At 44.8% G+C, this 71,838-nt stretch overlaps 2 protein-coding genes across 2 annotated transcripts; both read right to left on the reverse strand.

Annotated features, from left to right (window-relative positions):
* Positions 1 to 16,086: 16,086 nt before the first annotated feature.
* On the reverse strand, positions 16,087 to 30,190 carry LOC128352361 (collagenase 3-like). The gene is made up of 10 exons (XM_053312900.1): positions 30,059 to 30,190; positions 28,712 to 28,953; positions 27,310 to 27,458; positions 27,078 to 27,203; positions 25,496 to 25,657; positions 24,799 to 24,916; positions 22,429 to 22,562; positions 20,164 to 20,323; positions 18,251 to 18,354; positions 16,087 to 17,825 (listed from the first exon to the last, which is right to left on the reverse strand). The coding sequence occupies exons 1-10, from the start codon at positions 30,182 to 30,184 to the stop codon at positions 17,725 to 17,727; spliced, it is 1,422 nt and encodes a 473-aa protein (XP_053168875.1). The 5' UTR covers positions 30,185 to 30,190; the 3' UTR covers positions 16,087 to 17,724.
* Positions 30,191 to 38,368: 8,178 nt separating this feature from the next.
* On the reverse strand, positions 38,369 to 57,038 carry LOC128350838 (collagenase 3-like). The gene is made up of 10 exons (XM_053309610.1): positions 56,987 to 57,038; positions 56,431 to 56,660; positions 53,047 to 53,195; positions 52,752 to 52,877; positions 48,024 to 48,185; positions 47,701 to 47,809; positions 44,714 to 44,841; positions 44,039 to 44,198; positions 39,108 to 39,211; positions 38,369 to 38,475 (listed from the first exon to the last, which is right to left on the reverse strand). The coding sequence occupies exons 2-10, from the start codon at positions 56,580 to 56,582 to the stop codon at positions 38,375 to 38,377; spliced, it is 1,191 nt and encodes a 396-aa protein (XP_053165585.1). The 5' UTR covers positions 56,583 to 56,660; positions 56,987 to 57,038; the 3' UTR covers positions 38,369 to 38,374.
* Positions 57,039 to 71,838: the final 14,800 nt, after the last annotated feature.

A 71,838-nucleotide genomic window follows, 5' to 3' on the forward strand; every position in this document is an offset into this window, starting at 1 on the left:
ACATTGTGGAGATGACTCATTTGTACCTTAATAATCTTCTAGAATGTTGGGGAGGGGGAAATATTTGCATGTCTTGTTGTAACAAAGTGAGTCTGTTCTCATGAAGATGAATATGACAGGGGGGAATTCACCATTGAGAGACAAGTTTCAAAGAACCCAGGCCACCAATGAAATGGGCCACCGGAGCCCCCATTGAATGGGACAGCATGTGCAAAGGGGGCGTGGCCCAATCGCCAGAGGGCCCGCCCCAGTTCTCCTGATCTCATTTCCAGGCAATGCTTTCTGTCTGGGTACATTTATTTCCCTTCCTCTCCCTTGCTGGAGGGAGAAAAGGGGGAATAAATGCATGCAGACAGAAAGCACTGCCTGAAAATGAGATTGGGAGAGCTCACTTGGGGTTTTTTGGAGCCCTGGCACACCCCTTTTGCATTTGATGTCATGCACATGTTCCTGGGCTCCAGAGAGGCCCAAGTGAGCTTTCCCCACCTCATGTGCAAAGGGGGCATCCCGGTCAAAGGGGGTTTGGCCTGGGCTTGGGATAGCCCATGCGAGCTCTCCCCATCTCATTTCCAGGCAGAGCTTGCTGCCTGACAGTGTTTATTTCCCTTCCTTCAGTGAGAACAGGGAATGCCCATGTGCGTGGGAATGCCCGTGTGCACATGACTTCTTGCGCACAGGGTGTCACTGGTGGGGCCGCCGGCGGGGTGGAACACAGGTCGCCATTCGGCTGGCTCCGCCACTGGAATATGACAAATATTTATATATCGGTTTTCAGCAAAAGTTCCCAAAGCAGTTCACATAGATAGATAGATAGATAGAATAAGCTCCTTGTCCCCAAACGGCTCACAATCTAAAAAAGAAACATGGGATAGACAATAGCAACAGCCACTTACAATGTATAGAAGTGGGTTAGAAGTGAGACATGGTCATAGCCTATGTCTCCAGGATGACCCAACCCCCTGGTTGGTTTACTTACCCTACCCCCACCCCCACAATCTTGCTGCGGCATGCTCCAGGAGTGGGAAAAACCCCTAGCTGAGTCCTCCAGTAACCCACAATGCATCGCATGAGCAGTGGAGAGGCAGCCCTCAATACAGCAGCCACTCTTCTCTGCCTGTCCCTACTAGCACAGGATACATTGGTAAACATGGCCACCAGTTCCCAAGAACAGTTTAAAAAGCGATGACAGATGACAACAACAAAAGGTAAGATGGCTTAGTTTTTGTCCTACTTCATTTTTAGTCTGGGTAGTGGATCTGGGCTACTCAGATCTGGGCTACTTTGGAACTGCTGGGTCAGGAGCACTCCCAGTGCCCCAATTAACCACAGATTCCTGGGTTAACCCTTTCATACCCAGGAATCTATAGTTGTGACAACAGGCTCTGTATATATCAAAAACATCCAGAGCTTAGTGAAAAAACCTTTTTTAAAAAAAATTAAATAAAATGCAGGAATTTATCCCAAGAACACAAAGCAACAATAAGGAAGAAAATGCCTCTGAACATTAATAAATGTCATTATTGGATAAATCAACATATGAGTGTGGCAAAAATTGCCCTTTTGGCCATTTTTCAGAATAGGGCATTGCAAAAGGGAGCAAGAGTGCCCAGCCATTAAAAGTGAGAGCAATGCTGAACTAGGAAGCATTGCCCTTCCCAGGTAGCATTGCCCTTACTCTGAACTGGCCTTGTGGCATTGTCATGTAGCCAGCTCTGAGTGTCTATGTAGCATCATGACATCATCATGACCATTACATAATTCCCCATTGGTTGGGATCACTATTTTATGGCGGGGGGGAATAACCAGTTTGGTGGGGAAGGTTTCTGTTCTGGGATAACCAGAGTGGTTAGAGTGCCAGATTAGGACCAGGGAGACCCGTGTTCAAATCCCCATTCAGCCATACTTGCTGGGTGACTCTGGGCCAGTCATTTCTCTCTCACCCTAACCTACTTCACAGGGTTGTTGTGAGGGCAAAACCTAAGTATGTAGTACACCGCTCTCGGCTCCTTGGAGGAAGAGCGGGATATAAAATTGTGGTTCTAATGGTTTGCCATTGACAAACTTGTATACTGAGAGGAAGTGAAAATATGTTCTACATGCTTTACCTGTTGCTTTCTTGATGATGCTTCTCAACAATGAAATTAGGGCTGGTTGCAGCATATTAAAACCAACCATGCAACACTCTTCATGGGACAGAGACTTTCTCTTCTTTGTTGCACCACAGCTACTTCTTCTTCCCTTCCATGCTGTCTTCCAGCTTCCGGACTGACTAACACTGCTTCACCCAGTCTCATTAAAGCTACTAGGCCCATTCACACATTTTTCAACATTCACACAATGAGTGTACAGTGTACACAGGTACAGGTCATTCAGGTACAGTCATTCAGGGGTTATGTTGAACGGAAGTGCAGAAGTACACTTCCTATCTGTACCATGCATTTGAAGGGCCTGTATCCAGGTTCACTTTTAACATGAACACAGGTACAGCCATTCACACAAACACATGTATCAGACACATGATACACGATTGCAAGAACAAGGTTTTTGCCCTCATTTAAGGGGAGGGGTTGTTAGGCGGGCTAGCTCGCCTGTGAGCCTGATGGTTCCGACGCTCACTGGAAACCGGGCTCGACTCCCTTAGCCTGGTTTCCAGTGATCTGGTTTCCAGGAATAGCCTCCTGATCTAATCCTTATCCGTTTCCTAGAGATACAAGGGGGAAAGGGAACAATACACTCCAGAATGGTTTCCAGGAAGTGACTTAGGTTGGGGTAGTTATTTCACTATATTTCCTCTTCCAGATGAAATTTTTTCTTCCCAAGGTTTGGCGGGGAGGCGGGGAGTAAAGAGAATGGAAAATCTGGCCCTGAAGAAGGGAAAGCAAGAAAGAAGGAGAAAGCCTCTGCTGCAATCCCACCAATTCTCCATTCATTTTGGATTATTCAGTCATATTTTAATTCATCTCCTTGCCAGGGACAAGACTTGAACCGCCCCAAGACAATTGGGACTTGAACTGTACACTTGAACTGTCCAAGACAATTGTGTGGCCTCAAGAGGATAAAGAGAGAAACACTGGCTGTTAATATGTAATGGGAAACTGGAGGTCCCTTCACCTCCAGTTCCCAAACTTAAATGTACGAACCGGGGGAAATTGAGTTTCATTGGGGAAGAAACCCACAGTTTCCCTCATCAAATTCCACTCTGAACCTTCAGTCAGAGTGCAGTTTTGCAGCTGCAAACTCCATTTCTGCGGCACCAGTGTTATGTACAAACACTGGCACTGCAGTTTGGGCCCCACGGAGCCAGAGTTGAGGAGGAAGCTCCTCCTTCACTCTGACATGATTGGCTGTGTGGGCTGTCCTTCTGTGAAGAAGGAAACCCACACAGGCAGCTTCCCAGCCTCCAAAGAGTCTTGCTGACTGCAGAGAGACTGTTTTCTCCAGCATCTGAACATGGACGGGAGAGTGGGGCAAGGGGGACATGGAACCACAGGTCCACTGGACCTGCGATTCCACATTACATATGACCCGGGCCTGAGAGGGTGCCATCATCCTTTGTTCCAAATGCTAGGAAAGTGGGTTCCAAAGGAGCACCATTTTTTATCTTCCGATCTCCCTAGTGCTGCCTACCACGCTGTTCCAATCACTTTGCATGTAATGGCAGGTTTTACTTCCTGTTCTATAATCTTCCAATATTGCTACATCTGTTGTTTTACATGGGTGTGTTGCATACCTTCAAGCTTCTATTTTTCCTCTAATCCATCTCTTTAGTTTAAAGTACATTTGCAGCTGCCTTTTACTAAACTGTACCACTGAGTCACTTACTAGCAGCAGCTCTCCAAGGTCAACATCCTGACTAACACTGTGTGTGTGTGCAGCTAAAAAAAGGCACCTGCACAGCACTAGCAAACCTGCTTCTGAAGCATGGGGGTTCATGCAGGGGGCGGGCAATTTTTGCCAATCCCCCCTCTCCCCAGAAGCACCCTGTCTAAGGTGGAAGTAGGTCCCTGTGATCCTCATGATCTACTTCCAGGCCACACAGAGCACTTCCAGGGGAGGTAGATCAGCAAAAATCACTTCCCTTATCCTCTTCACTCTGCAGTAGTGGGGCTGTGAGTGGCGCACACTCCCCCCACCATACAGGTAGGGATGTCAGCCTTTTTATCTATCTATCTATCTATCTATCTATCTATCTATCTATCTATCTATCTATCTATCTATCTCCATTCTATCCACCTCTAAATTAAAATGTTCATGGTTGCTCAATTGGTTGGTCATTTGGATTTCCACACCACCACCACACCATCTGCCTGTCCACATCTGGATTTTGGGGAGAGCTCCCTCTCTGCAGTCAACGACAGGATAACCTGCACAGCCAATCAGGCCAGAGTAAGGGAGGAGCTTCCTCTTTCAACTCCGGTTCCATCGGGCCCAACCTGTGGTGCCAGCATTGGTATGTAATGCTGGTGCCGCAGAACCAGAGGCAAGGGTGCAGAGACTCTGCTCTGACCGAAGGTTCAGAGTGGAGTTTGGGAAGGGAAACCATGGATCCCTTCTCACCCTTAACTCCAATTTCCCAAATTCAGATGTGTGGGTTGAGAAACCACAGGTGAAGAGGCCTCCAGTTTCCCTGTACATCCAAACTCGGCCATGGTATAGTCTGAAGATGTGTGTCAGGCAGTAACCTGGTTGAAGCCAACCAGGATTTTATAACCCTTGTAAACAAAAAGAAATATTATTCAGGTTTAACTAAGGCTTTATTCAGAAGCAACTCCATTTTTTCTCCTTCTCCTTTTTCTTTCTGACTCCACCCCCCACACACTCTGTACAGGATCCCCACTGGGACAACATCCAGACTACAAAAATCAAACAAGTACTAGATAGATTACAACCCCGGGAGCTGGTGTCTGGATGTGAGACTGATAGCGACCTCTATGTATGCTACTTTGACTTCCAGCCTGGAAGAAAGGTGGAATATAAATGTACCAAATATAAAGATAGGCCAGGATCCATTTTCCCGTTATTTGGTAAAACATACACAGCACACGCACCCCAGCATAATATATATGTGCTTATATGCATAAGTATATACAGGTAGCTATATAGGGATTGACTGATTGATTGATTGATTGATTGATTAAGTGCCATCAAATTGGTGTCGACTCTTAGCGACAACATAGATAGATTCTCTCCAGGATGATCTGTCTTCAACTTGGCCTTTAAGGTCTCTCAGAGGTGCATTCATTGCTGTTGTAATCGAGTCCATTCACCTTGCTGCTGGTCGTCCTCTTCTCTTTCCTTCAACTTTTCCCAGCATTATGGAGTTCTCAAGGGAGCTGGATCTTCACATAATGTGTCCAAAGTATGACAGTTTGAGCCTGGTCATTTGTGCCTCAAATGAAAATTCTGGATTGATTTGTTCTAGCTGTAGTGATAACTAAACACATATATTTAACACAGTAAAATAAGTTGGATCAAACTGGATCACAACTCAATAAGTTTTGCCTTATTCAGCTCCATAGGAGATTGGTCATTGACTTCAACTTGTTGCTGTATATGGTAAAGTTGTCCTTACATCATACACCATTCATTCACACATATTCTCAGGACACAAAAAGGAAATTGTGGCTACAAGTGGATATTCTACCAAGATTTGTTTTGAGATGATTTCACAAGTTTGATGTCAACATTATTTCCTCAAAGTCTCATAACCTGATTGCACTGTCATTTCCCTGCTTCACAAATCTGTGGTTCCAGAAGGGATACTAAGAGATTTATTTTGAGGCACTGATTTTAAGCTACAGGCATTTTATAGACAGGCGTCTACCAAATTCCTTCCTCAAAGTCTCAGAAATGGATACATCACTCCTCTATTACCATGGATAATGTTCTTAGGTCCAGAGTTATTGCTAAACCAGGGACAGTGAGTTCAGTTACCTCACTAACTTCCAGCAAGGGTGCTTTAAGGGCACAGTGAATATGCCACATGGATTATGTGCCAGCAAACATCTCCTTCCTTTAGCTCAGGTTGTACTGCTATACACAGTGAGGCTCTACACATGATCAAAGTATAGAGCCTCAAGAGGTTTGGCGGGGACTTGACAGAAGGAAGCCCGCACAGCCAATTGGGCCAGAATGAAGGAGGAGCTTCCTCCCTCAACTCTGGTCCCATAGGGCCGAAACTGCGCTGCCCCTGTTTGGATGTAATGCTGGCACCACAGAACCAGAGTTAAGGGTGGCAAAACTCCACTGTAGGTGTATATGCTGTATGTGGGAAGGGAAACTGCTAGACCATTTCCACCTGTAACTGATTTCCTCAGTTCGGACATGCAGCATGGGAAACTAGAGATGAAGGGACCTACAGTTCTCTATTACGCCCAAATGTGGTGTCTATGAACCGCCCAATTTGTTATGGGATGGCCAAGAAAATTGTTGATGTTTTATTGATTGATTGATTGATTGTTAAATTTATATACCGCCTTTCATTAAAAACAAACCCAGTGTTGTTGTTGTTATCGTTGTTGTTGTTATTTCTTATCACTTTTATTCAACAAAATGTGTGAATAACTATACCTGCATACAGATCTGTAGGTGTATATGCTGTATGTTTGTTTTATGAGTGTTGAACATTCCGAGGCTATTCACAGACAAGGAGGAAACCAGGCTAAGGGAGCCCAGCCCAGTTTCCCCTACATGTGTGAACCGCCAGGAGCCACGTGACTCCTGGCAGTTAGTCCACTTAACTGCAAGGTTAGCAGAGCGAGCACTCCAAGCCCATTTTGGTGACTGTGAGTCACTGTGGTGCAGCTCCCATAGGGAAGAGCAGGTCAAGCCCGATGTCCCTGCAGAGGCTGCAGCAAGCCTTGGGGGTCTCCCCAGAATGCCTCATGCATTCACGTGGGGCATCCTGGGACTTCCAGGGGCCAGGTGGACCCAATCCTCACTGCCCTTACTGGCTCTGTGACGGAGCTGGTAGTTGTGTGGGTGGCTGATCTGGCTGCCCAGAGCTAACTGCGGGTCGTCTGCAGGGACATCGGGCTTGACCTGCTCTTCCCGCAGAACCCCTTAAGGCTCTATACACTGATCATGCGTAGAGCCTCAATATGTGAACATGCCTTCTTTCAAATAGCCAAATCACCATCTGAAGGCTTTTCCTCATGGCTGAGAGGGTGATAATAACTGGTGAGGAAAGCTACTCTAACCAAAAGTAAACTTCTGCTTGAAATTCTATTAGTATTTGGCCTTCTTGTACAACCATTTTAATGGCCAGCTCTTTTGTGTGCACAAACAAGACAGCTTAGCCCTATTTACATGTTATGTTCAACACTCGTATGAGTGTGCAGTTCATATAGGTACAGAACAGTACACAGGCCCAGTGATTCACATGTTATGTTCCAAGCAGGTACAGTAGTACAATTCCTATCTGTCCCATGCATTTAATGGGCCTGGACACTGGTTCCCTTTTAAAATGAATGCAGGAACATGTGTGCAGAAACATGTCACACACAAACACATGTGCGATTGTACAGACATCTGTGCACTTGTATAACGTAAGGTCTGAACAGGGCTCTTGTGTCTAGGCCAGCTCAGGGCCAAACTGCAGATTGCGTGAAGTATGTCAGTAGCGTTTCTGCATTTACTTTTTATAACTTGAATAGCGGCTGTGAGGGATTGGGATCATGGCATGGGGAGGATTTAACCCAGGCTTGCTCAACTTAGGCCCCCCAGCTGTTTTTGGACTACAACTCCCATAATTCTCAGCCACAGCAGCCAATAGCCAGGAATTATGGGAATTGTAGGCCAACATCTGCAGGAGGGCTGAAGTTGAGCAGGCCTGATTTAACCCCTTCTTTCCACCATGGTCCCCAATCCTGATTGCTCCCCCATGGCTGCTTTTTAGGCTATAAAAAGCAACCACATCAGCTTCAACGGAGGGCTTCATGCAGGGGTAGGACCAGCATGAGGATCTCCAGCTGTTATTGGATAGCAATGCCCACCATGCCCAGCCACAATGAATGGCAGGTAGATATGATGAGACTTGTAGTCCAACAATATCTGGAGAGCCTCAGGTTGGCCACCTCTGACTTAATGAAATGTGTTGTTTAGCCCTCAGACTGGCAAAAACAGTAATAATAACCACTAGAAGCTGGCTTAAACCAGGTCATACCATTGGTCCATCTAGCTCAGTATTGTCAATACTAGCTGCCAGCAGCTCTCCAAGGTTTCAGGCAGGCATCTCTCCAGGCCCTACTGGGAGATGCCAGGGATTGAACCTGGGGCTCTTTGCATGCAAAGCAGATGTCCTACCACTGAGCTATGGCCCCATCCCCCAAGGGGAATATTTTACACCATTCACAGGTAGTCACCCATCTAAATGCAAACCAGGGTTGGCCCTAGTTAGCAAAGGGGACAATTCACATTCACTTCCACAAGACCAACTCTCTTCCTGAGTGAGATAATCACATTGTGTTAGTAGTTGCTCAGGTAGAAGGCTACAAGATGTCTGCCAAACAGACACTCACTCCACGCTTTCAACCATGATATAGGAACATAGGAAGCTGCCATATACTGAGTCAGACTATTGGTCTATCTAGCTCAGTATTGTCTACTGAGACTGGCAGCGGCTTCTCCAAGGCTGCAGGTAGGAATCTCTCTCAGCCCTATCTTGGAGATGCCAGGGAGGGAACTTGGAACCTAGATGGCTCCATTCCCCTGAGGGGAATATCTTACAGTGCTCACACTTCTAGTCTCCCTTTCTTATGCAACCAGGGTAGACCCTGCTTAGCTAAGGGGACAAGTCATGCTTGCTACTACCAGATATCCTCTCCTATGATTCCCTTCTGCAATGCAGTATCATACCAAGGGCATCAACAGCTCTTGCGCACTTTTTCAGCTTTAAGCAAAAGCCTCTGGGGACCCCAGACACTGCTTCTTTAAGGGGGTGGGAGAAGAATTGGTGGGTGTGGGCTGTTTCCTGCTCTCCACTTTTCTCCTGAAAACTGCCCTCCCAGTTGGGATCCCCATAAGTGTGCTTGCTGCATCAAGAGGAAAACCAGCTGGGGCTGCAGGAGAAAAGTGGCTGACACACAGAGGAAGAATGCACTGGTGCAGTGAAAGAGCTGCCTAACAGAGCTTCCCAAGTAATTTCCCAATTTTTGACACCCTCCCCTTTCCCAGAAAGCCCTCCATACCACCCCAAAATATGTATTAATTAATTAAAATTTTCTTATATACCGCCTCCTCCCAAGACTCTAGGTGGTGAATATGTTCCCGAGTGTTGTGCAGCCCTTAGGGGCATGGTTCCAGGTGGCACAGAGGGCTGCCTTGGGAAGGGGAGTGGAATGGAGCTTCCCCACTGTACCAGTGCAGTAAGTTGGGAAGTTTTATTAGGCTTTCTTTTCTTTCCCTTTTCCTTCTTCTTTCCTTTTTCTCCCTTCCCTTCCCAACTTTCCCCCCTTTGAGATCAGCTTCCAGAAAAGCAGTGGTTAAGGCCAGCTTCTCTCCGTATGTCTCTCTACAACCATTAATTTTGTATAGGCCTGTCAGCTCCTGAAATAATTTTTAGCAGACGCAATCGTATAACTTCTAATTAGTTAAGTTAAAATTAAAGCATCATAAATTTGCAGATGTACCATGCAATAATTTTAAATTTAAAAAGCATGATTGCTGCATCTTTGCTCTGTTATGTCAGCCAGAGATTTGTAAACCTTAAGGTTAAGGGCATGAGCCAGCGTGGTGTAGTGGTTAGAGCTCTGGACTAGGACCAGGGAAACCCGAATTCAAATCCCCATTCAGCCATGAAACTAGCTGGGTGAATCTGGGCCAGTCACTTCTCTCCGCCTAACCTACTTCACAGGGTTGTTGTGAGGAGAAACCGAAGTATGTAGTACACTGCTCTGGGCTCCTGGGAGGAAGAGCGGGATATAAAATGTTTTTTTTAAAAAAAGGTTAAATACATCTGTACCTGCAACTTCTCTCCTACAAAATGCTTCTTCAGCACCACCCCAGCACTTTAAAGTGAAGAAGCTACAGCCAAGGTTTGACAGCTTTTTAGTTAAGGATGGGGCTGTCACTTAGTGGTTGAGCACCTGCTTTGCATGCAGAATATCAGGTTCAGTCCCTGGCATCTCCATGGAGGGCTGGGAAAGAGCCCTTCTTGAAACCTTGGAAAGTTGCTGCTAATCAGTGTAAACAATACTAAGCTAGACTGGCCAATGGTCTGACTCAGTATAAGGCAGCTTCCTATATTCCTGGTTTTTTAAACAGTGTATCTCCCTCTTGTCAGTCTAACTAAATAGCAAGTGGAAAGTGCCATCTAGTGTTGTTTTGGAAGGTTGACATTTGCTACTGATTAGAATTCTAGGCAATTTAGTAAAGACATTTTCTCTTCTCTCTCCCTCAAAAGGACTCATTCAACAAGGGGAACATGATATAAATTAAATACCAAAAAAATCATGCTTTTTAAATTTAAAATTATCGCCTGGTACATCTGCAAATTTATGATGCTTTAATTTTAATTTAACCAATTAGAAGTCATACGATTGCATCTGCTAAAAATTATTTCAGGAGCTGACAGGCCTATACAAAATTAATGGTTGTAGAGAGGGACACAGAGAGAAGCTGGCTTTAACCACTGCTTTTCTGGAAGCTGATCTCAAAGGGGGGAAAGTTGGGAAGGGAAGGGAGAAAAAGGAAAGAAGAAGGAAAAGGGAAAGAAAAGAAAGGAAAAACAAGGGGTTGGGGAGCCAGGTAATTGTTTTTTCTGACATGTTAATATCCCCGGCTAGAGGAAGGGAATGAAGCTGTTCTCATGTACAGCCTAAACGGGGCTAGGGAAACTCAGCCTGGCTTAGGCTGTGTGCGAGAACTTCCAGGATTGGGTCTGATCCCAGCAGGGCAGTGCCACCCAGCCCAGCTTTTTAACTTGGCATTTAGTCGGGGTTAAAGGTGTGAGTTCACTCTTAATCCAGGCTCTGGGGTTATGTGTTTGCTCAGGCTGCATTCAGCCCAAATGGTCACAGAAACGGGTGCCTAGAGTGACCATCTCCTGCGGGAATACCCCAATGCACCACACACATTGTGTGGTGCAATGAGGGATATGTGGAGGCCGACATGCATGGTCCCAGCCTCTGGAGTTCTACGCTGCATGGCACAGGGCAGATAATCTGGGAGCATGGTCTGCGCTCCCAGCAACATTTGGTCACTCATATGGGGCGGAAGGTGAGTTGGCCCAGACTTCCTCCTAAGAATGTAAGAATAGCCCTGCTGGATCAGGCACAAGGCCCATCTAGTCCAGCATCCTGTTTCACACAGTGGTCCACCAGATGCCTCTGGGAAGCCCACAGGCAAGAGGTATGTGCATGCCTTCTCTCCTGCTGTTGCTCCCCTGCAACTGGTATTGAGAGGCATCGTGCCTCTGAGGCTGGAGATGGCCCACAGCCATCAGACTAGTAGACTAGTAGACCTGTCCTCCATGTGCCTGTCTAACTCCCCTTTAAAGCTATGCAAGCTGGTGGCCAACACCACATCCCATGGCAAGGAATTCCATAGATTAATTGTGCGCTGTGTGAAAAACTACTTCTGCTTGTCGGTCCTAAATTTCCCAACCTTCAAGTTCATGGGGTGACCCCTGGTTCTAGTGTTGTGAGAGAGAGAGAGAGAGAGAGAGAGAGAATTTTCTCCCTGTCTACCCTCTCCACTCCATGCATAATTTTATACACTTCAATCATGTCTCCCCTTAGGCACCTCTTTTCCAAGGTAAAGAGACCCAGATGCTGTAGCCTAGCCTCATAAGGAATGTGCTCTAGGCTCCTGATCATTTTGGTTGCCCTTTTCTGCACCTTTTCCAGTTCTACAATAACCTTTTTAAGATACGGTGACCAAAGCTGTATGCAGCACTCAAAATGTGGCCGCAACATAGATTTGTATAAGGGCATTATAATATTTGCACGTTTATTTTCAATCCCCCTCCTAATTATTCCTTGCTTGGGATTAGCTTTTTTCACAGCTGCCACACACTGAGACAACACTTTCAATGAGCTGTCCACCATGACCCCAAGATCTCTCTCTTGGTCAGTCACTGGCAGTTCAGATCCCATAAGCGTATATGTGAAGTTGGTGGTTTTTGCCCCAATGTGCATCACTTTACACTTGCTTACATTGAACTGCATTTGCCATTTTGTCGCCCAGTTCCCCAGTTTGGAGAGATCTTTTTGGAGTTCCTCACAATCCGTTGTGGATTTCACTACCCTAAATAGTTTAGTGTCATCTGCAAATTCCATCACCTTGCTGGTCACCCCAACTTCTAGATCGTTTATGAACAAGTTAAGGAGCACTGATCCCAGTACTGATCCCTGGGTGACCCCACTTCCTCCCTCCCTCCATTGTGAAAACTGTCAATTTATTCCTACTCTCTGTTTCCTGTCCTTCAACCAGTTACCGATCCACACATGAACCTGTCTCCTTATTCCATGACTGCTAAGTTTACTTACTAAGTTTACACCTTTGGTGGGCAACTTTATCAAAAGCTTTTTGGAAGTATACTATGTCGAATGGATCACCTTCATCCACATGCCTATTGACATTCTCCAAAATCTCCAAAAGGTTAGTGAGGCAAGGCTTTCCCTTGTAGAAGCCATGCTGGTTACCCCTCAGCAAGGTCTGTTTTTCTATATGTTTAACTATTTTGTCCTTAAGTATGCTTTACATCAATTTACCCGGCACCAAAGTTAAGCTGACTGGCCTGTAATTTCCTGGATCTCCCCTGGATCCCTTCTTGAAAATTGGAGTCACATTGGCTACTTCCCAGTCCTCTGGTACAGAGGCTGATTGTAGGGACAAGTTATATATTTTTGCTAGGAAATTGGCAATTTCACATTTGAGTTCCTTCAGAACACTTGGGTGGATGGATGTCATCTGGCCATGGCAATTTGTTAATTTTTAGCTTTTCAAGACAGTTTAGAACATCTTCCTTTGTTACCTCAAATTCACCCAGTTCTTCAGGTGCTACACCTGAAAAACTCAATTCTGGAGAGGGTATATGGTCAGTATCCTCCACAGTGAAGAGCTCATTCAGCTTCTCTGAAATCTCCTTATCCTCCTTAATAATCCCTTTCACACCCTCATCATCTAAAGGTCCAACTGCCTCCTGCCCTCCAGAGGGTCCCCTCTGCCTGCCCGCCCGCCCGCCCACTACTGTGCGGTGTGTAAATAGCCCCAATGATGGCTGGACTACAGGAGATACAGGAAGACTGTAGCTCACTGGTAGAGCATCTACTTTGCATGCCAAAGGTCCCTGGTTCAATCCCTGGCATCTCCAGGTAACTATAGAGACCAGCTGCTAGTCAGTGTAGATAGTGCTGACCCTAACCCCTGCTAACTGGGCAAAGAGACACCTTTTACCGTGGTGATTCTTTTTATTTAGCAGGGGGAGAGTAACTGGCCCTATTGATCCCCAGCACAGTACTTCCAGTGACTGTTGCTGGTGTCTGTCTTATGTTTCTTTTAGATTGTCAGCCCCTTGGGGACAGGGTTCCATCTTATTTTTATTTATTATTTCTCTGTGTAAACTGCCCTGAGCCATTTTTGGAAGGGTAGTATAGAAATCGAATAACTAACTAACTAACTAACTATATGGACCAACAGTCTTACTTGAGAGAAGGAAACTTCCTCTGTTCCTGATATTCAGCAGGGTATAGGGTCAGAGGCAGGCATGGCTCCTAGCACTGTATGAAATATTCTCAGTCAGGTCAGGGTGCTCAGAAGTGAGATAAGAACCCATTGCTATCCTCCTAACAAGGGCTATGACCATATGAAAGTTGCACAGGGTAACTGAGAAATATGTTCATGCAATTCTTTTTGAAAGTTTGAGAAAGGAAATTTGTCATAAAATGCTGCCTTAAAGAATCATCTTCTCAAAACAAATCTCTTAGTAAAATATTCTTTTGTAACAACAAATTTCCTCTTTCTTTGAACAGCATCTGAAGATGGCAGAAGTAAATGAAGAAATGATACCATCTAATCATATTCTGAGATTTTAGAGGATTTGGCCAAACGGGATTGGGCCAAAGGTTTCATTGAAAGGTGTACTTTGCGGATGGATAGATAGATAGATAGATACTGAGCCAGTGTTCTGTAGTGGTTGGAGTGTTGGACTAGGACCAGGGAGACTCGAGTTCAAACCCCCATTCAGCCATGAAGCTCAGTGGATTACTCTGGGCCAGTCACTTATCTCTCAGCCTAACCTACCCCAAATGTTGCTCTGAGAATAAGCATGTACACTCCTCTGTCCTTCTTGGAGAAAGAACAAGTTATAAATGTAGAGGTTGTAGTAGCTGGATAGAAAGAAAGAAAAAAGAAAGGAAGGAAGGAAGGAAGGAAGAAAGAAAGAAAGAAAGAAAGAAAGAAAGAAAGAAAGAAAGAAAGAAAGAAAGAAAGAAAGAAAGAACGAACCTTGGAGAATCCTCATGCAATCCTCATTCTACAGGTTTCCTTGGTGGGGATTCTTTGAGATTCTATTTATCTATCTTAGAAAACAGATAGATTAGTCTCACTTAGAAAACTTAGCAGTCATGGGATAAGGGGACATGTTCATGTGTTGATTGGTAACTGGTTGAAGGAAAGGAAACAGAGCATAGGAATAAATTGACACTTTTCTAAATGGAGGGAAGTAAGAAGTGGGGTCCCCCAGGGATCTATACTGGGACCAGTGTTTTTATTTTTTCATAAATGATCTAGAAGTTGGGGTTTGCAGCAAGGTGGCCAAATTTGCAGATGATACCAAACTCTTTCGGGTGGTAATATCCAAAACAGATTGTGAGGAGCTCCAAAAGGATCTCTCTAAACTAGGTGAGTCGGCAACAAAGTGGCAAATGCTGTTCAAGTGTAAAGTGATGCACATTGGGAAGAAAACCCCAACTTCAAGTATACATTGATGGGATCTGAGCTGTCGGTGACTGACCAGGAGAGGGATCTTGGGGTCATGGTGGACAGCTCATTGTGAGTGTCGACTCAATGTGCAACAGCTGTGAAAAAGGCCAATTCCATGCTAGGGATCATTAGGAAGAGGATTGAAAATAAAACTGCTAATATTATAACGCCCTTATACAAATCTATGGTGCAGCCACACTTGGAGTACTGCATACAATTCTGGTCACCACACCTATAAAAGGACATTGTAGAACTGGAAAAGGTGTAGTAGAGGGCAACCAAGATGATCAGGGGCTAGAGCACTTTCCTTATGAAGCAAGGCAACAACACCTGGGGCTATTTAGTTTAGAAAAAAGACGATTGTGGGGAGACATGATAGAGGTCTATAAAATCATGCACGGTGTGGAGAAAACGGATAGAGAGAAATTCTTCTCCCTCTCACATAACACTAGAACCAGGGGTCATCCCATGAAATTGATTGCCAGGAAGTTTAGGACTAGCAAACAGAAGTATTTTTTCACACAGCACATAATCAACTTGTGGAATTCTCTGCCACAAGATGTGGTGACAGAGAACAACCTGGGGGTTTGGATAATTTCATGGAGGAGAGGTCTATCAATGGCTACTATTTGGAGGGCTATAGGCCATCTCCAGCCTCCAAGGCAGGATGCCTCTGAGTACCAGTTGCACGGGAGTAATAGCAGGAGAGAGGGCATGCCCTCAACTCCTGCCTTTAGGCTTCCAGCAGCATCTGGTAGGCCACTATGTGAAACAGGATGCTGGACTAGATGGGCTTTGGGCCTGATCCAGCAGGGTTGTTCTTATGTTTCTATCTAGCTATCCAACTACTACTACTTCTACATTTATAGCTTGCTCTTCTTCCAAGAAGGCCAGAGGCATGTACATGATTGTCCTCACAACAACTTTCTGAAGTTGGTTAGGCGGAGAGATAAGTGACTGGCCATCCAGTCATCCAGTTATGGCAGAATAGCCCTGGACGTGATATAATGTGACTGGGTATGATGGACCCCCAGATGTTGTTGGCCTTCAACTTTCATCATTCCCAGCCACAATGGCCTTTGGCTGGGTATGATGGGAGTTGTAGGCCAGCAACATCTGCTTTGTTTTTGTTAAAGTAGTCAAACCCACCAGTTCTATGTATCTATATAGTTTATTTAGCATATTTAAAAACACAACGTAAAGTCAAAATATCATCATTGCATCATATGCTGTCTTTGTGCTGGGAATTTACAGACAATACAAGAATAAATACCAAATGGGTTTAAAAAACAAAACAAAACATTGGAGAAGCATTCATGAAAATGAGAGCGGAGTGCCTATAAAATGATAATGTCCATTCCAGGGGTCCACAATTCCACTTGCCATGCTGAGCATTCCGAAACACTCTCTAGTGAGCATGATTAACTCCAACCTTCCTCCCAGTCTTGGAATTAGATAGTGGGGCAGAATCATCTCCACAAATATGGGGCATTTCAGAGGTGCTCAGAGCAGCCTGAAAAGCAAGTGGACTGCAGGAATAATCAATTTCCCCCTCTCCAGCTCTAGGGCTGAGGCTTTTTTTTCATAGTGTGCTTCTGGGGTTCTTGGAATTCTTTGGAAGCACTGCAGATCATGCCTCTCCTGCTCCAAACCTGAAGAGATGAATTGTTCCTGGACTCATGTTCTGGTTCTGAAGCATGGTGAGACACCAGAGACAAGATCTCAGCCTTGTGGGTCCTGGTGACCACACATTTGGTCACCAGGACACAAAACTTGTGGCTCTCTGGACCATTCACCTTCCTGTATCTATTTGATGCAGTCCATCTTCTTACTGAAGACTGGGAAGAAGGATGGCAAAGGGTACCAGTGCAGAACAGGGACAGGAAACATCATTCCTACCTAGTGAGTCTGAGTTCCTAATGAGTTCTTACCTAGTGGGATGCCCAGCCTGGGTTAGGCTGCACGTGAGAACTGCCGGGATTGGGCCCAATCTTGTCAGGCCAGCGTCCCTTAGCCCAGCTTCTTTACCTGGCTGCTAGCGCTCCTTAAACCCGGGCTACTTGCTCATGTGTGAGCTGGGCTGCTTCAATATGTTAAGCATATTGATGCCTAGAATGCCTGTCTCTTGGGGGAATCCTCTGAAGCATCATGCTTGTTGCACAGTCCTGGCCTCTGTTTACCTGCACTACCGGAAGCAGCACAGAGATTCATCCTCATTGCTGCCGGTAGCGCTGCTCATCTGAGAGCATGGTCCGCACTTCCAGAAGTAAGCCATTGCTCGTCTGGAGGGAAGGTACACTTCACTAGCCTGCCCTGTTTGCCTGGTCATGTGAACAACCTCAATGTCTCACTGCTCTGGATCCTTAACACAAGTGGTACCATCTCTGGGTCAGCAGATGCAAAACCTAGCTTTATCCTTAGGCTTGGGAGGGCGGGGTCTTATCCTGAAAGGTGCTAAAATCCTTCTGCAAGGTCCTAATTCACCTGCAGCTCTTGAATACTGCAGAACTGATTCAATCAGTATTTGACAGGAAGATTGTTCATTTGCTCATTTGACTTTTAAATACTGTAACGCCCTCAGATATTTATAAATGAATGCTACTCTTTTTAATTTAACTCAGTTCCAGACTGATATATGTAGTGCCATAAAGTCCCATATATACAGTATAAATTCAATGGCAGAATGACCAGAGCTTGTTCACAGAATCAAGCTTCTAGATTAAAAATACACCATAGCCTACTGTATTATTTTTCATGGGTCACAAAGTGTTCCACAGCTCAGAACCTGTTCTGATGCAATCAACACCAGAAAATAGAGTTGGTGTTCAAGACCCGAATAATTCTTTCACCCCAGATGCTGAATTCAAATTGCAGTGGTCCATTGAAAAAGTAGATATAGCCTGCAAAAGAACAAGACTTGTCAGATTAAAGTGCAGCTCTATGTTGCTTGAGTTTGTTTTGTTAAAAATTGTCCCATTCACATTTTAAAAACACAATGATGGTGTTCTTGTGCAAAAGTGCAAGATTTTTGGCATTCTCCCCATGTTTTGAAAGCACAATTTGACCTGCAGAAACAAGTCTCTGAGGGCAGAATGACAGGTCAAAAAGAAGAATGACTTCTGGCCATTGTTGCTGGGGTTGCTGGGATTGTACTCCAACAACATCTGGGAATCCAAAATTGGGAACACCTCTGCTAGGATATGAGTGATTTACTTCCAAGTAAATGTGGTTAGCGTCAGGTTACTTGGGTAAGAAAACATCCTTAACTTTATGGAGTGTTTCCTCTCAGTAATATGAGGAAGAGGCAGGAAATGAAAACACATACCATTTTTCTGATAGGCTGCATCCACTCGGTGACCAATCCCTGGGAAATCATCCTCTATAAGCCTAGGGAAGCCTTTTTCCATCAATTGGTTATTTTCATCATAACTATGTTGAAGGACAAATAATATTTATTTGCTGACAGAATGTATGTGTTACATTTCTGTTCTGAGAAGTATTTTAATGTGTCTTACAACAACAACCACCATATAATCCAGATCCACCTTTTCTAATTATAAAGCTTGTAATGCAATGTAATTGCCTCCAACTACCAACCCTGTGCCCAAATCTATATACATCAATCAGCCTGTGGCCTTGTAAATGCCTGCCTGAACAGAATGGTGACTAAATACATATGTTTTGGAAGAGAGAGCCTTCAAGCGGGCACTGCAATAGAAAAGGTTCTAATCTGCCCCTTAATAGATCTCGTAGCAGAAAAGAGACACAGGCCACCTTCGGGGTCCATTGGATCCACAGTTTGCCTCCCTGTCCCCCAGCAGCCCCCCAGATGATAAGAAACTATAGTCTGAGAGAATGCAAAAGGGACAGAACTGGCTGTGTGGGCTTCCCCTAGTCCTTGAAGGAAAGCTCCACCATCCAATGCGTTTTAAGGAGTAGGAGGAGCTTCCTCCCTTTACACCAGTTTGGGCAACTCACATTGCAGGCTCCTGTCTCTCGGTTTGGTAAGTGTAACTCACTATGAACTGAAGGTTCATTCTGAGGTTTGGGGGAGGAATCAGAACCACGATTGTGTCCCGGAACCACGGTTGTGATTATTCGGATGTCATGGAGGGCCAACCTGAGTTCAGTTTGCCTCAGGTTTCCTGTGGTGTCTGGAGGCGGCCACAGAGTAGTTCACCCAAGTTCATATTCGGGGTGGGTTAAGGTTATGAGGGGGCCTGAGGCTCATAGCAGAAAATGGAGGGCCTAAAGTAAGGCCTAAACATTTCAGGGCCTAAGGCTACAACCTTATTAGCCCAGAGGTTAATCCAGACCTGCTTAATTTAATAAGAGGGGAGGTGCATACACACAAGAAGGCTCTCTTGGTATGCAGGACCCACTGTTAGGGCCTTAAAGGTGACAGAATGATCTTTGGAGATCACAAGTCATTTGAAGGTCTTTGGAGATCACAATATGTCATGGAGGTTTCAGAATAATGGTGGCCCTCGTCATCCGCAGTTCCAGCAACCACTGTTTTGTGTATCCGTGGTGAGGTCCTAGAGACCTGGTTTCCATATCCACGGTGCAAAAATGGGCAATTTTCACCTATCCATGGCCATCGGAATAATTTATGGCGTCAATTCCAGTGTCACTTCCATTCTGGGGGCAGCGTGTAGCCCTTTTGTGGCTCTTTATATACCCGTGATTTTTTGCTAAAATTTGGAGGAATTGGGGGTTGGGGGCATTGCTGGAGAGCTGGAGAGCAAGGTAAAGTCATATTTTTTTCTTATTTATTTTTAAAAAAACAACCCACATTTTTAGCCTTAGGAACCTAGGAACTTAACACCTAGATTCCCGGCCGGGGGTGGGTGGGGTGCTAATGGGAGAGCGCGCCTCTAACATTACTAGCAATATCTGGTGAGTAGAACCTTTTGAGGGGTGTGGGGAGAAACATTAAAATCCTCACACAGCAGAGTATTCTTTGGCGGTAAAGAGGTTTAGCACAAGAAATTATCTGAAGACCGTAGGTTGAGTTCAAAAAACAAAGATTTATAAAGAAACTAAAGTATCATATATTGAGAGAGAGCCATTGAACTACATACCCAAACAGGCACTAGCCTTCAACAACTGAACAGTTTTGACTCTAATTCACCAAGACAGACCTATTAACATCTCACCATGCCTCTAGTGGCCAGAAGCAGTTACTGCGATGCTAAGAATTTAGAATTCTCACTTCTAACAGAAACTCCAACATACCTCCAGTATTTTTCTCCTATGAAGAAGAGAGTTTTGCCAGTGTTGGTGATGTGGACAGCTGCATCTATTGACTTTGCGGATCTTGGCAAGCCCAATTCATAAATTTTCTTGGGGTAGCCCTCAACGATGTCATAGCCATTCAAAGCCCAAAATTTCCTGCCTATTAATAGAAGTGCATAGTCTATTAGGCTTGGACCTTGATTCAAATTACTCCACAGCAGCCACATGCTCATAGTCTGTCCTTAAAGGTGCAACTGTCTCAGTATACCAAAAATCCCATACACACACCCCAACCCCTGAAACTGTTATGCTTTGGGAGGAATTTTATTGGGGTAAGCAGCACAAGTGGGGGAGGTTTACACACCATGGGCCTAATCCTGCAACTGCTTTTTGTGAAGAAAGGGACATGGCCAGTCCTAAGAATGCTATTAAAACTGAAGTGCTTTAAGTGTAATATGTGCTCTGGCCCTAAATGGTAAGGATTCTATAATTTTTTCTGGAGCCAGAAGACTTAATTCTGCTCCTTTGTGTTTACAGAATCCAAGGCTAAACCATATATTAAGTCTTGTGCTGGAATCTGAACTGTAGCCAAGTAAATTTGTGAAAGGTCAAAACCACTTCCTGGACCTTAAGCAATGCAAACATCTTTTGTTTGTTCTTGCTATAATCAGGGTCACACTTGTGTAAACATTTAACTGCATACAAGCACATCTTCCATTTCCCCTTCTGAATTGTAGTCCATTGTTAGGAATGTTTGTGTGGATAAAAAAATAACCCCTGAATGGCCTGGAGACCAAAGAGGTCTCTCTGTCCTCTTGACCAACTGAGACACCCTCTGAATGGTGGGGAGAAAACATCCCACCTGCCCTGGCCTAAATTGAAGACAAAGCTTTCTGTTCAGTCCATCCTTCATCTCCTTGGCCAGGGGCAAAGAAGGATCTGCTTGGTAAAATCCCAGCTGGCAGGGGTGGGAGGCCTGAATGGATATTCAGAGGCAATCCAAGATATTTTGCTGCCTGAGGTGAAGGACAATATGATGCCCTGTGTTGGCAGGCGAGTGTTCAGCATTCTCAGGCCTTGCTGCTGAGGCAGAGATGGCATATGAGCACTCTCAGGCTGTGCCAAATCAGGCAGTGGCAACGGGGGGCACACCTGGCTCTTATTGGACAGTGGCAGGAAGAGGGAAAGAAGAGGCATACCCAGTTGGAGATGTGACTCCATAAACACCGACTCTCAACACCAATAATTCCTATTGGGCACTAAGGACATTAGGAATATGAATACAATACGGATACGGATACAAGGGACATTAGGAACAGAGGCAGAGAGTGTAGGGCTGCCCCCTTGTTCTCTGTTTACCCCTCAGTTTCTCTTCCTATTTGGTAGACTGATACTCTTAGGACACCCCCTTCTTTGTTCTCTCTGTTCTTCTTTTCTTCTGCTTTCTACCATGAGGTAGCTAGTACAGGCTTTCCCATCAAAGTTTGTAACTTTTTCCAATAAACCTTTACTTGTTTTAGCCTTTAAGCAGAGATCTCCAGATCTCCTCCATGAGCTCCGTTCAGGGGTTAAGGGGTTGATTCAGATTCTCCGCTACATGGAGAGCAAGCTCCACTGCAGTGAGGAAAGGTGGTGGCATCCAATGGTAATGGAGGCAACGGGGGGTGGTGGCTGTGGGGACTGGCGCTTGCTGTTTCCCTGTGCCACTCCTCATGCCAAAGCCTTAGGTGACCACCTTGCCCTGCCTTATGGAAAGGCCACCCTGGGTCCATCCATTTCTGAACCTCATTTCTATATGGTGGATGCCCAGAGTGATGCTGTGAGTAGAGTATTGGGGCACAACAAGGGAGACCTGGGTTCATTCTGGTTAGCCATGAGGACTGTTTTACTTTACTTTAGCCAAGTCATTATCTTTCAGCCTAACCTACCTCTCAGGGTTGTTGTAAGGATGAAAGTGGGTAGCCACCCTGAGCACTTCGGAGGAAGTGTGAAGTAAAACTTTAATAAACAATTCATAAATACAATCTGATGTGATGGGGGTGGGGTGGGGAATGCTCCTGTCTAGCTGGATCTAGTTTTGCTATTTCTTCTGTAGGTGGCTACAAAGGCAAGGTACTAGAACCATGTGGTGGAGCTCTTCTTACTGAAAATGGGGAAACTCCCTTCCAGTCTGTTGCTACCAGTTTTATAATTGCCTTGTTGAGTTTTCACAGAATGCACAAAGCAGAGGGTTTGGTTTTTTTCTCCCCTCTGCAGAAGACTTACCCCTAAAGAGCAACACATGGTCATTGGCAGGATGTTCATATGCTGCATCGATCTTGCCTGGAATTTCTGGCCAAAATGACTTAATTTGGACCAAATCTGCTTCAACCATTTGAGGGTGCAGACGCCAGAAGAATCTGTGACAGGAAAAATGGATTTTGGAACAAACACAGCAGACGAAAGCATTACTCAGACATTATGTTGTACGAGTGTACAGATGTCTGTGCACATGTACATGTTTATGTGTGAATGACTGTGCCTGTGTTTATTTTGAAAGTGAACCTGGATACAGGCCCCCTGAAATTCAGGATACAGATCGGAAATGTAGTGCTGAACCTCTGCTCACTGAAACATGGGAATAAACTACCTGCGTACAGATCTGTACCTGTATTCACTGTACAAAGAAGTTCTCTTCAGACATGCAAAGAAAAGGGACACTGTACTCATGTACAGTATCCTAAGAGTGAGCCAGTAGACCCTGCCCCAGTGCTGACGTGCCTAGAAACAACCAAGATGACCAGGGGCCTGGAGCACCTTCCTTATGAGGCAAGGCTACAGCATCTGGAGAGATTTAGTTTGGGAAAGAGGCAACTACGTGGAGACATGGTAGAGGTTTATACAATTATGCATGGAGGAGAGAGAGTGGAGGAGCCACCTAATGGTGCAGCGGGGAAATGACTTGATTAGCAAGCCAGAGGTTGCCGGTTCAAATCCCCGCTTGTATGTTTCCCAGACTATGGGAAACACCTATATCGGGCAGCAGTGATATAGGAAGATGCTGAAAGGCATCATCACAAACTGCATAGGAGATAGCAATGGTAAACCCCTCCTGTATTCTACCAAAGACAACCTTACCACAGGGCTCTGTGAGTGCCAGGAGTTCACACCAACTTGATGGCACACTTTACCTTTAGAGAGAGTGGACAGAGAAAAACTCTTCTCCCTCTCTCACAACACTAGAACCAGGGGTCATCCCATGAAACTGATGGACAGGAAATTTAAGACCAACAAAAGGAAGCACTTTTTCACACAGCGCATCATTAATCTATGGAATTCTCTGCCACGGAATGTAGTATGGCCACTAGCTTGGATTGGATGGCTTTAAAAGGGACTTAGACAAATTCACATAATTCAGTTCTATCAATAGCTACTAGTCTGGTGTCTATAGGCCACCTCCAGACTCAGAGGCAAGATGCCTCTGAATACCAGTTGGGGGAGCAACAACAAGAGAGAGGGCATGCCTCACCTCTTGCCTGGGGTTTCCCAGAGGCATCTGGTGGGCCACTGTGTGAAACAGGATGCTGGACTAAATGGGCCTTGGGCCTGATCCAGCAGGGCTGTTCTTATATTCTCATTTTGCCATGCTTTCCATGCTGATGGCATTTATCTGAAGAGGCAAACACCATAAGCGTGATGCTGGCTGTTTCCATGATCAGAAGGCTAGGGCATCCCTGCTTTTCAGTCACGGAACAGGGGTCATCACACTTATGCTGTTTGCCTCTTCAGACAAATGCTGCAAGCATGGAAAGTGCAAGGGCGGGGGGGGATGCTTCTCAGTGCATCAGCACCAGGGTAGATCTTATGGGTGTGCTCTTGGGATGCTGTACATGAGTACAGCATCCCTTCTTTTGCATATCTAATGAAAGCTAGATTGTACGAGTGTTGAACATCACATGTAAATAGGGCTGAAGTTTTTGCCTTCAGCATTGTGGAAAGAGGGACCTTTGGCATTAAGCCTTAGGATGAGTATTGGCTTTTTAAAGAGATTGTCCTATTTTCATGGGTCAAACGTTGGAGGCTAGTGAGTTCTGTTGGCCCTTGATTAGAGCAATTAGAGCTCCAAAATGAGTCAGAGCCCTCTTTATTGGGGACACTCCCTCTCACATAACACTAGAACCAGGGGTCATCCCATGAAATTGATTGCCAGGAAATTTAGGACCAACAAACAGTAGTACTTTTTCACACAATGCATAATCAACTTGTGGAATTCTCTGCCACAAGATGTGGTGACGGCCAACAACCTGCATGGCTTTAAGAGGGATTTAGATAACTTCATGGAGGAGAGGTCCATCATCGGCTACTAGTCGGAGGGCTACAGGCCAACTCCAGCCTCAGAGGCAGGATGCCTCTGAGTAGCAGTTGCGGGGGAGTAACAGCAGGAGAGAGGGCATGTCCTCAGCTCCTGCTGTAGGCTTCCAGTGGCATCTGGTGGGTCACTTTGTGAAACAGGATGCTGGACTAGATGGGCCTTGGGCCTGATCTAGCAGGGCTGTTCTTATGTTCTTATATCTGTATCTATATCTATGTCTATATCTATGGTATGCAAAATATATGAATCTAAACAAAACACTTCATCTAGCATTTGTCTTTTACCTGTCTTTGAAGATCATCATTTCTCCTCGAAGTTCTGTAATGGCATCAAGTGTCAAGTTTGCCGCGCATTTCTCGGGAGTTTTGGGGTGGTCGGGATTGGGATCATGGTCTCCTGCACCTGTGCAGAAAATCAAGTTATGATCAGCAGTGTGGACTTTGTCTGTGATCTCCAGCTATGTGTGGATGGCATGCAGCATCTTTTGTACAACATTACATGAAAATGAAAAGTGAGGACAAAGAGTGGAGATTGCTAAGGTGTACATTCTCCTTTGTCCAACATGTAGAAAATCTAGAGATGGCACAAATGAAATATTGACTTCAGCAATCAGTGACAGCAAGAGTCTTAGAGCTGATTTATACATTCATGCAAAACTAGGATTTCGGGGTGGGTTGTAGATAAGCCTCAGGAGGGCCAACAGGATTTTGAAGGCCCAGTACACTATATGTGGACTGGGTGTCCACCACAATCCATTGGCAGGAACTGTTGTTGAGGGCGTTTCAAAGGAGGCTGTATGGATTAAGAAGTTGTGCTGTGGATGGGGTGATTATAGGAAAGCGGTGTTTTTATGTGCCAAGTTCTACCATGTCTTGCATCATCTCGTATGACTTGTGAATAGGAACACCCAAGAAACTCACTATAGTTCCACTGCAGAATAATACGTGCACAAAGAAAGGAAATGGCAACATGCAGGCATACCATAGAGTATCTGGATTCCTTGTACATCATCATCTGGCAGCAAGAAGCCACTTTTGCCTGTGTATGTGTAAATTGGATACATCAGAGCTCCTGGGTCTCTGGAATGCTCAAGTCCCAGGGAATGACCAAACTCATGGGCAGCAACAAGAAACAAGTTGTATCCTAGAAAACATAAAGATTGTGAAAAGAAAGCTTGCAGTAAAGCATGAAAAATAGAACTCAGAGTGCGTGCTTGCTTTAATCCAGGGGTTCTCAAATGTGGGTCCCCACATGTTGCTGGACTACAACTCCCAGCATCCTCTGCCACAATGACTCAGCCACTTTGGTGGGGGATGATGGGGGTTACATAGGAACATAGGAAGCTGCCATATACTGAGTCAGACCCTTGGTCTATCTAGCTCAGCATTGTCTACACAGACTGGCAGCAGCAGGAGTCTCTCTCAGCCCTATCTTGGAGGGAACTCGGAACCTTCTGCATGCAGATGTTCTTCCCAGAGCAACTCCATCCCCTGAGGGGAATATCTTACAGTGCTCACACTTCTAGTCTCCCATACCTATGCAACCAGGGCAGACTCTGCTTAACTAAGTGGACAAGTCATGCTTGCTACCACAAGACCAGATCTCTTCTAGAGCCCAGCAATATCTGGGGACCTATGTTTGAAAACTCTGCTTTAGTCTTATTGAATGCTTTTTAAAATGTCAACATATCAGTGCTTAATATGGTTATTTACCACACTGTTCTTTTCATTAAAAAACCTAGAGATAATATCATTTTTCTAAAGCAATTAACTGAACAGAACTCCAGCATATACTTTAGCATGCTTTGGTCCCATTAAAATCTTTCATTTTTATTTAGGCTGCAATCCTATGAAAGCTTACTTGGGAGTAAGCCCAGCTGAATTCAAGAGAACCCACTTTCAAGTAAATAGGAATAGCATCAGGCTGTCTGTGTGCTTATCTGGGTATGGGACAGGAAACGTGACTCATGAGTGGCAAATAAGCAATAATCAAAATACAGTTCAGCCACTATTTGCTATTTGAGAAATTATTAACTTCATGAACACTCCCATTTCCTCAAAAGGGGGGATCACCTTGCTGATCAAATCACTAGTTTTGGGTGAATCACTAGTTTTGGGTGAATCAGGGGTTCTCCGTCTTGGGTCCCCAAATGGTGTTGGACTACAACTCCCATCATCCCCAGCCAGCATGGCCAAAGTGATTTATTTATTTATTTATTATTACTTTTATATGCTGCCCCATCCAATCAGCTCCGGGCAGTGCACAACAATAATAGAAATCAAATATAGAAATTTCGGTATAGAAATTGAATTAATAATAATAATAATAATAATAATAATAATAATAATAATAAATAAAACCCACAAATCAATTCTTTTAAAAACAACAATTACAGTACAGTTTAAAAACAGCATAAAACCATTAACAGTTAAAACATTTAAAACAGTTTAAAAACCCTGGAAGGCCAGGCCAAACAGGTTGAACGTTGTCGACACATTTAATGTTGTTTAGAATGGACACCCCACACAGCTGTAATGTAAATGATCTTTGGAGCCCATGCTACCTTTGGAATCTGTTGACCAGAGTTCATCCTCATCAAAATGAGCATCCCCTCCAGAATCTGGTCCAGGAGGGAAAGCATGAGCCAGTAGTCCAGAAGGCCCATCAAAGGGATAGAAGTCACCATGCTCTACAAACATTGGAAGCAGCAAGAAATACCATTAGTCTGCTTAATCGCTAAGCAAAAGAAAATATATATAACACAACTATTGTTAAAATAATTTCTCTTGATTTACCTCTTCTTCCAAAGGAGATCATGATGTCAGCAGTGCCACTGCGAATTCTAGTAAAGTTGAGTGGTGTCACATCAGACCAGACCTTAAAAGCCTTCTTGAATGCTCTGTCCACTTCAGCCTTTGTCAGATCTGGGGTATAATTCACAATCCTACCAAAGAAAAACAATATTTCCCAATGGTTCTTTGCAGGCAATTCATTCCTGTGATAAGATTCCTAATGCTAACCCAGGGCTGACCTGCTGTAACACAGTCCCTTTCTCTTTATATCCTTAATGGGGTGTTATGTTATGTTATGTTATGTTATGTTATGTTATGTTATGTTATGTTATGTTATGTTATGTTATGTTATGTTATGTATTGATTGAATTCATTTATATGATCTATCATTGTTTTAAATTGTTTTAATGTTTTAACTTTGTTTTTAATGTGTTTTATTGTATATTGCCCAGAGACGTGAGTTTTGGGCAATATACAAATATAGTAAACAAAATAAATAAATAATTTTATGTATTTATTTATTGCTGAACTCATTAAAATAATCCCAAAGTGGTTTACAATATAATTTAAAAACAATGCAAAATTAAAAGCACAAATAGTAAATTCAAATATAAAAATAACACATCTATTTAAAAAGTTTTAAAAGATCTGTAAAATAAAACAGTAAAACACAAGATTCAGAGCAGCAGCAGCAGCAGCAAAGAAAACAGTCCTCATCTTCCAAGTGAAATCCCAAATGTTGGCTATTACCTATAAAGCCCTCAATGTCTTGGGTCCAGGGTACAAGAACACCTTCTTTGTCATGAACCCTGCTGCCAATTAAAATAATCTGGGGAGGTCCAGTTATGGTTGCCACGGGCTCATTTGGTGGCAACTTAGGACAGGGCCTTCTCTGTGGCTGCCGCAGGACTTTAGAATATGCCCCTTGTCAAAATAAGAGCATCTCCATCTCTGATTGCTTTTTGGAAGACCCTCAAGACACACCTGTTTTCTCAGGCTTTTAAATGAAATTAATTTTAACAGTTTAATTGTTTTGATCCTATGAAATTGTTTTATCTTATTCTGTGAAATTGTTTTCATTGTTTTTACTCTGTTTTATATTTGTGGTTTTAAATTGTGTACACTGCCTAGAGATACACATATCAGGCAGTATATAAATATGATGGATAGATAGATAGATAGAACGTTGGAGAATTCTCATGCAATCCCCTACATTCTACAGGTTTCCTTGGTGAGGATTCTCTGAGGTTCTATTTGTCTATCTTAGAAAAGATGTCATGATAATGATCAGTGCACCAACCCAATGTCACTAAAAATGGTGCTGCAAAGGTGCTGTGCTGGCATTGCATATGGTGATACATCAGCACAAACATTTTGCCTCAGGATCTTGCACTGGCATTCTTACCTGTATGTTAATTCATTTTTGTTCCACTTCAGCTTCCGAGGGAAAAAATTGTATTCCCCCACATCAGGAACACCACATCGCGGCTGTTGCATGAGCTCGTATGTGTCTTCATCTAGCTTGCCTGTTACTTCCAGTCCGAAAAATGCCTGCATTTCTCGCAGTTTGGATGCTACTGCATCTGCTGACTTCCTCAACATACCAGCAGGACCAGATCGGAGATTGTAATAAGTCTTTAGATAGTGCTTGGGAGGGGGGAAAAACACAAGAATTTTGGTGTTTCAACATGGTTGTTAATAATAATAATAATAATAATAACAACAACAACAACAACAACAACAACAACAACAACAACCGCCACAGAAATCAGCATCAGCCAATTACAAAAAGCAACTTTACTGGGAACAGCCTATATTCTGCAACAATATCTATAATAATAACAGCAACAACACTGATAATAAAATTCAGCCATCCCAGGTCCTTGGGAAGGACTCAATGCCTGAATAAAACAAACCAGTCAATAATACCTGTCTGGCTGTGTAAACAACAACAATAATAATAAATATGCATTAATATATATTGCACTTTCCAGACTAGCATAACCAAGAAAAGAGTTCCTTGCCCTGGGGGGCTTACCACCTGAGAACATAAGAAGAGACTTGCTGGATCAAGCCCAAACCTCTTTGGTCCAGCATTTATTTCCTACAGTGGCTCACCAGATGCCTCTGGGAAGCCCACAGGCAAGCGATGAAGGCATGACCTCTCTTGTCCTGTTGCTCTGGTATTCTGAGGCATCCTGCCTCTGAGCCTGGAGGTGGCCTATAGGCATGAAAACTAGTAGCCATTGACAGACCTATCCTCCATGAATTTGTCTAAGCCCCCTTTAAAGCCACCCAAGCTGGAGACCATCATCACAATCTGTGGCAGAAAATTTCCAAGATTAATTATGCACTGTCTGAAAAGGTACCTCCTTTTATTGATGCTAAATTCCCTGCCAACCAGTTTCATGGGATGACCCCTGACTCTAGTGCTGTGAGAGAGGGAGAAGAACTCCTCTCTCTCCACACCATGCATAATTTTACAGACCTCTATCATGTCTTCCTTTAGTCGCCTCTTTTTCTAAACTAAGCCCCCCCATGATGTAGCCTTGCTTCATAAAGAAGCTGCTCTAGCCCCTTAAATTTAAGTTTAGCACCTTAAGTTTTGAAAGAGGACAGAGAACCTATACATTAAAAAGAAGAGGTAGAATCTATACACTAAGAAATAAATAAAAACAAAAACGGGTGTAGGGGGAGAAGACAGAGGCAACAGGATAATAATACACATATACGTGAAAGATCACTACTGTACCTCTACAGACTCAAAATCTTTCCTGCTGAATTCATCACTATCGTCTTCATCTGATATAGGCAGAGTAAAACACCTTGATAAGCCCAGCAACAGAAAGACAGCAGCTGCAGTACTTGAGAGCATCATGCTGGATGAATGCTAAGGCTTTGGAACTCTGGTTGTTTAGCATGTAACAATCTTTTGCTTTTTATAGACCTTCACTTGTGACTCATCATCTCTCAGAGACAAGTTACAACTTCCTAGTGACTGTAACACAATGTTAACATGCTTACATGGCTGTTTTCCCTCCCTTCTCGCCCAAGAAGGGATGGTTTTGGGAATCTGCTCTAACCCACTCGTGGCTTAGAAACCACAACTTTAGATAAACATGGTCTCAGCTTATTCCCAAGTGCTGTGGGAAGAGTTGAGTGGAGGCAAGAAGAAGAGCATTTCTGATTACTTTGCAATAACTTCTTTGACCTATTTTTCATGCTCTTGGATGCAATAAGCACCTTGCTTTTTATTTTGTCAGACAATTGCAAGCCAAGCAATTGTGAGCAGGTGACTTTTCACTCGTTCCAGTGAATGTATGGAGAGGATGGCGTGGCATGTGGCAGTCCTACTCCCAACATTCATATGTTTTGCTTAACATGTGCATAGATCCTACCCTATATGGACCAAGGGCTCTTTCCATGTGATCAGGAAGCCTGGGGAAATGGGGTCGAGAACTGGAAGGAAGGAGGGAGAGTATGAGGGCTGCACCTCTTTATTTAAACAGTCTGCAGCCAGTGCTGGGGGCCACTTAGTTGATGCTGACTACAGACACCCAAGACAGGGCCTGGTCCAGAGTAAAGACAAGCACAAGGAAGAAGATTGGAGTAACATAACTGTAGCATCCAAGAGTTATGGTATGCAAGGACAGGGCAGTGGAGCTGAATCAGGACTATTAGCAGTTTAATGAAATAGATATTATGTACAGAGAGGCAAGTGCATGGGCGTAGCATCCATTGGATGAGGGGTGCAAATGTCCCTGAGCCTGGAGGGTCAAGGGGCCCATAAGGGCCCCACTGCATACACCCTGTGCCGCCCTGCTGCCCACCACCATTTCCACACAATTTACCCTTATTGATGGTGGTGGTAGCGGCAGCGGGCAGGCTTCTCCCAGCTCCCTGGCAGGTGCACAGACCTCTCCTCCCTCCTCCTCCCCCGGCCAGCACACGGGCCTCCTCATTCCCTGGCTGGCACCCCAACTTCTCTCATACCTGCGTGTGGGGCTCCCCATTGAGTTAGGAGAGTGTCGCGTGCCGTGACATCACAGCACACGATACTCTCCCTACTCAATGGGGAGGCCCATGAGCAGACATGAGAGAAGCTGGAGCACCGGCCAGGGAATAGGGAGGCCCGCACACCGAGAAGCCCGCCTGCTGCCGCCCCCACAGGTAAATAAAGGGGGAAGCGCAGCAGTGAGGCTGGAAAGTAGGGGGCATGGCTTTGGCACTGGGGCACACAGGGAGCCCCCAAAACAACTTTGTCCCCAGGCCTCGGATGCCTTGATTTGGATTTAATCACTGTGATGTATTGCTATAACATTGTTTGTCCGGCGTAAAAAGGTTGCTGTGTTTTCTGGTGGTTAGTTTTCGTGAGACTGTTGGTAGCTTTGCTATTTATGTTTTGAATACTGAACTGAAGCATTTTGCCACTGTTGAGTGGGTAACCTGGAAAGCGCCCAGGCTACTTCTTCTGAAAGGTGTGTGTGACCCCCTAGATACAACACAGGTGAGCTGCTGGTTGCTATCAGGCATGCACTTCTGCTTCTGCCACCATTTCTGTGACGTGTGAATCTGGAAATAGCCACCAAATGTCCAACATCCATAACGGACATTTGAAATTGACTTGACCATGTTTGGCTGAGGTGGGTAATTGACGTTTAGCATTTTTGGCTTCAACGGTGGTGGTCCATAGGGACATAGGACATAGGAAACTGCCTTATACCGAGTCAGAACATGAGTCTATCTAGCTTAGTATTGTCTACACAGACCGGCAGTGGCTTCTCCAAGATTCCAGGCAGGTGTCTCTTTCAGTCCTATCTTTGAGATGCCAGGGAGGGAACTTGGAACCTTCTGTATGCAAGCAGGCAGGTCCTCTTCCCAGAATGCCCGCCCAGATGAGCAGCAGCTCTCCTGCAGGCTGTCCATGCCTCGCCATGCCTCGCCTGACTGCTCCGGGGATCAGGCTCAGGGAAGCACCGCCACATGGTGCCCTGCCCCCTAGAGCCCCAATAATGCACTATGTGAGTGTGCGGTGCATTACCCTCCCCCTGAGTGTGTCTGCCACAGCTGCAAGCAGTCACGGCAGACACACAATCAGTTAACCCAGTGTTGTGGCGTGCTTGTGCCCAAAACCTGGGTTAAGTGGCGGGCTACATAAGAGAGCTCACTGCCGCTGCTGACAGCCACACAGCTCTCAGTGGTTCTAACGAGCAGCAACAACCAGGATGGGCTTCCCTAGCCTGGTTTTCGCTCCTCATGAGAATAGCTTCAGTGTTTTACTGCCTACTGCATATCTGAGAGTAATCCAGACTGTTGACAAAACTGGAGTCAGACAGGAAACAATGTTGGTAAAAGATCAGCCCATTTGATAGTACCAGCTTTATAGCAAGCAGTGAGAGTTGGCAGAATTGCTCACTAGGTTAATTTGCCAGGAGTTTCACTTATTGTTAAGCATGGCAATTAATCACTGATAATAAAACCATGTTAGCCATGCTTTTGTATATCTATCATTTACGCTGCATGTGGGGGTGGGGGAGGAAGTTGAACCTTATTGGACATTGATTTGATGGTTGATTGGCTCCTCATGCGGCATGCAATTCCTCTTTAATCACTGAGTCATAAATATTTATGATGTGCACACCTTGCCCTGCATTTGCCTCTGACAGAGTCCAACTTATGGAGCAGTAGAAAACAACAATCAGCAGTATCAGGCTACTGGATACAGAAATGGTTTTGTTTCCTTACCTCCAGTCTCCATCCTCTTGTGCTGTACCCCCTCCCCCATAAGCTCTCCCCTCTCCCCTCCAAAAATATTACTGTATAGTATTGCATAGTTATTTGGTAATTCCTCTCCCCCTCCCTCCCTCCCTGCCTCTCCCTATTGCCAAACATCAACCAATTTCAAGTGTTGCTCAGGGGTTCTCAACTAGGGTCTCCAGATGTTGTTGGACTTCAATGCCCATAATCTCCAACCAAAGGCCATTGGGGCTGGGAATTATAGGAGTTGAAGTCCAACAACATCTGGGGACCCAAGGTTGAGAATTTCTGGCTTAGATGATGAATGGAACAAAACGAATGTATAGATTATTGGAAGGTATGTTTGAGAAGAGAAGTCATTCACTTATGTTACAAATCAACAATAAAACTTATCTGACAAGAGAAGTCTTACTTGATTAATCAAATGAGTTGAAGTTAATTGTTTGATTAAATCTGCATGTATTATGAATTCTTAATTTTTTAGAATTTTTAATTTAATTTTTAAATTTAGTAATTTTAATTAATTGTAAACAGCCCAGAGCCACTGGATGGGCCAGTACAGAAATGTAATAGAAAGAAAGAAAGAAAGAAAGAAAGAAAGAAAGAAAGAAAGAAAGAAAGAAAGAAAGATTTGCAAGTGACTAAAAGAAGAGTTCTGAAAAGAAAAACTTCAGACTGGGCAAAAACCAGATTAAATCATGACTAAATCCAATTGAAATTTATTGGAATTTAAATTAATTATGGCTGCCCCATTGTGATTAACTGGATTTAAGTTAGTCATGACTAACCTGTCACATTGATTTCAATGGTGCTTTGTCAAGACTGACTAGTCTGGATGTTGCCCACTCTCTTTGTCTTTAGATGAGGCAGATACAAGGGTGGAGCTGCAATAGAGCTGAAGGGTTAAGTCATGCCCTGTGTCTAGGAGCTGCTGAGCCTCCAGGAGGAGCTGCTGAGCTCCCCCTTCCCCATCTGGGGCTCCTGCTGCTGCCACCACTGGTCACCTTTAGCTGTTGCTGCCACCAGCCACCTCCTTTGGCTGTGCTCACTCAGCTGCGCCCATCCTCCTTACGATGGAAGTGGCTGGTGGCAGTAGCTGCAGGTTGCCAGCACTCGCAGGAGCCCCAGTCTGAGGGAAGGGGGAGCAAGTGGAGGTGTACCATAGGGGTGTTGCCGCGAGTGGGAGGGCCACCCGTGTTCTGAACACGGGGCCCACTCTCCCCTCGCTACACCCCTGGGCAGGTGTGTGTTGCTGAAGATGCTACCTGGGAAGAGACATTCTCCCTTCCCTCCCACAGAGGAGGGAAGGTCTCTTCCCCGCCACCTACAGTTTCTATTACATAAACTAGTTTATATATTTTTTAAAAATAATTTATTCATTTATTTTGTATGTATGTATGTATATATGTATGTAAGTACATTTATATGCTGCCCCATACAAAAAAGTCCTGGGGCGATTCACAATATAAAACCATTAAAATATTAACATATTTGAAACAATTTAAAATACAATAAAAACTCTAAAACCAAAGCTTTAAAACTGTCAACTAAAAAGCCTGACTAAACAAATAAGTTTTTAGAAAACATTCAGAGAAGGGAAAATTTTAATTTTGTTAGGAAGTCTGTTCCAGAGTTCTGGGGGAACTTTAGAAAAGACTCGGTCTCAAGTCGCCACCAATCAAACTGGCGGCAACCACAACCGGACCTCCCCAGATTATCTTAACAGGCAATGGGGTTGATGAAGAAGAAGGCACTCTCTTAAATACCTCGGACGCAAACCATTTAGGGCATTATAGGTAATAACCAGCACTTTGTAGTTCGCCCGGAAACTGATTGGCAGCCAGTGTAGTTCTTTAAAAGTGGGTGTAATATGATATCTTCTGGCAACCCTGGAGACCCACCTGGCTGCTGCATTCTGTACCAACTGCAGTTTCAGAACTACATACAAAGGCAGCCCAACATAGACAGTATTGCAGTAATCAAGCCTGGATGTTACCAGCATATGCACCACTGTTTTAAGGTCATTTATCTCCAGACATGGACATAGCTAGCGCATCAGCTGAAGCTGATAGAAAGTACTCCTGGCCACTGCCTCAACTTGAGAAATAAGGGAGAGGTTTGGAACCAGAAGTACTCCCAGACTACGTACCTGCTCTTTCCGGGGGAGTGCAACCCCGTCCAGAACAGGCAGATCTAAACCACTTCCTAAGTCTCGACCTCCCACTCTGAGTACTTCTGTCGTGCTTGGATTCAGCCTCAGTTTGTGGTAATCCATCAAAGTTTGCAGTCCTGTAAACAAATGAGAGGACTATGCCACTGACCTTCTATGTATCATTTTTCTGAAAATGAGAATTAATCATGTGCCCTAAATAAATACTATTGTGGGCCAACGTGCAGCCCAGCATTCTGTGTCTGTAACGCTGTGCTGCAGGGCTGCTGCACCCTTCAAAGGCAGTTGGAGGGAATACTTTGGCGAAGGAGGGAATTTGCTAGAAGGAGGGCAAATTCAATGGGCCTCACACAATTTGTTTTTCTTCAAAAAGAGATGAGTGAGAGTCAAGGGGAGACAAGATGAATTCAAAACCACCATATTAGTGCTAATCCGTTCCTTTTATTTATTTATTTTAGAAATGACACAACAGTGCCAAGAAGCAATTACAAAGCGCCCACAAATAACAGCCAACTATGCTGTATTTGGACTGGTTTTAAGTATTTGGCATTTAAAATAACTACATTGAAAGAGTCGTTTTCCTCCCTTAGGAGCTACAGTATTTCTTGCAAACAACATGCTAGGTACTATTTTTAGCACTTCATAGGTATATTTATGCAACAACATTTTCACTTCTGGGCCCTGCAGTAGGGCAGTATTCACTGAACTTTCCACTAGAAAAGTGATGGTATGCAAAAAATCTAGAAGGAATTTGTTTTATATCATGTTTGCAATGATAGCACTTTGTCCACTGTCATACTTACATGGGCACTCATGTATCCGAAACTCATGGACACATTGTGGCTGGGTATGATTTATTTATTTTATTTATTTATTTCACTGTTAAATTTATATACTGCCGTTCATTAAAATAATCACAAGGGGGTTCACACAGAAAAAGTTAAAACAAGACTATAAAAATTGCACAATTAAAATATGCTAAAATATAAAAACAGATCTAATTTAAAAATTCATAGAATTGTGGAATTGTAGTCCACAATATCTGGGGACCCAACTTTGAGGACCCCTGACTACATAATTCCAACAACATTGGAGAGCAATATGTCTATTTTATGACTGGGAAGTTGTGTGGAGAACAGGCCTGCGCAACTTGAGAGAACCACCGAGCTGAACCCCCTGGTTTTGCTACCAGCCTGGGACTGCAAAAACTAAGAGTCTGTCAAGTCCTTGACAGGCCACAACACATAGTTAGTGGGCTATATTCAGCGTGGTAAGCCACAAGTTGTGCACGCCTAGTCTACAGGGTCAAAAGACACATGTTTCTGAAGAACAGCTGTGTTATTCCCCAGTTCCAAAAATTATTGTGGCAGCATAGGCCCTATTCAGTGGCTTACACAGAAAACAGCAAGCACAATTTTTGATTCTAGATGACCCATTCTGAATTATCCTGGGAATCTGGATGACCCACAAGGCTTCTTTTTGGACATAATCACAAATGCTTTCTTTGGTGAAAACCAAGCACTACCTTCCAAAGTAAGTACCACAACCTGAGGCTCTACACACGATCAGTGTGTACAGCCTTAAGGGGTTCTGCAGGGAGAGGGGGTCAAGCCCAGTCTCTCCACAGATGATCATCAGGCTAGCCCTGTGTGGCTGGATTGGCCACCCACACAACTACTGGCTCCATCATGGAGCCGGTAGGGTGGTGGGGATCGGGGGCCACTTGGCCCCCAGAAGTCCCAGGATGCCCCACGTGAGTGTGTGGGGCGTTCTGGGGAGACCCCTGAGGTCAAGGGTCTACTCATGAGTCACAATGGTGCAACGACTCACAATTGCCAAAACGAGGTTAGTGGCGTGCTTGCTCCACTGATCTCATTTAAGGGGGGAGCAATTAAGCGGGCTAACTGCCGGGAGCCGCGCAGCTCTCGGCGGTTCACATGCGCAGTGGGAACTGGGCTGGGCTCTCTTAGCCCGATTTCCTCCACGAATGCAAATAGCCTCCCCGATTGTCAAACATGGTGGTGTAGGCATCCTGGTTTGGGACTGCTTTGCTGCATCAGGACCTGGACGACTTGCCACCATTGATAGAATCATGAATTCAGTTGCATATCAGAAAATTCGAAAGGACAATATTAGGCCATCTGTCTGTGAGCTGAAGCCAAAAGTGGGTCATGCAGCAAGAAAATGGCCCTAAACATTCAAGTAAGTCTACACAGAATGGCTGAAGAAAAGATTTCGTGTTTTGGAGTGGCCGAGTCAAAGTCCCGACCTAAACCCTATTGAAACGTTGTGGCAAGACATGAAGCCCTCAAGTGCCACCAAACGGGAAACAGTTTTGTATGAAAGAATAGACCAAGATTCCTCCAAGCTGATGTGAGAGGCTGATCACCAGTTACAACAAATGTTTAGCTGCAGTTATTGCTGCTCAAGTTGCTGCCACCAGTTACTGTATGCATGGTTCACATACTTTTTTACACAAGGATGCTTGTTTTTGTCTCTTTCTGTTGAATGAATATTCAAAATATATCCTTTTTGTCCGCGTTACTTATTCAATGGGGTTGCCTTTCTCTCTTATCAGGGTTTAGCTTAGGGTGCTGGCAGATGATCGTTTAAGCAGCCGGGGCTGGCAGATGATTAAAAAAAAAAGGAGGTTAAGGGAGTGCTTGCTTCCTTGACTTCATTTTGAGGGTGGGCTCCAGAGGTGCATTTGCAGCTGTGCTGCCACTTGAAGCCGCGAGACTCCTGGCCGTTCTCACATGCTGGCAAAACCAGGCTGGGCTTCCTTAACCCAGTTTTGCCCACATGTGAGAATAGCCTCACTAAGTGGTCTGCAGCTGGTTATCATGGTGCCCAACTCCTCTGCCAGAGATGCCACAAGGGACTTTTCTTCTATGTTGAATTCAGTTGCATTTCTCTCGCAGAAGGAAAAATAGAGGAATGTCTTTTTGGCTTCCTCCGCCTGATGACATTTTGAACTTGGGCCTTATGCAGAAGATGAGCCATAGTTCCAATCCAAAGCGATCCAAACCATGGAGAAGTTACCCTATCATCAGGCTTCTTGTTTTTGCTAAAAGCGCTGCCCTTCTTTCTTGCAACATCTTCAGCTGACTCAGCTTCTACAGTGACAAAATTCCTTGCAGCTTAGCAGCCTAACACGGAGTTTGCATGCACAGTGCGGATGATTCTTTTGTGGCAGATGCTGTATTCAAACTGCACTGAGCCGCAGAAGAAGTAAATGGAACCTGAAAGAAAAGGAATGGGTTAGAGCCTGCAACTCTAAGCATGGTATAACAGCTGGGATTGAACCTGGGACCCTTTGCATGCAAAGCAGAAAAGCATCTGCTTTGCATGCAAAGGGTCCCCGGTTCAATCCCTGGCATCTCCAGGCAGGGCAGGGAAAGGCTCCTCTCTCAGTTCTGAAAGCTGCTGCTAGTCAGTGTAGACAATACTAAATTATATGAACCAGTAGTCCAACTTGGTTTAAGGCAACTTTCTATATAGAAAGGAAAGGAAATTTTTTTAAAATAAATATATTAGAAAACATACACACCCATATGTTTTTGGTTTCACTCAATAGCAGTGTGGGCTCCAAATTAAATAAAACAGCAGGGAAATGACTTGCCTAGCGAGCAAGAGGTTGCTGGTTTGAATCCCAGCTGGTTTCAAACACCTATATCGGGCAGCAGTGATATAGGAAGATGCTGAAAGGCATCATCTCACACTGCGCGGGAGATGACAATGGTAAACCCCTCCTGCATTCTACCAAAGACAACCACAGGGCTCTGTGGTCACCAGGAGTCAACTTGACGGCACAACTTAACTTTTCTTTCCTCTATAATAGTATAAAGATTTTCTCTATATGATTTTTTTTTACCATTCTCTTGATATACTGCATCAAGCTTATTCACAATTCCACGAAATTCCTTCTTCACTAGTTTCGGATAGCCGTGCTCCATAGAATGAAATCTCTCATCATAGCTGTAATATCAAAATGAATAATAATATTAATCAAACTCTGTCTATCTTGTTTACTTCACATTTTCTCTTCAGGAAAATGAGGATGGGAGACAACCTTTTTCTCTAGCAATTTAGAGGGAAGCAGGAGTAAAAGGGCTTCTGATCAGTTTGAGTCGAGTAGCATTGTTATCAAAGAGGATTGTTAGATTATAACAATGCAGAATGATCAGATGTTCTGTCGGTGAACATGAAGAAGCATTTTAGTCTCTCAGGACACTCTATTGATGATCTGAAAGTAAACAACAAAAACTTTAAAAGGAAGTCTCTCTGGCAATGAATTGCTGAACTACTACTACATGTACAAATATTTATATACCACTTTTCAACAAATGTCCTCAAAGCAGTTTACACAGAAAAATAAATAAGCTGGTTACTTGTCCCAGAAGGGCCCAGAATCTAAAAAGAACCATAAGGTAGACACCAGCAACAGCCACTGGAGGGATGCTGTGCTGGGGTTGGATAGGGACATTTGCTGCTCCCTCCTGTTAAAAACAAAGAGAATCACCACTTTAAAAGATGGCTCTTTCTTTGCTCAGTTAGCAGTTAATAACAACTTAATTTTATTTTGTGCATTGTTCCATTTTTATACCTCCTTTCATAATGCATCTCAAGGCACTTAATGAGCAATTATTAATGAATAGTTATTATTACTACTACTATTAATGAATAGTTATTATTGCTACTACTGTTAACGAATAGTTATCTGCAAGTTTGATTCTATTCATTTTGAACTTTATTGGTGGAACAATATTGGAGGCAGTAAATTAACACAGCAAAGGTAGGAAAATAATGCTTTCACTAATTAGCTCTGCAAATTGTCACTATACTATGAGGCTGCTCTCACAAGCAGCCAAGATTGAGCTAAGGCAGACAAGCCCGACTTGGCTGCTGTGAGAACCCGTGGGATTCGACAGGCAGCCGGTGGTGCCTTGGCGGCAAACCCGCCTACAGAGCCCACCTCTTAAACAGGGTTAAGGGAGCAAGCGCTCCCTTAGCCACGTTTATTTTATTGTGTGTATTGTGGGATTGTGGGATTTCTGGGAACCAGGAAGTTCCATCCATCCTTGGGGCTGAGGCGAACCATCTGGACATGTGGATCACACACCCAGACAGTCCTCAGCGATTGTCTGCAGGGAAGGCGGGCTTCTGCAGCCTTCCCCGATGCCCTGCCCACCTGCTCGTGGGAACGACCTCCCTATGTTTGCATGTATTTTGCATACATAGAGACATCTTAAGCTGCTCCTCTGGCATGGCATGACCTTTTGGTCCCACTGGTTGGCATCCTGGAGCTCTTCCCACGATCAGTGAGAAGAGCTCCTGGGCAGTCTGCAGGGAAGGCGGGTTTAACTTACCTTCCCTGCAGATGATCTCCGTTCCTTCCCTCGGCGGGCGGATCACCCGCCCTGATGCCTGGTGGCTCACCAGGCAGCCCTGGGAGTTGGGGTGCTGTGGCACGCCATGGCATGTCGCCCTCCCCTACTAAATAATTGTGTGTGCGGAGGGGCTTCAAGGACATGCCACAAGTCCTGCACAACTCCCCTGGTCCTCATGTGTATGCACAGTTGCTCCACAGGGCTAACACACTTCCCAGCACTGCTTGCACTCTGAGAGTGCCCTGCAAGATCAGAACCAGGTCACTGAGGGCTCGCAACATGTTTCCCAATCTTGCAGTGTGCTTCTAGAGCACAAGCAACCTTCTGAAGCATAATGCAGAGGAGGACGAGGGAAGCTGTGTGAGGGCTCCACACGTTTCCCTGCAGACCCTCCTTATGCACATGCTTTGATAGTCAGGTTGTCAGCCGCTGAGGCTATGCTCACAATCAGCCAAAAGTGGGCTAAGGGAGCCTAGCCCGCTTTTGGCTGATTGTACGCACGGCTCCCGGCAGCAAACTTCCGAAAGTACCCCTCTCCTTAGACGACGTTAATGGAGTGAGCGCTCCATTAACCTCGTCTATTTGATCATGTGTCACCACGGCGTGTGATGAGTCATGAATAGACCCCCACCCCCGACCAGGAGGCTTCAAGCAGCCTCCCGGGCTTGGGGGTCTCTCCAAGGGGGTCTCTCTCTTGCACTGGAACTTCTGGGGGCTGTGTGGACTCTGATCCCCACAGCCCCTGCTGGCTCCGTGATGGAGCCAGCAGTCATGTGGGTGGCCGATCCGGCCACCCAGGGCTGCCTTCTGATCATTCTCCGCACAGACCCGGAAGAAGCTCTTCTCTCTGATTGTGAGAAGAGCTTCACTGTTTAGATTTTTGTTTCTATATTCCCGTGTGTGTGTGTGTGTGTGTCTGTCTGTCTGTCTGTCTGTCTGTCTGTCTGTTAAGGATGTTTGCCAATTTAGGGGATGGGGCTGTAGCTCAGTGGCAGAGTATCTGATTTGCATGCAAAACATCCCAAGTTCAGTCTTTGGCATCTCCAAGTAGAGTTAGGAAAGCCCAGAACCCGAAACCTCGGAGAAGCTCCTGCTAGTCTGTAAAGTCAGACAGGTGTTATTGACTGGTTTGTTTTATCCAGACATCGAGTCCTTCCCAAGGACCTGGGATGGCTGAATTTTATTATCAGTTGTTATAGATATCGTCGCAGAATATAGGCTGTTCCCAGTAAAGCTGCTTTTTGTAATTGGCTGATGGTGATATTATTATTATTATTATTATTATTATTATTATTATTATTACATTTATATCCTGCTCTTCCTCCAAGGAACCCAGAGTGGTGTACTACATACTTAAGTTTCTCTTTCACAACAACCCTGTGAAGTAGGCTAGGCTGAGAGAGAAGTGACTGGCCCAGAGTCACCCAGCTAGTATTATGGCTGAATGGGGATTTGAACTCGGGTCTCTCCCATCCTAGTCCAGCACTTTAACCACTGGAAGATGGTCCATCCAGGAACATTGGCCTATCTAGCTCAGTATTGTCTACACAGATATGCAGCGGCTTCTCCAGGGTTGTAGGCAGAAGTCTCTTGCAATCCTGTCTTGGAGAGGCCAGGGAGGGAACTTGGAACCTTTCTGCATGCCTGCATGCAGGTGCTCTTCCCAGAGTGGCCCCATCCCATAAGGGAACTATCTTACAGTGCTCGTGCATGTGGTCTCCCATTCAAATGCAATCCAGGGTGGACCCTGCTTAGCAAAGGGGACAATTCATGCTTGCTACCACAAGACCAGCTCTCCTCCTCCCTCAGATAATACTGTGCATCGTGCGAGATGGACTAATGACTTGACTCAGTATAAAGCAGCTTCCTATATTCCTATGTACTTAATAATTTGTTAAACTGGGCTCTAGTCCACAAAGGTTTATGCCACAATGCATCTGTTAGCTGTTAAGTAGCCACAAGATAGGTTGTGTTGCAACGGACTAATGTGGCTAACTGTCTGGCATCTGCAAATAGGCAAAGTTTGCTAATAAATGAATGTTCAACTTTGCTAGTCATCTTCAGTGGGTAGGAACCAAAGCACAATGGAGCATTGGCTCTTAGGAAGTCCCCAAACAACAGACAAGATACCTAAAGTAATGGCAGCTACAAGCTCTGTGAAATCTGCTCCCAAACAGAATACAGACATCAAGGGATTTGGCATCCTGTATTACAACACTGGTATTCTTGGTAGTAAGATCAGGGGTGGGCTAGAGGCAGAATTGCTCACGCAATCTATTGAAGATGGAACAAGGAGTTAAAGATCTATAACACAGGCAGCTTCCTAGGTACTTACGTAACTGCACAAATGCAATGTTGGAACATGAGCATTGTGCTATGCATCAGCCATTAGCTTTAAATACAAATATTATAGTGCTGGAGCTATTACCAGCATCTGGTTGGAGAAAACACTGTGCAAACACTCTTTGAGGTTGTTCTCACGTGCAGCCTAACCCAAGCTAGTGACACCAGCCTGGGTCAGGCTGTGCGTGAGAACCGCCCATTTCATAGCCAGGGTTAAGGGTTCAATCAAGCCCTTAGCCAGGGCTCTGGAATGGTGTGTCTGCTGGGGCTACAGTATGTTTAGCCCCAGCAGACACAAAGACAGATGCCTAGAGCACTCATCTCCAGGGGGAATCCCCCAATCCCCCATAGTGTGTGTTGCATGGTGCATTGTGGGATCTCTGGAGGCCAGGCCGTGCCATCCCAGCCACTGGAGTTCAGCACTGCAAACACGCATTGTGGATCATCTGGGATCATCATCTGCACTCCCAGCAACTGGATGGATGGATGGATGGATGGATTGGATTGGACTGGATTGAATTGGGTTGGATTTTTTGCAGGAATCATCTGTGGGGGAAGGTGAGTTTGACCATCCTTCCCCACCCACCCCACACACACACTGCCCCACTCACTCGCCTGGCCATGTAAACAACCTCTTCTTGTTTTGTGGGGCTAGCTAGACTCTGAGACTGAAATAATGTCCCTGCAGTGTCGGGCTGCTTTTGCCCATCTATGAGCCACATGGGGCAGATATCTGACTTGTTGGGAGCATCAAAAGTAAAAACTGAGTCAGTCCTTCAAAGGCAGATTGTGATGCAAAGTTGCAGGAAAGGAAGAAGACTGGCCTGGGACTGATTTGTGTTGCAAAACATCCAGGGAGAAATCTGAGCTCCAGATCAACCACAGAGACATGAGTAAACCACTAAGCACTGTAAATGATTGCAAATAGGCTTTACCATCATGACAGAGAAAGAGATTTGGTGGGTTTATAGATTCTGATTTTGACAGTCATTCTGGACAAAGGTGATTTATTGCAATCCACCCATGAGTGCAGAAACCAAACAGAAGCTGCATCCTACATCCCACTTCCTACCTCCATATCTGGTCTCCAGTGAAAAATTTGGTCTTGCCAATCTTTGCATCATGAAATGCAGCATCTATCCTTTGCACATTGCTTGGGAATCCGAGTTCATAAAGTTTCTGAGGATAGCCATGAAGTATATTGTTGCCTTTCAAAGCCCAAAATTCCTTCCCTGTACATAAGGAATTAAGGAAATATGTGATTCACTCTTGTCATGATAAACCAATTGATATGGGGAATTGGATCAATATGGGTAGTTTAAAAATGGAGTTGGTCACGAAAATAATTCAATTCCATCTTCATTTATTAAGTAGTCAGTGCTGCTTGACAGCAAATACCTAGAGAGCATGACCTTTAGAAACACATAAAAGCATCTTCAGTCTCTTAGGATGTCAGCAAATCCGCCTTTAAAAATGCACACAGCTAGGCTTTCAGGAGGTTTGAACACAGGATTTGCCACATTTCCAGTGCTTTTCTTCCATTATGATAATATAGAAAATTTGAAGCAAACAACTCTTATTTATGTATGTGTTTCAATGTCCAGGATCTCTTATTTGCAGACCTGGGAAGCCTAAGTGAAACTCCAGACCAGTTCTGATTAAACAATTAAGGACAACATGAATGCCTTGTTTGGTGAGTCATAATTCACGGGAGAACATTGCTGTGAAGGACAATAACAGTATTCACCTCTAAATATGAAGACAAGGTCCTTGACTGGTAGGCTATATGCAGCATCAACTTGGTTTGGAAGTCCTGGCCAAAGCAACTGAATGACACCCCAGTCTTTTTGAGTTATCTGAGGATACCACATAAATCTGATTTAGAAAGCAAAAATAATGATTATTATTATTATTTAGGCAAGCCCAAGCTCAGATTTAATTGTAGTGTGTGTGTGTGTGTGGAGAGAGAGAGAGGGAGAGAGAGAGAGAGGGAGAGGGGTGCAGAACATCTTAATAAGGCTCTTGAAAGGAGACACAGAGACTGTTCCCATGCGCAGCCTAACCCAGGCTAGGGACGCATCGCGTGGGCTAGGCTGCGTGTAATAAGAACTGCTGGGATACGCATAGATCTCAGTGGGACCTCAGCAGCAAACCTGCCAAGGAAGCCCACCAGTTAGCCAAGGTTAAGAGCATGCTCATGCCCTTAACCGCACCTAACTGCTCATGTGTCAGCACTGGTGCTCTCAGCCAGTGCTGGGGCAGGGGTGGTGGGGGAATCCCCACAATGCACCATGCACTCATGCGGTGCATTGTGGGATTTCCAGGGGCTGAGATGATGGTCCCTCCTGACCACCGCACCTCCGTGCTTCCAGAGGCAGCAGCAGAATGTCTGGGCGCACGATCTGCACTCCCAGAGGCAGAAGCCAGATCGTCTGCAGGGAAGGTAAGCTCCTGCAGTCTTCCCCACTGCCCGCCCTCAAGCCCTCTCACGGAATCATGAAAAACGGCTCACAGACTATCCTGCTGGGTGGAAAGGATATCTTCATGGAGCTTAACAAAGGAAAGCAAATGAAAGTGAGTTGTGCTTACATTAATTACTAAGTTTCTTTTCTTGTCTAGAATTCTTACTGCTTTGCTGCTATGGTCTCTTGAATGATTTAATAGATTTGAATGAATATTATCATTTATTATTTAATGAGTCATATTGTTGGTTTCAAATGCTGCATGTTGCACTAGAGAACTGATGTATACATTTAAACCGCCTTGGGGTTATCTTTTTAACGAAAGGCAGTATATAAATGCAAAAATAAATATAAATAAATAAAATAATTTTTTAAAAAGTCAAAGAATCAAAACTAATCTATATAAAGGCAGTCCTTCTATGAGGTAAGGTGAGATGGTTGCCTCAGGTGGAAAATTACTGGAGTGCCTCTGGTTCAAGGAAGTCTTGGGCTGCCACTGGATCCATACTTTGCAAAATAAAACACAAGGGAAATGTCAAATAGTAATGTAAGGACAGGTTAGATAAAGCTATGGTGGCTCTCTGAGAAGGCTTTCTTTGCCCCTTCAAAAAGGGAAGTAAATTGGGGGGGGGGCATAGATAAGAAAATGGAGGCATCCTGATGGATTGAGATGAGGATGCTCAAGTTATTCTAAGCCTAAAGAGCATCAGGACAGAACACATGATGGTTCGAGCAGTGGCCAAACCATGATGATAGAATTATATGCTTTGTGATAAAAGCAGGAACCTTGATCTATAAAAAGGACTAGCTGGCTCATGTGCAGAGCATATGTGGCTCTAGTTCTCCCTCATTCTCGGCCCCGGGTTCTCATATCTCCCCACTTCTCTTCCCTCCCCCCCCCCGCTCCAATGTTTTTTCTCTCTGGTCGACCACTTGGCCAGACACTTTTCCCGTCTGGCTGCCGCTTTCTCCTGCCCCCCCGGCCGCCGCCACCACTCTCTCTCCCCCTCCCATGCCACTTTCACTTTCACTTTCTTTCTCCTCCTCCACCACCACCACTTTCTCCCACCTGCCAATTCACTGGCCTGTCTCTGGGCCTTATGTTCCCTGCTGCCGTCACTTTCCTCTCCCCCTCCTCTCACTCACTAACTCTCGTGAGAGCTGCCACACATGGGATTTGCCCCTTCAAAAAGGGAAGTAAATTGGGGGGGGGCATAGATAAGAAAATGGAGGCATCCTGATAGATTGAGATGAGGATGCTCAAGTTATTCTAAGCCTAAAGAGCATCAGGACAGAACACATGATGGTTCGAGCAGTGGCCAAACCACCTTGGGGTTTTCTTTTAACGAAAGGCGGTATATAAACAAACAAACAAACAAACAAATAAATAAGCGATGGGTATGTCTTAAATAAATTAAATTGAATTAGTATATAGAGATACTCTATGACAGGGCTGTACAACTTCAGCTCTCCAGCAGTAGTTAAACAACAACTCCCATGAACCCCAGCTGCAGTGGGCAACAGTCAGAGGTGATGGAAGTTGTAGTTCAACAACAGCTGGAGTGCTGAAGATGTGCAACCCTGCTCTGTGAGGTTCAAATTAAGCCAAAGAGAGATTCTGAGAAGTCTTTCCATTGTTTTGTTTTCAGAAGTAAGTCTTACTGGCTGACATCCAGATATATCAGTAATACTGTTCAGGAGTTACTCTAGGACTACTTAATTTTAATAGGACTTCCATTGAGTAATTTAGTCAGGATGTCAGGCAACAAGTTCAAAAGGACTTATTGAAACAATAAACATATTCTCCTGACTTTTCAGCTGCATAGGGTACCCTTCATATATAGGTGTTCATGCTTTCATGCTGTTACCACAAAGCACAGACTTTTCCCCCCAGAAGTGACTGGAAAGGAGAGAGATAATAAGGATAAAAGTCTAGCTGGCTCACATGACCTCCAATCTATCTTTTTTTTATTATCACATCTCTTCTTTATCATGGTCTTTATTGATAATTATTACAGAATGACCGTGGTTAGAAAGATAAATGGAACCAGGATTCCCTCTAAGGTGTGTACATATGTGTACACTCAAAAATGTCTGCTCAGTTAATTTTAGATACCACTCAGGTTGAATAAGAAAGGCCACACTCTGAATGCATGTGAGCACACACTGCCTTGATTCTGCTGCCCAGAATAAAACTCATTCTTCACAGAAATGGATTTTTTTTAGAAAGAACACTGAATGGAACTGGTGAATACTTCTACCAATTTCTTACATGTCCTTGAATATGATTTTATCCCCATGTATTTCTGCAATTGCATCTGGTGAGAAGTTTGGGTGACATCTTGCTGGTGCTTTGGCATTGACTGTTCCTTTCTGTGGACCTGCAAAGTTTGAAAAGGAGTATTTTTGAAAGCTCTTGCTCTTTGCTCCCCATTATGCTTCTGGTTCATTTCTGTAATACCACCCACTGCTAGTAATTGACCTCTACGGCCTTTGAGAATGATGCTGCTAGACAGACTTGAAAGAACTCTCAGAGTTCTCTGAGACTGAAAGTGGAGTTCTTTAGAAATGCAAGTTTATATACATAAGGGGTACCGTAAAGAGCTTGGATTCCTTGTACATCATCTTGAGGAAGGACAAAGTCTTTCAAGTCGCGATAGGTGTAAAAGGGGTACATCAGAGCAACAGGGTCACGGGAGTGTTCTAGGCCCAAAGCATGGCCAAACTCATGGGCAGCAACTGCAAATAAATTAAAAGCTGGAAACAGGAGAGACCGATCAAGTTAGCAGCAGTGCCTTAAGATTGCCTCCCACACCTAATGGCCAAGTATGAGCAAAGTGTCGACTCAATGTGTGGCAGCTGTGAAAAAGACCAATTCCATGCTAGGGATCATTAGGAAGAGGATTGAAAATAAAACTCCTAATATTATAATGCCCTTATACAAAACTATGGTGAGGCCACACCTGGAGTACTATGTACAATTCTGGTCACCACATCTAAAAAAGGACATTGTAGAACTGGAAAAGGTGCAGAAGAGGGCAACCAAGATGATCAGGGGCCTGGAGCACCTTTCCTATGAGGCAAGACTACAACACCTGCGGCTATTTAGTTTAGAAAAAAAATCCGACTGCGGGGAGACATGGTCTATAAAATCATGCATAGGGTGGAGAAAGTAGAAAGAGAGAAGTTATTTTCTCTCTCACACAACACTAGAACCAGGGGTCACTCAATGAAATTGATTGCCAGGAGGCCTAGGACCAACACACAGAAGTACTTTTTCACACAACGCATGATCCACTTGTGGAACTGTCTGCCACAGGATGTAGTGACAGCCAACAACTTGGATGGCTTTAAGAGGGGCTTGGATAACTTCATGGAGGAGAGATCTATCAATGGCTACTAGTTGGAGGGCCACCTCCAGCCTCAAAGGCAGGATGCCTCTGAGTACCAGTTGCAGTGGAGTAACAGCAGGAGAGAGGGCATGCCCTCAAATCCTGCCTGTGGCTTCCAGCGGCATCTGGTGGACCACTGTGTGAAACAGGATGCTGGACTAGATGTGCCTTGTGCCCAGAGGCGTAACTAGGGAAAATGGTGCCCGGGGCAAGCACTGAAATGGCGCTCCCCCCACCGTGCCCCCCCGGCGCCCCCCCAACATACTACATTATACTTAGGTTTTTCCTCACAAGCGCCTGCCGCCGTCGCCAAGCCAGGCCACTGACTGGCCGCCAGGCACCAGCAAAGCAATTGGGGGGGGCGCAGGTGGCGCGGAAGGGACCGCTCGTGGGGAAGGGGGCACCGACGTGCTCCTTTGACTGCTGCAGCACTGCTGCACTGAGCAGGAAACATTTGTATTAACAAAAATTTTAAAAAATTTTTAAAAAATTTGGTCATGGCGGTGCCCCCCACGTGAGCAGAAAAGATGGCGCCCGGGGCACGTGCCCCCCCTGCCCCCCTATAGTTATGCCTCTGCTTGTGCCTAATCCAGCAGGGCTGTTCTTATGTAATATTCCTATTCTCTCATCACATGCTATACAAGTAAGATGTTTCACCTCCCTGCCCTCCCTTTTACCCATGAGTAGGAATCCCAACCTGCCTTTTCAGGTGGCAAGCTGTGTAGCCCTTCTAGAGTAAACTGTTTTGATTTATTCATTTTCTTTCATTTTTTATTTAACGTATTTCTATATGTTTCTATTGTCCATTGTAATTTCTTTTGGTACTCATTTCTCTACTGCTCTTTGCATATGTGCTGTAAATGCAGAAAGTAGAATAGCAACAAGTGGGAACACCTTATAAAAATAAACTGCAAGAGAGGGGTTCTGGTTGTAGAATCCGAAGGAAAGAGTTGTGGTATGCAAGGACAAGGCAGTGGAGTGGAATCAAGAATATTAATAGTTTAATAAAATAGATATTACTAGGTGAACCCGCACAGAGCTTCTGTGCAGTAGTTTACTTACTTTTTGGAGTTGTGTTGTGAGAATTTGGCTGGTTGTTCAGTTGTTTCTTTATTTTCCCATGTGTCTTCGTTGTCTTTTTGCAGTTCTTTCTGAGCATCAGTGCACTTTGTTTTTGGATTCTTTGGGGGAGGTTGGTGTTTCAAGTATTTGCTTAGGTTTTTTTCCTTGTCCCTGCTGTTTTGTGGGGTTTTTTTCTCCCCCTCTTAGCAGGGTCAGGTAGTAGCTAGATATTATTTGTTTTTGTGGGGAGTGTGGCTACTGTAGACCCTGTAATTTTCATTTTTTAATTATTAATTTTCATTTTTTAATTATTTTTAATTTTGGTGGTGGTGGTAAGACTGGCTACCCTTGTCCCTCACAGTCCAGTGTTTTGGTTTCCATCCACCTCGCCTCTTGCCCCAGTGTTGTCCTTAAAAGCCCGGACCCCGTTTGTCTTTTTTTTGGTCTCGCCTTCTGCCCCAGTGTCTCGCCTTCCATCCCCCACCTTCTGCCCCAGTGCCTCGCCTTTCATCCCCCCACCTATTGCCCCAGTGTCTCGCCTTCCATCCCCCCACCTCTTGCCCCAGTGTCTCGCCTTCCATCCCCCCAACTATTGCCCCAGTGTCTCGCCTTCCATCCCCCCAACTTCTGCCCCAGTGTATCCCCTGCCCTCCCCCCAACTCTTGCCCCAGTGTCTCGCCTTCCATCCCCCACCTTCTGCCCCAGTGTCTCGCCTGCCATCTCGCTCACCTCTTGCCCCATTGTCTTCCCTTCTATCCCCCGCCTTCTGCCCCAGTGTCTCACCTGCCATCCCCCCGCCTTCTGCCCCAGTGTCTCGCCTGCCATCCCCCCCGCCTTCTGCCCCAGTGTCTCGCCTGCCATCCCCCCGCCTTCTACCCCAGTGTCTCGCCTGCCTTCCCCTCCACCTTCTGCCCCAGTGTCTCGCCTGCCTTCCCCTCCACCTTCTGCCCCAGTGTCTCGCCTGCCATCCCCCCCGCCTTCTGCCCCAGTGTCTCGCCTGCCATCCCCCCGCCTTCTGCCCCAGTGTCTCGCCTGCCATCCCCCCGCCTTCTACCCCAGTGTCTCGCCTGCCATCCCCCCCGCCTTCTGCCCCAGTGTCTCGCCTGCCATCCCCCCGCCTTCTGCCCCAGTGTCTCGCCTGCCATCCCCCCGCCTTCTGCCCCAGTGTCTCGCCTGCCTTCCCCTCCACCTTCTGCCCCAGTGTTCCAAAAGTTTGTAAGTTAGATCTTCATAACTCGGAATGCATATAATTTCCAAGAAGATGACTTGTTTATATGTTCAAGTTGGTGTTTTTAAGTTGGGGACTTCCTTAATGTCATATGCTATGGAGCTCTGTTTGTATGTACAGATGTTTGTAAGTCAGGTTTTGTCACTCATGGAGTGCCTGTACATATTGCTTATGTCAACTGGTATGAGACAGACAGCCACTCCCCCTCAGGCCAGCCACCTCCTCATGACAATGGGGCTTCACCCACCCGCTCACCGCCTCCTCACGACGGGCCGCCTCCTCACAACGATGGAGCTTCACCCGCCCACCGCCACCTCCTCACAATGGCCACTTCTTCGCAACGGCCGCCGCCTCCTCTGGCCGGCAGGGCTTTGCTCACCTGCCAGCCACCTCTTCAGGCCGGCAGGGCTTTGCCCGCCTGCCTCCTCCTCACAACGGCCGCCTCCTCACGATGACAGGGCTTCGCCCGCCCGCCGCATCACAATGATGGGGCTTCGCTCGACCACCGGCCACCTCTTCAGGCCGGTAGGGCTTCGCCCGCTCGCCGGCCGCCTCCTCATGCCAGCAGGGTTTTGCATGCCGCTAGCCACCTCCTCTTCTGCACCTGGGCTCCACCCACTGCTGCCGCTTGCCAGAGAGGTAGGTGGCCCCCTCTCCCTCCACCCCATGTCCCTGTCTCCAGGCAGGTGCGGGCCCAGGCTGCTGGGCCAAGTGCCATTGCTGGGCGCGCTGCCATCTTGCCTCAGCGGCCAGACCTCTCCACTGCCCGGCCATCCAATTTTCCCCACCCCCAGTCTCCGGTGGGGCCGATTGCTGCCGCCTGTCGGGCCCGCCGAGAGCCGCCTCCGCTGCCTGTGGGGCCCGCCGAGAGCCGCTTGCCAGTCTTTGAGGCCCACCTCCTTGGGGCCCCCTTGGGGCTCCCCCACCCCCACCCCACCCCCTGCCCTAGTATCGGGGCCCGCCACCGCTGCCGCTTCCTCGCCCCTTGGCCAGTCCTCCTCTTTGCCTCACCCCTCGCCTCCTCGCCCCTCGTACCACCCGTCGCCGCCAGGCCGGGCCTGCGTCCCTGGCCCGTGCCGCTGGCCAACTGTCCTCTCTCCTGGGTGCACCAGCCAATCAGGCACCTCCACAGCCCAGCCAATCAGCTGGGCTGCCAGGATGCATTTTTCCCTGGCACACCCAGGAGAATTATATATAGAGATGTACAGAGAGGCAAGTGCAGTCTGCCTTCAGTGCTCTTGTTGCTGGCTGTTTGTTAGCCCCGCCTCTACTCCAGGACTGGAATACAAGTAACTAAAGCCCCATTCAAAAGCTTGCCTGGATCAAGGAATGGATTAACCAAGAACTAGAATACAAGTAACTAAATTCAAAAGCTGGCCTGAATCAAGGAACGGATTAACCAAAAACACCACAGTGGGTTCAGCTAGCAATGCTCACACAGGCTGATACTGCAACCCGATGCCCTTACAGAACTCAGTTCGCTAGCCTTTCACTGAAACCAGAGTGCTGGACCCTAACCTTGTACTGAAGGATGAGTGCCAGCCCCCCAAATATGCACCAAAACCCCAACTTTGACATGATTGAAGGACATGTCAGTCTTGCAGGTATCTGCAAATATCATATTTTTCTGTGCATTCCTACCTCTGAAATCACTAGTCCAAGTTTCATCATCATCAAAGTGGACATCCCCCCCAAGGTTGTCACCAGGAGCGAAGGCGTGAGCCAGTTGACCCAATGGTCCATCGAAAGGAAAGAAGTCCCCATGTTCTACAAAGAAAACACCAGAAGAGCAAGCAACCATCAAAAACAAATGCAATTTTTGACATCTATGTGGTGAAGTAGATGATATAAATATTTCATATGGACATCTGACCCACAATTTAGCACAATGAATTTAAGAATAATCATTACAACGGCCCATCTTTTATTTAGTCACCTTTGGTTCCAAAAGAGATCATAATGTCTGCTGTGCCATCAAAAATGTTGGTGAACTGAAGGGAGGTGACATCACTCCAAACTTGGAAAGCCTCCTGGATAGCTTGGTCCACTTCTTTCCGGCTCAGATCCAGAGTGTAGTTCATAATTCTATTCCAAATACAGATCCAAAGTTACAAACCCTTTTTGCATTTTTATCTGCTGGAATATTTGAAATGAACAGACTGCAGATCCTGAATAAGTGTTTCCCCCCTTTGCTAGTGATTTATCTTGGATTGTCAAGCACACCATTCTGATCACAATCAAAATATGACTAACAAAACTGTGCAAGGCTGGACATGACAATGTGCTATAGAACACTTACTCTTTGTTTTCAGTTTAGAAGTGTGTGCAGCAATACTCGCTCCATATCAACAAGAGGGATGCTGATGATTTAAAACAAACAAACAAACAAACAAAAACCCTGCAAAATCTGAATCAGCTGTGCAATCATTTAACAAGGAGGACAGGACCATTAAAGTTAGAGGAGTGATGACAAATTTTAAAATTGGCTATTCTTAAGAAAAAGTACCAATACCATGAATAATTCCAAATCAACTCAAAATAAAGATACTGTCCATTATTTCATCACACACACACACACACACACACACACACACACACACACACACACACGGTGGGGGTGGGGGGGAGAGAGACCCTTCATTGATCCCAAGAACTTTATAATTTTTAATAGCACTCCTATAGGACTATCCTGATTGGTTTAATACCTGAAGCTTTAACATTACTTAAGCAACATCTTTATAGTAGTAGAAATATTTGGGAGACTGCCTGAGCTTTCATCAATGGGGAAGGAAGGAGTCATTATGAAATACAATGAAGGGCTATTGGTCAAAATGTAATTCAGATTCATATCTTTGTTTCTCCAGCACATTTTTCTGGAAGATTGTTATCTGGGGTCAGTTCCTTGCTTTCCTTGAGTCTCCTTATGATCTTTTTTTTGACTTACATGTAACACTTCACAGTCTCCACTATGCAACACTGCATAATCTCCCAATCTGGCTAACAAATTGAGAGATGCCCTTGGACGTGTGCTTCTCTCTATCTCCTCTTCTTCCTTGCTCTCCAGCTCATATGCTACTTCCTCCTCCTGCTCTTACACAAATCCTCCTCCCTTTCCTTCCCTTGTGAGAGCTAACCATGGTTAGTATTATGAGTGCTGCTCCAATCTTAATACTAACCATAGTTCACTTAAACCAGAGTTGGTAAACCTGATCTAACCATGATTTGCTGTTAACCAACATCAGTGCACACACAATGCTGACCAAAGTTAGCTCAGAAAAGGAAAAGGAGGGAGTAATTTATACATGTAGGGGAAGGGAAGGAATGCAAGAGTCGTTTGGGCAATGATCATCTCCCAACCATGTTTAGATCAGGCAGCATTTGTATGTCCCAAGTGTTAAACTTCGCCAGTTCTGTTCCATCTCCCTTCTCTGATTTTTGGTGTATCTTTGTTTTGTTTTGTTTCCAGACCTCACTCACTCGCCATCACTCTCCTTTCTCCAATAGTGTAAGAATGTCTAGACATCTGATATAGATCATAAAGAACTGCAAGCATGAATTGTTCTAGTGGGAAACTCCAATGACACAACTCCATGGGAAAGCCCCACTTCTAATGGAAAACTCCAAAGACGTGTATATACAGTACATCCCTCCATGGCCATGTAATACCCTGCCACCTAATGGCGCAGCGGAGAAATGACTTGACTAGCAGAGGTTGCTGGTTCGAATCCCCACTGGTATGTTTCCCAGACTATGTGAAACACCTATATTAGGCAGCAGCTATATAGGAAGATGCTGAAAGGCATCGTCTCATACTGTGCAGGAGGAGGCAATGTTATACGCCTCCTGTATTCTACCAAAGACAACCACAGGGCTCTGTGGTCACCAAGAATTGACACTGACTTGATGGCACACTTTACCTTTACCTTTACGGCCATGTAAAACTCTCACCCGCACAGACTGCTAACTGGTATGCGTAATTTGAATTACTGGTAATTTGAGTTACTAGCAGAACAGTTTAAACTCAGGCTATACATTTAGCTATAGAAGGTACTTGCCTTCTCTATCTAAATGTGGCATATTTAGTATTTTAAAATTTTCATTCCCAATCATTGATTGTTTTTAACTGTTTTATGATATTTGTGAACCGCCCTGAGCTATTCTGTAGGGGTGGTCTAGAAATCAAACAAATAAAAAATAATTAATAAATAAGACCATATGGATTTCCACAACCAATGCTAACTGAGCAAAGGTATATTTCAAAGTGGTGATTCTCTTATATTTAGCAGGGGGAGAGCAACTGGCCCTGTCCAACCCCAGCACAACATCCCTCTGGTAGTTGTTGCTGGTGTCTACCTGTCTCCTTTTAGATTGTGAGACCTTTGGGGACAGGAAACCATCATTTTTAACATTTATTTTTCTATGTAAACCGCATTGAGCACTTGTTGAAAAGCATCCTATAAATATTGGTAGCTGTAGTAATTCATTGAACTGCAGTCAGTAACCATTATCCAGAGTGTACCACATGCAGTGATGGGCATGGCAAATAAAGCTTTGTGTACATGCAGGGCTGCCATTGCTGAAAGTGGGAGAGTCCCACTTGCACATATGGAATTACATCATTGGATCATGAAGCATATTTTCAGGGAAACTTCTGCTTGCTTAATTTTCTCTGGGTTACAGCCATAAACTCTAAGAAACATGGTACAAATATTCTTCAAAACATTTCTAACAGTGGGGTGCAACCTGGTTTAGCTTGAATCAAGCTGAATGATATCCCCCATAACAATGTTGTTGTTATTGTTTAGGATAATGTATGGCTGTATAGCACAGTGCTGAACATGCTGTATCAAATGATCTGGCCTTGTCTTCCAAAATGGCAAGAGCATCAATATTTCAAAGAGTTCTGAAAAATTAGCAGAAACAAATAATGTGTATAAGTAGCTAGTACAATACCCTTGTACTAGTGCAACATGTTTGCACCAAAGAAGCAAAGTCTGTATGTCAGCCACAGAGGTAATTCACACAATCAAAAACTGTGTTCTACCTGAGTTTTGGAGATGTGTGTGCTCCCAATTTTTGGTAGTGTGGAAGCAAGGTAAGAGGAAAACCTAGGTAGCTTTTCCTCCTACCTTGTTTCTACATAATCACTTCTACCCAGGTTTTCCTCTTACCTTGCTTCCATATAACCAAAAACTGTGAGCACACACAGCTCCCAAACCCAGGTAAATCACAGTTTTTGATTGTGTGAATGACTTCACTGTCTTCCACTCAGTTGCAAAAAAGGGAAGGAATTGAGAACTCATCAATCGGATTACTTTACCTGTAAGTAATGTTCCACTTCGGCCATTTAATCTTTGTGGGGGGGAAATGGTATCCTGCCACATCAGGGACTCCACACCTTGGTTGTTTCATCAGTTCGAGGGTCTCTGCACTGAGCAGTCCATTTGCTTCTAGGCCAAAAAATGATTGCATACGCTGCAGCCTATATGACAGGGAGTTGGAGCTCTGTTTCCAAACTGATTCTTGTCTGTAGTAGGCATCCAGATAGTTCTAGAAATAGACAGGAAAGGCAACAGTAGGAGGAGGAGGACGAGGAAGGGGAGGAGGAGGAGGAAGAAGAGAAGGAGGAGGGGGAGGGGAAGAGGGCGAAGAAGAGGGGGAAGGGGAGAAGAGGGGGAGGAAGAAGAAGAGGAGGAGGAAGAAGAAGAGGGGGAAGGGGAGAAGAGGGGGAGGAAGAAGAAGAGGAGGAGGAAGAAGAAGAGGGGGAAGGGGAGAAGAGGGGGAGGAAGAAGAAGAGGAGGAAGAAGAAGAGGGGGAAGAGGGCAAAGAAGAAAGGGAAGAAGTTAAATGAATATAAGTGAAAGTAGATACTGTACCTGTGCAAAGAGAAGGTCATCAGCTGAGTGAGCACTAGGTTCTAAAGTTGCAGGCCTGGGAAGTGGTAAAGGCAAGCTGAGAGCAAGAGTCCGGAATAGGAATGCGATAGAAATAATCATATTCATCTCTGCACAGTTCCTGAATTACTTGTGTTTTTTAACAAGTGCTCTTGGCACAGATCACTTTTTATAGTGCATGTGTATGAATATTTGACTTATCTCTTCTGCAAGAAAACAGTGCTGACTTCTTCCAGGTCAAGGCTGAATGATTCTGAGTCATATTGTTTTAAAAAAACACCATGCTGTAGTTTGGAGATAAAATTGATTGTTTAGCTGCTGACACTAACACAACATCTTTCTTCTACCAAAGACCCATTCTCATGAAAAAATAACTGGCTTACATGATTCATTGTGGTTGGGTGCCAGCATGCACAATGTCGGGGCTACTGTGGAGCTGGAAGGCAGCCTCAACACTGGCGATTGCACAAGCAGTGTTGCCACATTTGTTCCCATTTACGACATCTATTCCAGTTATTCCTTATGGAAGTAGTGTATGACAAGCAATCCTGCAAGAGGTCAGTCGTTCTGGTACTGCCTTCTTGTGCAGCACCATTGCCACATGTTAGAGCCTCACAGTGGTGCAGGATGCTGTGGGACATGTCAGCCAGTGTCTTCAAGCAGATGATTCTGTTTACTTAGATGAGCCTCCCAAGGCCCATTCACATGGTATTTGACATTCGTACAATGAGTGTACAGTGTATACAGGTACAATGCTTCACATGAATGCAGGTACAGAAGCACACTCAAGAACATAAGAACAGCCCTGCTGGATGAGGCTCAAGGCCCATCTAGTCCAGCATCCTGTTTCACACAGTGGCCGACCAGACTTCCTATCTATATCATGCATTTGAAGGTCCTGTATCCAGATCCACTTTTAAAATGAACACAGGTACAATTATTCACACAAACGTAAGTACTAGTATATAGATATCATATCTCCATACTTGTGCAACATAATGTCTGAATCAAGTTCCAGTCTTGTGTAAATCTAAGAAATCTGGACATATGCTCAACCTTTTCTGTTTATTGCCACCCCAGTTTGCCCCAGTTCCAGATGAGTGGGTGTTCTTTGCTCTCTCCTTCCCCACCAGGAGTTTCAAAGAGGAATGTAGCTATCTATGGCTTGGGTTACCATCTCTGATTGGAGCTACTCCAGGATATTCCCCCCCTCCAATATTTTTCATAATCTCCAGCCACTAAAATATCACAGATTGCTTCCAATGGTCATTGGGAGATCAATGCCAATTCTGGTAGACTACAATCCAATCCAAGAGGAGTAGTGACTCTAGCCTAGGCAACAGGTTCCTAGATTTAAAAATGTTTTGTTTGTTTTTTTAAATTAAATTTAGATTTTTAAAAATATTTGATCTGATTTTACTGATTTTTTAAAAAAATGTTTTTAAAATTGGTTTTGTATTGTATTTTGTATTCCCCACCCCACCCACCTCCCACCACTTTCGGTCTGTTATGATTTATTTTGTGTTTTTATCTCATGTTTTAATGTTGTGTTTTAAGCTGCCCATAGAACAATTTGGTTTGGGGGTGGCTAACAGATAAATTGTTTTATTATCATAATCATCATTCCCAGCCTTGGGAATGCTTTTAGCATTGTGTCTGGGGGTGATGGGAGTTGTAGTCCAACAACATCTGGGTACCCATCGTTGGGAACTCACGGCCTGGGCTTTATAAATGTTTGCCCAGTGAAGGGTCAAAGTTCCTTCCAGTGAAGGATCTATGCCTAGGTTGGGAATTAGGGTCCTCAATTTCCATGGTGCTAGATAGAAAGCTCCTTCACTTGTCCTCTACCCTCTTTGGCTGCTCTTGCTTCTTCACAGGGAAGGATAGCTTTTAGCTTTTGTGAAGCGGAGGAAAGATGCATTCAGCTTCCCTTGGGTAGTAATGCCAAAAGAGAAAAATGGAACCAGTATTCAGTGAAGAGGCATACTTGGGGCTGGAGCGACAGACTTGCACCCAGAGGCACTCTAACCACCAGACCTTGAGGCCCCAATCTGTGGCTTCCAAGGTCCAGGGGGCACCAAATGGCTGGGGGGGGGCTCCTGTAGCCACCTCATGCTCACCCAAGCTGAGCAGTCCTTCCCCCCTGCCCAGTAGCCGCCGGAGCGAAGCTGGGCCTGTCCGTTCAGCCCAATGTCTTTTGCTAACTGCGAAGTGTGCCTGCACAGTTGAGAGAGATCGTCGCAAGCCTGTGTTGTCATGGGCTTGCGGCAATCTCTCTCAACTGCGCAGGCACACTTTGCAGTTAGCAAGAGATGCTGGGCCGAATGGACAGGCCCAGCATCGCTCAGGCCCCCACTGCCAGTGTGGGGAGAGAGAGAAGGACTGCTTGGCTCACACACACACACCCCAGCAGCCAACCCTCAGCTGTGTGGCAGCCATGTTTTTTAAAATTTTTTTTAATTTTAAAAAACATGAAGGTTCGGCATAGCAAGAGGCCACCAAAGCAGGTTTCAGGGGGCCTTGTGCCGGGGGGGGGGGCTCACACCATGGGCGGCCAAAATTACCTATGTGCACCCCTGCTTGCACCACAGTTGCTGTGCCATCCCCACCCATCCTGCGTTTGTAGGAGCAGCAATCATATGATCAGTACATTCCCCCTGTCAATTGTGGACATCAAGCATGCTCAGGGGCATTGATAGGCACTGTACATATCCAAACCCCAGTCACACAGCCTCCCTTTTGATCATTAATCATGCACACACACACACACCCTACGAGCAGCTATGTATATATATTTTTAAGTCTCTGATATTGTAATACACTACAGCAGCTGTGAAGGGGGGAGCTGTTGGAAATGTGACTCCATAGGCATTGGCTATTAACACCATTGACTCCTTTTGTCTCCCCGGGACATTAGGAATGGAGGTAGAGCGTATAAGACTGCCCCCCCCCCTTGTTCTCTCTCATTTCTAGATCTCTGCTCTAAGTCTCTCCTGATATGGTAGACTGATATTCTTAGGACACTCCCACTTCTTTGTTCTCTCTGTTCTTTCTTCTTCTTCCTTCCACCATGGGGTAGCTAGTACAGGGTGCAGGCTTTCTATCTATATCTGTAGCTTCTTAAAATAAACCTTGACTTGTTCTAGACTCTAAACAATTGTCTCCAGGCAATTGTCTCCTCTGTGAGCTCTGTTCTCATTAAACTGGGGTTCTCTGCTAAATAAGGGGTTGATTTAAATTCTCCCCTATGGAAGGAGCAGAGAACTAGGTGAGGCCAGGAGCTCTCCCCCATGCTCTGTGCAAATGCCTCCACTGCTGAACTTCCTTTCTGGAACAGGTCATGGAGGAGGGGGGCGGTTGATGAGATTCAGGGCTCTGATCATTCACTGGGGTTCTGTGCCCCTTGGGCCATACCCTATTGATGTCCTGAGCATGCTGATTCAAGTGTGCTGGAGTTATACCATTTCAATTCCAAATAAAGAAATTATCACTGAGGCACATGCTTCAAGACCACCATCCGTCATTTGGGCACTTAACAGTGTTTGATTGATTGATTGATTGATTGATTAAGTGACGTCAAGTCGGTGTCGACTGTTAGCGACCACAAAGATAGATTCTCTCCAGGATGATCTGTCTTCAGCTTGGCCTTTAAGGTAATTCTGTCTTTGCAGCTTCGGATTTTCTTTCCCCGCATGGCACTTGATATCCAAAAGGCTTTAATTTAACCACGTCATAAACACCATCGGTACTCTGAGAGATCCTCCTCAGCTCTTCCTCAGTAGCATATTTAGTACCATCTGACCTGAAGGGCCCATCATCTTGGCTCTACACTAACAATCATTCTATTTTATCTATCAATGTGGTTTTCTTGTTAAAATACAGGAGTGGTTTACCATTGCCTCCTCCCACGCAATATGAAATGATGCCTTTGTCGTTGTCACTGATGTGATCGTCCACCTCCAGCACCTTCCTATATCGCTGCTGCCAAATATAGTTGCCTGCATGCTTTAGCTGGGCATCTGGGATGACCTTCGCACTTTGGGTGACCCTACTGGGAGTATACCTCCCGCCGTATTTCTCTCATCCCTCCCAGGAGCACGCCCCCCCGCCCCCCGCACCACAATGAGGCAGCATTGCAGGACTTGGGGGTGACTTAACAGTGACTTAATATTAATTACATCTGCAGTGCAATCCTTTTCATGTTTACTCTTACTATCATCCAGATTAACACTACATTTGTGCAAATATGTTGTGCTAGCATAAGGATGTTGTGCTTACTCTGCTATGCTGGCAGTTTGTGTTCCAGACTAGTGTTGCAGTAGCATAAACAATTATTGTGCTTAAACAAGTGTGCAACCAGTGGGGTGCCCCTGCTGAGAATGTTCTTCCTCAGCTCATTCATGTTGCAGAGAAAGCTTGCCCAAGAGCGCAACTTTGAACATCCCCACAACTTCACACAGCTATGCAACCTTCTCCCAGGTATGCAACTTTGTTTGTAGCACAAGTGCAGCATTAGTCTGGATATCAGCCTATAAATTCCACTATGTCCAATGGGATTTGCTCCCATGAAAGCCACCTAATGGCTCAGCGGGGAAATGCTTGACTATCAAGTAAGAGGTTGCCAGTTCGAATCCCTGTTGGTACACCTATATCAGGCAGCAGCGATATAGGAATAATAATAATAATAATAATAATAATAATAATTCTATTTCTATACCACCCTTCCAAAAATGGCTCAGGGCTGTTTACAAAGAGAAATAACAAATAAGATGGCTCCCTGTCCCCAAAGGGCTCACATTCTAAAAAATGCTGAAAGATGAAGATGCTGAAAGGTGCTGAAGATGCTGAAAGGCATCATTTCATACTGCACAGGAGATGGCAATGGTAAACTCCTCCTGTATTCTATCAAAGACAACCACAGGGCTCTGTGGTTGCCAGGAATCAAAACCGATTCGATGGCACACTTTACCTTTACCTATGTTTGGATAGGATTGCAGCCCTCTTCTCTTACGACCTGATAAAGCAGTTGTACAAGGTGATGGGTCATGTAAATTCTTGGATGAAGTTACAGTCTCAACACTCAGACAATAACACTCGTGTCTTAACAATGGGAAGTCACTTGGGACCTGAAACTTCCCTCTACTATTCATCTAAGAAAGGTGTGCCCTCCTGATTCCTTTCCACAGCTGGTCATTTTTCAGTGATTCACCACTGGGTTTTCCCAAGCTAAATAAAAAAAACACCCTAAAGGCACAAAAACCAGCTGTTGAACTGAAAGGTCTATTCAAAGGTATATTCAATGGCAAAGTAAGAACATAAGAACAGTCCTTCTGGATCAGGCCCAAGGCCTATTTAGTCCAGCATCCTGTTTCACACAGTGGCCCACCAGATGCCTCTGAGAAGCCCACGGGCAAGAGGTGAGGCCACCACCATTTATATAACATCTTACGATGCAGAGAGAACAAGGTGCAAGTGTAGAATAAGAACGTCTATCTATCTGCACCCATCTTCCAAGCCAGTTACCAATGTTTTCATTGGGAGTTCGTCCCATTCTTCAAATATTCATTCACACTTTAGAGTGAACAAGAAGCAGAAATCAGGTCAAAGCTATGCAGTGTCATCAAGAACAAGGGGCGACTCCAGTTATCCTCAGTTCCAATACTGTTCCTGGAACATGGGAAGCTGCCTTATGCAGAGTCAGACCATAGGCTCACCTAACTCAGTATTTTCTACACTGACCAGCCGCGACTTCTCCAAGGTTCAGCAGCTTCTCCAGGAGTCTCTCTCAGCCCTACAGGGATTGAACCTGGGACCTCCTGCATGGCCCCATCCTCCCTGAATATACCTTATTATGACTGGACATTTGTAAATGTATAAATATGATACTGGACAACTTACTTGCACTATACCTTTACATGTGATAAGTTATGGCATGTTTTCAAAACTTGGAATGTACAGAATTATGATCTTGGAATGACATATCTTCTCCAAAATGTGTTTATTGATAGATTACCTATATTTAAGCATAATCACTATGCATTTTTGAAGATCTAAAAGATATATATATATATATATATATATATATTTAAAGAATTGCTTGCCAAAAATTAGAGGAAAAATACTAAGGAAAAGGAGAGTCTATTAGAGGTGCTATTTTAAAAGTTGACATGTGATATTAATTTATTTTAAACTATTTTTTTGAGAACAAAATATCAACAATTTGAGATATTTTTATTCTCTCTCTCTCTCTCTCTCTCTCTCTCTCTCTCTCTCTCTCTCTGTTTGTTTGTGAGGAGATATCAAATGCCAGCATCCTTTTGTTTGCAACTAAGGGACTAGAGATTTACAAACTTAAGTAAAAGTTAGAATCCACCTGATCACGTAGCCAGGTTAATCTCCTCTTGGCATTCCCTTCAAATCTTGTTATGCCCTTATGTAATGGTTTATTTTATTTCAATTCTGTCTGATTTTGATGCCAGAAGATGAATCACACTTGGCTTAATCAGGTTTATTTTGGGTGATTTAACAACAATAGAAAAGGTGAATTTGGAGATACGTAATGGTACAAATGCATACCCTGCAATATTTCACAGGTGTGTTTACAGCTATAATGACTGTATTCAGCCGTCAAGGATTACTTCCTGAGCCTCCCCATTCTATATTGCTGAAGGTTGGACTCCATCTGTTGAAATAGCTTGCCATCTTTGCTTTAAAAACCAAGGCAGTGAATGTTCTTGTAAAAAGCATTGTTGTCCCATTGTCTGTTAACAGCATTTCAAAATGAGCTTGCATGTAAATGGTATTTGTTTATTTAAAACACATTTGTACCACTTTGTAACCCTTAAAACAACTCTACGGGGTGAGTAAATATTCTTATCCCCATATTGCAGCAGCAGCAGCATAGCATTACTACGGCCATCTTAGAAGTTCATGGCATAGACATGATTCAAACCAGGAAAGTCCTGATTTGCAGTTCAGTCTTTCTGCTAGAACACTACATCAGCTCTCAATATGAGAGTTTGGCAGAGACCAAAAGGTCATCATCCAGCCTTTCGCTGAGAGGAAAAACAAACCTCGTAGAGGTACATCTGACACAGATGAACTGATTTTTTAAAAATGCAAGTTTCAAGGCTCTAGGACCAACCAGTGATTTTGGGTGATTTTGTTGTTGTTGTTTTCAATTTCTCCATTGACCACTATGGGAGGAAATCCAAATTTAAGTTGAAATTCGGATCTGAATTCCAAATCAGATCCGATATCTGATTTCGCCAGAGCCCATAGAATCCAAATCTGAAATAGAATTTTCTGAACACACACAAGCCTATAATCCTCTACCCCTAATGCCCCTAGTGGTTGCTGGTGCTAATAGTCAAAGCCTTCAGGAGCTGCATCTCCAGCAATAATGTGTTCCACACAGAAACAGACCAAGTACAAGATTATCCACCAATATTTGCTACAGTAGACTTATCAAGTGTAAAGTGGAGACACACATCCCCAAAGCACTGAAGGAAATATCCTAATATATATTTTTATTTTTTATTTTTGCAAAAACCCTCCATTTTTCTGTTGTTAGGTATAATGTACTTCCAACTTTCTTGGAGGTAATGGTCACTTCTTGTCTTCTGGATGAGGAGCTTCTTTGTACTTTGGGTGCTTTCTCAAAGGGCAAAGACACCATTCAGAAGGCAAACAATGATGACCTTTGTGAAGAACTGTTACACTTTAAACACACTAAGCAAAAATTATTTTTTAAAAAAATGTACTGCCTAACATCCAGACTAACATCACATCTGAAAAAGAGCATACTCCATGACCCAAAGCGCATGTGCACCAGGCACTTCTGGTCACTTCTGGTCCATGGAGGCACTGGGCGGCAAGGATGTATGCTGCCACCCCACCGGGCCATTTTAAAATACAGCACCAGCAGGGGAAATGTGGCAGGAGCACCCTTCCCCATCCTTGAAGATATCCCCCCACCACCACCTTCGAATCGCCAGTTCTGTGCACAACACTGTAAGTGAATACATGCTGAGGCAAAACATTTGCATTACTGAGTTTGTAATGCTAGGGACCAATCCGAAAAGGGATCTTGGAGTCATAGTGGGTAGCACAATGAAAATATCAACTCATTGTCAATGACAATATCAACTCCATGTGTTGCAGAGTGAAGGCGAAATTTACGCTCAAGTGTATTATGAAAAGTATTGAAAATAAAATGGCCAGTGTATTAATACCCTTATATAAAGCCATAATGTGGCAACATCCGGAATAATGTGTGAGATGTTTTAGTTAATCCATTCCTTCATCCAGGCCAGCTTTTTAATGGGGCTTTAGTTATGTGTATTCCAGTCCCGGAGAAGCGACGGAGCTAACAAACAGCCAGCAGCAAGAACACTGAAAAGCAGTCTGCACTTGCCAACTCTGTGCATGATATCTACTTCATTAAACTATTAATATTCCTGATTCCACTGCCTTGTCCTTGATAAGCACAACTCTTTCCCTTGGATTCTACAATGCTGTTCTGTTCACCCCATTTTAGAAAGGTCATCATATTAAACTCATTTTAAACCACTGAGTTCCTTGCTTCCATGGGTGTTCCAGGCAGATTGTGGTAGCTTAGTACAGTCTGAAAAATGACTGCAAAGCTTGTAATATCTGTTTGTGTAAATATAAATAAGGCTGATTTTTGCAATATTTTACCACATTTGGCATCAACATTAGTATAGGAGACCATTCAGAGTCCATGGCATCAGGACAGTTATCTCCCCTGGAATAAAACAGTTTCTTTACACAAAATAGAAGGATTAAGAAAAAAGCGGAAGGAATAAACTAAAACAAACTGCATGACCCTTATGAAAAATTAATTCATGGCAATGTTCCACTGGGGGAGTTCATAGGGATGAAATATATAACCCAGTGTTTAAACATTATCTGCACAATGGCAATGAAAATAAAGCATGAGTTACAAGGCTTTTTTTGCGTTCCATGTGGTCATCATTTCAGAAAGAAGACAGCTGCAGGCAGTCTTCTGAATGATTGACACACTGAGGGAAATTACTCAGAATATGTATGGCTTGGATGGCATTATGTATGTATGTATGTATGTATTACATTTCTAGTCTGCTCTTCCTCCAATGAGCCCAGAGCAGTGTACCTAGTTAAGTTTCTCCTCACAACCACCCTGTGAGGTAGGTTAAGCTGAGAGAAAAATGACTGGCCCAGAGTCACCCAGCAAGTATCATGGCTGAATCGGGATTTGAACTCGGGTGTCCCTGGTCCTAGTCTAACACTCTAACTACTACACCACGCTGGCTCCACGCTTACTCAATTACTCAGAGTATGTATGGCCTGGGTGGCTTTAAGAGGGGCTTAGACAAATTCATGGACGACAGGTCTATCAACGGTTACTAGTCTGAGGGTTATAGGCCACCTCCAGCCTGACAGGCAAAATGCCTCTGAATACCAGTTGCAGGGGAACAACAACAGGAGAAGGGGCCTGCCTTTGTCTCCTGCCTGTGGGCTTCCTAGAGGCATCTGGTGGGCCACTGTATGAAACAGGGTGCTAGACTAGAAGAGCCTTGGGCCTGAAGCAGCAGGGATGTTCTTATGTTAGTCCCACTGAAAGTAAAAGGACAAGTTAAGAATTCTTTATTTTTAGAATGCTTAGAATTCTTAACTTGACCTTTTAATTTCAATATGACTAATTTAAGAAATTTCCCTCAGTAGATCAGCCTTTGTTTAATATTTATTTTCCCTTTCCCCCCCTCTTTTGCACAAGATTTGTGCCAATTGTGTCTTTGAAGATTCATGGGTAGAACACAAACTCTGGCAAAAGAAATGTATAAATAGAGTAAACAAGTAAACAAATAACACTTCATGTGGACCTCTTCAGGGCAAGCATTCCACAGCTGAATTGTGACTATGAAAAAACTTTGCTGCAGGTCCTTGCAGATGCTTTATCACCATATAGTGGAGCCCCTGGAAGTTTTTACCACCATTGGGCCATTTAGCCCAGTATTGTCTACACCAGGGATTCTCAGTGTTGGGTCCCCAGATGTTATTGGACTTCAACTCCCATAATCCCCAGCCCCAGTGGCCTTTGATTGGGGATTATGGGAGTTGAAGTCCAATAACATCTGAAGACCCAACGTTGAGAATCCCTGGTCTACACTGACTGGCAACAACTCTCCATGGTTTCAGACAGGGGTCTTTCCAAGCCCTACCTGGCGATGCAGGGATTGAACTTGAGATCTTCTGCCTGCAAACCCTCTGCCCTGCTACTCAGCTTCAGCCCCTCTCCACTGGCAGATGTCATCTCTCCTGGGAAGCAATGAGGCTTCCTGACATTCTTACCACAATCCAGGGGCAGCCGGTTGGTGACTGATGGTGACTGCAGGGGTGTAGTTATAATTGAGCAGATGAGTTCAAAGAACCCAGCCCCCACCCCCGGCTCTTGAGGGCCCCCTAGCTCCACCCCTCCCTGTTTTCTTCATTATCTCCCTCACTCTGAGGGGCTGCTGGGGAGGGGGGCAAATACAGCCCCCCCCCTCCCCTAGCTATGCCCCTGGGTGAATGGTTTCAAACTGGTGATCTGAGGAGGCTTCATTTTAAAAAATATGTTCCCGCAATGAAACCTGGAAAGGTGGCACTAAACAGCCTTTTCCTGACCATATCCCAAGGAAAGAACTAGGAAGAGCACACCCTCAGCTGCTAAACTGCCCAGAGATGAAAGTTTGGGGCAGTGTACAAATTCAATAATTAAATAATTAAACATCTTCTTCACCATGAGCCCCATCTCCTGTTAAGATTATCTGGAGACATTTGTCTGCAGTTGCCACCAACTTGTTTGGCAACTACTTGGGAATGGACCTTTTCCGTTGCTGACCCTGGACTTTGGAATACACTCCCTGTTGAAATAAGAGCCTCCCCATCTCTGGCAATTTTTTAAAAGGCACTGAAGACATAGTTATTCACCCAGGCTTTTAATTAGATTTATAGTTTTAATATTCTATCTATCTATCTATCTATCTATCTATCTATCTATCTATCTAACTTCTGTACCACCCAAACTTCTGTTTCTGGGATTTAATGCAGGGGTGTTGTTTTTTTTAAATGATTTTAATGTTAATGATTTTAATGTTTGAATGATTTTAATTGTTTAATTGATTTAATGTTCAAACAATTTTAACTGTAAACTGCCCAGAGATGCAGGTTGTGGGTGGTATAAAAATTTGTTATATAAATAATAATAATAAATAAATAATAAACAAATAAACTTCAGGCGATCAAGAACTTGACTTTTGCTTACTGGAAATGGGAATATGTTATCAGAGCATTAAAGACCAGGTCTTAAGACTCCACAAAACAAGAAAAGGCAATCTTCAAAAAATGCACACACAGTGCATTCCAGCAGCTCTAATCAAACCTGCATTTAGCAAGGTTACATGTTTTTCATTCTAAAAAGTAAACATGCTGGGGAAATCAGGAGGAGGTCAAGAATTCAGAGGTGTGGTGCAATGCAACAGGCACCATATTTACTACTGGTCCAGTGAGGAGCAATAGGGGAAGATGATGAGTCACTTGACAGTATTGAGGAAACAGTATGACTAGTCTGATTACTTCTGTGGGCTTCAGTGTTTGTGGGGCAGAGAGAAGCGCCATACCATACCAAACCAAACAAACAAAAGCTCTAGCCAGCAGCCCTGATCCAACCCATCCTGGTCATCCCAGTGACCCCTTCCTATTTCCCAATGGGTCTTTTCATCCTCTGGAGCACTATCATTGCTACAGGGGCTGATTTGTCTCATCAGTCACCAACTGGCTGCTCCTGGTCTGTGGCAAGAAGCATCACTGCTTCCCAGCAGAGATGACGTATGCCAGTTTGAGGGGTGGGGGCTGAAGCTCAGTGGCAGAGCACATGGTTTGCAGACAGAAGATCTCAAGTTCAATCCCTGCATCTCCAGATGGGACATGGAAAGGCCCCTGTCTGAACCCACAGAGAGCTGTTGCCAGTCAGTGTAGACAATACTGGGCTAAATGGCCCAATGCTCTGACTCAGCAGCCGAGATAACCCTTCCACGAGGCAAGGTGGAGGTGGTCCGCTCTGGGCTCCTTGGAGGAAGAGCGGGATATAAACGTAAAATCATCATCATCATCATCATCACCACCATCATCATCATCATCATCATCATCATCATCATCATCTCAAGCATCTAATTGTTGGGGCAAGGTGCCATTTGAGCAGCTCTTCAAGTGGCAACTTCCTTCTCTTTGCTGCTGCCATCTCGCCACTGGACCAATGACGAGAAGAGGGTGGGTGCAGAAGAGGAAATGGCACTCTCTGCCCTTCCCTTAACTCATCTTCTGCCTTCTTGCCCTTCTCCTCATCAAGCCAAGGATGAGGGAAGAGGAGAAGGAGAGTGAGCATGTTGTGGAGAAGGAGGAGGTGGCAGCAGCAGCAGCGAGCTGGATGGCATTAAATCACACTTGAAAAAAGGGAGGGAGCAGCATTTTGCACCCTGATCCAGGTACACAGGAATCTTGAGCCCCACTGTTCAGTAGAAGGCAACTTCCTATGTTCAACATATCTCATGCCAGGAAATGGGGCAGTGGCAGCTTTTCAAGACAGCCATGCAGACTAGGATGGTTGGAGCAAAATCTCAGCAAGAGCTGGAGGCCACTGCATGCCAAGCCTCAGCTATTTCAGACTCTTCCCGAATGTCTGCCTTGTGGGGTAATGGCCTGTCTTTAGTTACACTATAACACTTCACTGGATTTCCTACTTTACTCTCCATAGCTATTTATGTTGGGCCCCTCTTTCCACTTACAGGATGATGATGATGATGATTACATTTATATCCCGCTCTTCCTCCAAGGAGCCCAGAGCGGTGTACTACATACTAGAGTTTCTCTTTCACAACAACCCTGTGAAGTAGGTTAGGCTGAGAGAGAAGTGACTGGCCCAGAGTCACCCAGCTAGTTTCATGGCTGAATGGGGATTTGAACTCGGGTCTCCTCGGTCCTCGTCCAGTACTCTAACCACTGCACCATGCTGGATCAAGAAAAGGCAACTCTTCCCCATTCTCAACTGTTCATTAGTCATCATTATCAATGCATTTTCCTCCTATCTGGCAGAAAGCATCATCTGTAGCATGTGTATTCCATGCTATAAACATGATGAGAATTCTGCTTCCAGGCCATCAAGATTCTGCTGCAAGTAATGCAGAATTTTTTGCCCTGTATAAGCAATGCCAATCAAGCCAACTAGTATAATTGCTCTTATTCTGCATAATTTAACCCACAATGTTGCCTATATTGCATAATTTATTTTGGAGGGGTTTTTTTTAACACTAGGGAGGGACAATGGCATTTAAACTTCACACCCCAGCCACTGGAAATCTAATAGTGACACTTTTCTAACTCCTGAGATTTCAGCAAGTACAGTAGAACCCACTCATTTTTTGACATATCTTCACAATGGTAATAATATTTTCCACACTGACTTGTCTGCTAATCCTACATCCCAGCATGTTGGCATATGATCCTGGGACATTCCTTGTGTGCTAATTTTTCCATCATCTTGTAATCAGGTTTCTGGCAGCTGGAACAAAAAATGTGTGTTTCTAATTGTTGTTGCTGCTAGTTGCTCTTGGAGTGTGGTAACTATACCAGTATGAGCATTTTGATTTAAACTCTTGCTGCTTTGATTTAAACTCTTGCTGCTTTGGGGAAATTAATACCAATGCTTAATGATGCCAATGCTTCTTAACTGTGTGTTGCATCTTGGCTGCAGTTCTGACTGAAGCTAATCCTGGAGATTTTTCTTCCCAGTGTTTTTCACAACATTGCCCTTCACGGTTTGCCCTTCACAGTTTGAACCCAGGATATCTGAAGGCTCACCTTCTCCCAAAGGTTTCTGGCCATCCAACATGGTCATCAGAGGGAGCTTTGCTCCATGTGCTGATGTTGAGGGAAGCTTGCATACTGTGCTCAGGGGACAGGGACTTCTCTGTTGTTGCCCCCAGGCCAGGGATGGGCAAACTGGGCCCTCCAACTACAACTCCCATCACCTCCAACCACAATTTATTGTGGTTGAGGAAGAGGGGTGTTTCAGTTTAACAACAACTGGAGGGACATGTTTGTGCATTCCTGCTCTAGAATCTGGAATGCTCTCCTGGTGAGTTCCTTTCTCTGACTTCTGTGGCTGCTTTTAAAAAGCCACTAAAGACTGTGATATTTGTTCAGGCTTTTAGCATTTGGGAGTTGACAATCTCTCTGTCTCCTGCTGCTCTGTCTTGGTTTTTTAGGGCTGCTGCTTTTTGATGTTTTCTTATGTCTCTTATTGTTTTTAATTGATTTTAATGTTTAATGTATTTCTATGGAATTTTATTGTATTTTAATGTGGGGGTTCTCAGCAGGCCTGAGCTCTGACCTTCTTCTTCTTAATGCCTGTGTGTGCCTCAGTAGTCTGGGGAGGGAGTTGCCTCACCCAGTTCCTCCTCCAGACTCCGGAGCATTGACCCCAGCCTCTAACCTGAGGACCTGGGGAGTCCCTTTGTCTGCTCTTCACAGCAGCACTCATCCTTGGCACAGGCTTCCTTAAATACCCCAGTATACTCCTGGCAGGTATCTAGCCCCTGCTCATCCATCCCTGGAAACCCCGCCCCTTCCTTTGTGGGCAGCCTGCTTTTCCAAATGTCGAGTGAGGCTGGAATCCACCCCCTGTTCCTCCTCATCATCCCTGGTGGCCAGTGGCACCTGTTCCAGGTGTGCTTCCACCACTGTAGGGCCAAGAAATTGTGTGGCAGCCCCATCGGCAGCCCCATGCTGCCACA

This window comes from Hemicordylus capensis, chromosome 3 (assembly GCF_027244095.1).
Source record: "Hemicordylus capensis ecotype Gifberg chromosome 3, rHemCap1.1.pri, whole genome shotgun sequence".
Classification (NCBI taxonomy): Eukaryota; Metazoa; Chordata; class Lepidosauria; order Squamata; family Cordylidae; genus Hemicordylus; species Hemicordylus capensis.

What these genes read in the sequence shown, in the direction of transcription:
- LOC128352361 (XM_053312900.1), bottom strand. Translation starts at nt 30,184, where the DNA reads ATGATGCTCTCAAGTACTGCAGCTGCTGTCTTTCTGTTGCTGGGCTTA. An exon ending in AAAAATGAATTAACATACAG is followed by an intron (nt 27,459 to 28,711) that starts GTAAGAATGCCA and finishes TTTCTTTGGTAG; the next exon opens with GATTGTGAATTATACCCCAG. An exon ending in ATGATGATCTTCAAAGACAG is followed by an intron (nt 22,563 to 24,798) that starts GTAAAAGACAAA and finishes TTCCTGTCACAG; the next exon opens with ATTCTTCTGGCGTCTGCACC.
- LOC128350838 (XM_053309610.1), bottom strand. Translation starts at nt 56,582, where the DNA reads ATGCAATCATTTTTTGGCCTAGAAGCAAATGGACTGCTCAGTGCAGAG. An exon ending in AAAATCATATTCAAGGACAT is followed by an intron (nt 44,842 to 47,700) that starts GTAAGAAATTGG and finishes TTTCTAAATCAG; the next exon opens with ATTTATGTGGTATCCTCAGA. An exon ending in TGCAGTATATCAAGAGAATG is followed by an intron (nt 38,476 to 39,107) that starts GTAAAAAAAAAT and finishes CTTTTCTTTCAG; the next exon opens with GTTCCATTTACTTCTTCTGC.